A 72089-nucleotide genomic window follows, 5' to 3' on the forward strand; every position below is an offset into this window, starting at 1 on the left:
AGACAATACAAGGCTTTTCATGGCTAATCAATTTGCGATCCCGGGTGGATGTAATCTACACGATTTTCTCTGATTGTTTTCAAATTTCCAGCAACATAACCCAACGCCTACTCTATGTACTGTTAGCATCGATTTCGTACGAACACAACTCATGCATACATGCCGGGAAGCGCGCGACGCCCATTGGACCACTTTATTGATCCAAGCGATAAGAAGGAATTGAGCATTATTTGGCAAGCATGATACGTCATGGTCATGACCGTTGTTGATTATTAATCAATGAGGAGCTATGCTCCAAATATGAACATACTTGTGTCAAGCGATAAGTAACATTCCCACTCTCGTTAGTGTTGGCGGACACACCTCTACCTGCACAACGCTGGAATGAACACCGTGCCCCTTTCCATCCAGACCAAAGGGTTACTGTAAGCTTCGTATGACAACATAGAGCGGAAGTCGTTGGACAGCAGTAATCATAAAATGAATAAGTCTGTTGTAAAAGGTTCTCTCACTCGCATTTTGATGTTGGGCACGTTTATGTAGTGCTCCGAGATCCGCCTGGTTTGAAACACATCGAAATTGGTAGTGACCCTAGCTGACTAATAGGAATAATAGCATTGAAGGATGAGAAAGTGGCGAGCTGAACTATCGAAGTACAGCAAGGGAATAGAGTAATTCAGAACGGAAGATTTTTATATCTGATTTGTCCCAAGTGGATTCATTCTATTTACACGTTATACAAGGAGCTGTGAAAGTGTGCGAAGAGATTGCCTTGATATATTTTCAGTGCTCATTTAGGATAGATACACTTTGCTGTGATGGTTTTCCGAATCGAGATTGGCCATTTAATCCCCTGAATTAACTAATGTAATTAGTGCACCGAATGTCACATGGAGAGCTTACTTTAACAGGCTCATGTGAAATCTGTACAGTCGGTTGGCATCCACTACGGATAGTACAAGCGGTTTGGGATGAAGCTGGATGTACTACGGTCTGTGAATCTAATGAAAATCAGATGCTATATGGCCGGTCTGTCGGTGGACTTACTTATCTAGCCTAGGTCCGACGCCATTACAGAAAGTACCACATTAAAATGTGATGCTGGTGTCAGACGGCAGTTCCCTTACGGAGATGGAGGCCTCGTGCAGTGCCATAAAACCAAAAGCCTCCCAAGACAGACCACTTTGGTCGTAATAGGGAACCAGCCAGCACAGAAATGGACCACTTTCAGTGTTAGAAGCTTCAGCAAACTTATCCCAAGCGACCCATCGGTGACTTTCCACTGTAACTGCATGAGGGTGTCGGTGGCCCGCAAGTCCGACCTTGCTTAAGCATTCAGATACGCGCACAAGGTGATACACTGGTCGTTAATCGATAAATGGGGTAGTTTTTTCATTTGTCTACAACAAATGTCAACGTCTCGACCTAATGCACGCTTTTGTTTCTACGATGGAAACCCTGGTGATGGTTAATACTAGGTGTATTGAAAAAAACGAAGATGTGAGGGAACATGCCGAGATAGGTTTTCATGTGATTTTAGGAATAATCAGGGAAGCCTAATTAAAACTTTCTTGCTTATTAGTGAGCTTTATCATCTTGTTTGTTTTCCAAGGTCAAACCAACCTCTATGTTATAATTGAATAGTGATCGAAGCCAGGGTAGTAGCTCTCTGACAAAAAATGTTCTCTGTGTTCACAAAATTAGGAATTTCTACCATACAGTTCATTCATTCCCTGATTTGAGTTGTGCTCATCCTAATCTATGCTTATTCCAAAACACATATTGGGAATTACTTGGTCAGGTTTGGTTCCATTGTACTCTAAAAGAGCTGAGGTCAGCTTAGTTATGTTCAGTGGTTAGTTAACCCTGTATTTAAGTGGAGGGTAATAGCGAGGGGATAGACCTGAAATCTCTTCTGATATGTATCGGAATCGGGTACGATCAGCGGCTATACACGACCTAAGAACGAGCGCACGAACCTCCAGCTATGACGTGAGCCCAACCACTCCTAGCACAGAGAGAGAAGACCAGACCTTCAGAAGAGGGCTTTTACTGCCTCAACCAAATGCGAATTACGGTGAGAGCAACATCCTATATTTGATTATTTCGAGCGACCTTGGGGAGCGATAAATCAGTTAATACACACAAAGTATAGCTGGCCAATAGAAAAAAAGCGCGGTCTCTTTGGCTTGAGGTGCAGCATGGCGGAAAAGGCGCGAAATTTGAAAATTCAAAACGTTTGAGAAATAAATTGACAGTAACTCAAAAATAAGCCGTTTTGGGGGATACTGACGTCTCCACCAGTGAATTGGAAAGAACTCATCCCAGATGTTCAAACCTGAATTTCTATTAAATAAACAGTTCAACGAATGAACCCGACCACAAACAGTGTACATCCCGATATACCGACACTCGCTAACCTACGCCCTATACCGTCTTCCCACCACTATCCACCCCCCCACCCAGTTCATCGTCCATGGGGTCATCGCACCAAGCGGATCAGTGATTTTTCTACTTGACAGGAATGATCAAATGGTGGTACTTCATACTGGAACTTGAGTGGTTCGACGCACAATCCAGTGAACAGACAAAAAAGATGGACCGGTGGCTAATCTGATGGCACGTGCGCATGACTGTTACTGTTTAACAGATATCGATTGATTTCTTCTTGACGGAAAACTACTCATAGGGTTGATGAAAACTCTTCGGCAGCCAATTACACATCTCGTCCTTCTTTGAACCCATCAGGTAGGTCCGACTCCCAAGCTTCCGCCAACTTTATGTTCTACATGGACGAAAACTGGACCTAACTCACGAAGTACACTTAATTGATATCTGATTTGTTTTTAACGGACGACATGATTGAATCTCAAGCAACTCCCTCCTTTTTGCTATTCTCCAACAGAGTGTTTTGAACAAGTTTATGAGTATTGTTCCGTCAAGAAAATATCTGGCGATATCTCGTAAATCAATCCAGCTGAAACAAGAAGCAACCGTTGTGAAGCACGGTTGTTAGAAAGAGCCAGTGTCTATGCGGACAAGAAACATGGCAATTTCGTTGTATCCGAACCACTCATCTGAACACCCCGTTCTAACTACTCGCAAGTAGACAGATTAATTAAAAAAAATCAGCAAACGGTGGAAAAAGTAAGCCTTCCAAGTCAAATTCACTAATTATTCAACGGTAATCGGTCAATTTATAACTGCTTCCCAAAGGGCAAAGTGACAGAAAGGAGTCCTCGAAGTCTTAAAGGCCTTATGAGGCTGCTCTCCCAACAAAACAAAAAAAACGAAAATGAAATGGTAATGAGTGAAGTATTTGCGTGGAAAATAAATCGTGAATTTTAACATTGCTCTGCTTTATCTCCCTCTCCAGAATCAAAATACCCTCAAACTGTACAAGCACGAGAAAGATCTTATGGGTTTAATGTTAGGAAACAGGAACTGTAAGATTACGGCATTTCGCAGTTTGTTTTATAGCGTGTGCCATGAAATTATCAACACATTTAGTATTTATCAATAGATGGGGCTGGAAACAGATGGTAAAACAACAGAACATCACAGTGTGTTTCGGACGGGAGCGAAGGGCGAGTGTCAAGAAGGTCAGATTCCTGAAGATAGTCCCAGAATTTTCAAAACATACTGAGATTCTCATGACCTATCTAAATCACAGTGGGGAAGTGGTCAATCATCCGCGCAAGCGGTGAGCCAAATCAGAGACGGCTGATGCGTGTTCAGGCACGCCACAGAAGCATGGCTGATGACGATAAGTGTTCACACATTTCATAGAACCATGACTGATAATGAGGAGTGCTCACTTAACGCTGATCAGGCAGCCCGGACCAAGGTTCAAAGTGCACTTTAAATACGGCGAGGTCGCTTGTAACATTTCCACCCGCTATTTTGCGATAAAGCTGTTGCGTCCCTTGTTGGCGAGTCTTTTTCCGGCACTAAGGCACTGGAACGGGGGTAGCCGTTAGATACAACAGCAAGTAAGAGGTTGTAGTCGATCTTTGGTATGTACAAAATTCTGGTTCCCTTCCAATACATCTTCAAAGAAAGCCAACCGATTCATTTGCGAAGGTCCACCTGTTTTGGGAATGAGCGCAATAGTCAACGACTGAATGTTCGAATCTAATATAGCCTACCTGGGAAAGAGCTCCTGAAATGAGAAAGTCAACTAAGCGGTAACGAAATTTCATTGAGATGCTTAAGGTATAGTGTTCAAAGAGTGCGCGTCAGTTCTTGAGACCAAGTTGCGTGTACACACGTAATACACTACTCACAAGGTTGGGCTGTCGAAGGGTTTTCAGTAACCCTATGAGGAGTGAAATGTGTTGCAATATCTGGAATATCGTGCTAACTGAATCACGAGGCGGCACTCAGTTCCGTGACAACATCATAAACGAGGGATTCAGTCGGGTTTCCGGTGAGTTTCCCGTCGTAAACGAATTAGTGTGCAGATGACAGTACCATTGTATGGAATTTGGCGTGCACTTTTGTGGTCAGATCGCTGGACTTATAAACCAACCCTAACAATGAGCTTGATCGCGACGACCTCTTTCTCGGATAGCCATGTACGCCGTCCTACATAGTTTGTTCCAGCAGTTCGGATATTTACCCCATAACGCAAATAGCATCTGTAAAACGGCCACATGCTCGTGCGCACACAGCAGAAGGTGGCCGCTGAAACTAGAGGATGTAAAGGGATTTAGAATTCAGCAGAACAGAAGGGCTTACATCAGCAGAGACAGCTTGCGAAATGTGAAAGGCAGATATAGGAAGAACAGTGGTTGACCGGAAACGCGCGCGTTTATCGGTAACGCAGCAGATCTAATTGGGCGGAAAATTTTCACGGGAAAAAGCTAGGCTGCCAGCAGACTAAGAATCAAATAGAGAGTTAGGGCGGTCATCTGCCTTTGGACTATTGTCGGGGCAGTTTCGATCCCTTTATATATCAAAGAGCTAAAATAATGGAGGAGATAAAGTGGACGAGTGCCTCAATTGATAAGTAAACTCATGACATGGAATGGAAGATGGAAATAAAATTACGAGTAATCGAACATTCTGCGCTCAACGACGAACTATAATGAGTAAACATGAGGAAAACTCGGTGAGCACTTTCGGTCAAAGTTGAACTACTTATAAGTAGTTGCCGACTCGGCGAGGATTCAATACCCAGTGCTGTGGCCAACCACTTTGTGTTCAGCTTGATCCCTTTCAACGTTATCCAAACGATCGGTGTAAACTTATCAACTCATATATACAAGCCAGCTGATTTTAAGACAAATTAAATGTCGATAAAGTCGCCTTGTAGACGGCTCGTTTTTCACTGACCATCACTCAGAATGACATTTCAAGCCGGCGGATCGATTGGTCAAGCTAAGACAAATTAAATGTCGATAAAGTCGCCCTGTAAACGGCTCGTTTTTCACTGACCACCACTCAGAATGACACTTCAAGCCGGTGGATCGATTGGTCAAGTAAAACTCTCCACATTATCCATAGTCATTTTTGGTCGGTTAGGTAGAGATGGCATTATTGGCAGTATAAAATCCGCATGACACAGTTTATGGGTAAGGGGCCAGTTTGGTGTGATTTTAACACCATGTTAAACAGAAACAGCCAAATAATCGAATAATTCGGATAGACACAGGGTCCGCTTTCAGTTTTCTCAATTTATCAGCTGACTCCCACAGAACCATACAAGCCTTTGTGGTGTTCGGGACGCTATGGTTCAACTAAGGACATTCACATTCTATAGACACCATACCCTAAGGATCTAATCAATGAATTTATGACGTATTTTTATTCAGCTATGAATTGTGTGACAAAGATACTTTGGTTCCAGGCGTAGTACCTTCGTACACCTTGGAATGAAAGAATTGAAGCTGGAAAGTCGCGCATTGCATTTGATTCCCTGGCGGTCTGATGAAGTTAGCAGTGACAGCTGCGCAGTGAACGTGACGGCTATGATTCATCAGCATTCCTGGCTTTAGAAATAACGCATCTATTATGCACTGCTGTACTGCTTCTCTTTCGAGCAGGTGAGAATTATGGACATCACCCAGTTTAGGTGCTAAGGCTTCTAAACTCCGTTGTCAGACCGAAGGCTTTCAATCTTTCTGCCACTTAGCAGGCCGTTCTGCGCATAAATATGCAGAAAAACCCACAAAGAAGGGCGTTAGGCGTAACTGCATTGCCAGAAAAAAGTTCTTTGAAGTCGTGGACGGATTGAGAACGGGAAATGTAGACAAACAATGGAAAGAAGAAACGAAACGTCCACCTAATGAGACGTGAAGTTCGTAAATATACCGTTGTTACGTGCCGAAAAACGTCGCTTACCTTGTCTTTTGGGTTCAGTTTTGCCCAAGTAGCATCTCGCGTCTAACAGATCAACAGTGATCATCAACTTACCGGGCAATTGCGTTGGTGCATATTCGCTCAAAATCTAACTACTCTATACATATCAGTAGTAAACTAAATCAGTGGCTTTTCTCATATGATATCGTAGCCTCGGTAGAACGACATACAGGAAAAGGGATGGTCTTCACCAGTAGCCTCTAGTGCTGATCACTGCAGTACGGTACCTGATTTTAGTGCTGGCGGACCCGATATCACACCATCTCATCATAAAAATGGCATCAGATTCCAGACCCGGGGCAGACGGGCGGAAGGCAGTACATGCAACAAAAACAATAGGCTGGGTCCAGTATCTCCATAAATAACAGCACAGAAAGGCATAGGTTCTCTTTGGATAAAGTAAATCTTTGGCTATTAAAAATACACAACAAACAAGAGAATTCTTGAATACATCTTGGTGGATAGGACCAACCGCCGCCTTCCAATAGAACCAGGCTATTCAGTACTACTTGAAAAGAACCAGCGACTCATCGGGAGCGCTCAACAATAACCGACTCTCGGAGTGACTAACTTAAAGACGAAAATTCACCTGATAACCAACCAGTAATTCCACACTGTGAAAGCTAGAAATCAGAACTCACAGGAATAGCTCCCAATCGACAGGAGTCTGAGTGGCTGAGATCAAAGTTTCTGCGAATGAAGACCGCTCAGAACGCAGGTTAGCGGGTCAACAAATAGAACCTTCCACCCAAACAACTAATCGTAACAGAGGGGGAGTCACAGGTGTCGTTATGCTCAAACACACTCAACATACCTCCATTATTGTGGTGCCGCGCACCTCACTGAATATGACCTCTCGGCAGGTGATATGCCATCTGCCAGGAAGCCGCCTAGCTCAGCGAGCAAACATTTTCACTAAAAACTGCTGATGAGCCATGGAGAATGAGAAATGAGAACGTCATCCGTACACCCGCATCTTGCTTCGTTTTCCGCCGCTTGGCAAAGTCGCGATGAGTCCATGTGATGATGAATGCGACCTTGGGAACAAACAGGCACTGTGCTTCAAGTCTGGCTCGGAATGGTGGGTCGACGATTACAAGAAATCGCTTATTTGGTTTGCCGATGCGATACACATTACTTTGCTCTCTATTACCTCCAAGCAGGTATGCCTCAGAACAGGGGTCAGGCACAACCGGTTAAAACTGGTTTTACCTGAAACAAAAACACAGTGACGAAAAATAACATTTTTCGGATCTCCTCGTCAGATCAGTATGTATATACCGGTTAAAGTATGGGTCAATAATGAACTAAGTAGCTAGGGTTGGACACTAGACCACAAAATGCGGAAAAAACTGGCGATTTTTTGTCAGTGAAACGAAAGTCGCATCCAACTGGATGCTAAGAAGTGGCCTATAGGGTTTCTTAGTGACCGGCCCATCGATTTGTGCCACATGATATAAGTGTATTCAGAGCCTGTACAAGTCATTTTTGACGCCATAGTGCCGGATTTCGTAATCTTATTGCAACTGCTTCGGCTGGAGTCTAGCGACGCCGCTGGTCCGATACTGGTGTAACAGTGATACTACTGATGTGGCATGCGAGCAGTATGTCTTCTCGTGAATCCGCTTTGCGTCCCTTGAAAACTGGTATCTGTTACGGGATCTGTAGAGTCGCTTTGTAGCATTTGCTTGCATTTGAGTAAGAGTCAATGAATATCTAGGAAAGCTCAGGAAGACGCGTTCAAGGAGAAGATGGATATTGAGATTTGTAAACAAGATGCGTATGCGAGTTTTGCTCCCCTGTCCAATAGTCTGTAACTCCGCAGCGAAGACCTTCTTCCTTTCGCTGGCAGTTCATTAGGTATAAGGTAGACTGGATTGATCTCGTGACCAGTGTCAATCATGTGCGACGCGATCAAGCCTTTGGCTGAGACGTTGCGTCTAGTGATGCTCTGGTAACATGAATGTTAATTTATTCTTTGAACAAGTTGCGGTGTCGTGTGCGCAACAGCAGCAAAGGAAGCAATAGACAACCGTATTTTCGGCGAGGATGGGCATCTCTTCTTTGGTGTTTAGGCTGAGCGAATGGTTGGTTGTAGAACAGTGTCACAGAGTTGCAGACGGAAACATGCCCTGAAGGGATTGAAACAAGCTGCGATTGATTTTCTCTTAGCAGATGGTTTTTAGAGAACAGAGTTGCGTAGATCGGCTTGTTTGCAAAGGTCTGTTGAATAGGACTTTCAGACAAACATACATTGGCTATAAATCTGCCTAGAGAGCCGTTAGTTTAGAGCACGTTAGCACTGCGCTTCAATTCAGGGCCCAGTTTATCAACAGAGTAGATTCACCTCGCTCGGTTCGCTAAAATGTAAATTCTGGTTCATTTCTGCCTCCGTGACACCAAGACATGAATGCTTGTGCAGTGTCCCGTACAGCTGGATTTTTTTACAGATAGATCTCTGAAGTAAACGAGAGGATAGTTTGACTAACTTAACATCGCTTTCGGTTTCAACAGTAGACTGAAGGGAGGGGTGCGCTTGATTAAAGCTGTTTGGGAGAGCGTCTACACCGGATGTTTGGCACTGGAAATGCACATTTTGTGTACTTGAAGACACAACCAACTGTTGAGAGTTATCCAGTTTAGAACCCAATCAGACAGGAAGGTTCGACCTTGAAGGTTCGACAGAACATTGGTAAGGGAGAACTGGTTCAAGAGCAAGCTGAACTGCGAGCACCAAATTGGCCGTCTGAGGGATTTTCGAAAGCGATCGTTGGCGCGTTTGAAGCTGGGTGTAATTCAGGTGAACGCAAGGCTTGAAAAGTAGCAGATTTCACATATGTGTAGCATTTGCCGTTCCCTTGGCATGTCAATTGAGGCGAGTCAAACGCTTCCACGTTGGGCTGAGCGTTTACCCTTCATGTCCGACAGAAAAAAAACTGGGACACACAGTATGAGTGGGTGAACTTGGATCCGCACATAACGGTTCTCTAAACAGCCGTCGTATGACCTTAGCAGATAAAGTGCAGCTAAGCAGCACATTGGAAAGATCGATTGGAACACGTCGTTGAACGGAACACGTGATTGAAAATACCTATTTTCTGGCGTGTTCAGATCACAGAACTTCTCCATAGAATCGGATTGTAGGTCCTGGGAACGTGAAATTCAGTTTGATGTATATTCCAACGGTGAACAGCCTATAAGTAGATGAGACTCTTCTGATGGTTGCTGTCAAATCTCGCGCGTTCCCAATGGGTCCATTATTTCGCCTAAAATTCCCACAGTTTCACCCGCTCTTTTCATGTCCTAAAGTAACGGTGGTTGGATGTCAACCTGCAGACACAAACATGTATAAGTATGTAACAAACTCCGGGTAATTTTTGTGTCGATCAGAAAAATGTTGATCGATTGGAGGAAAATAGCTGATCCTTCTAGGAACTCCATCCTAACACCCATCTCAAACGTAGTCCAGAAACCGCAAGACTATGACACATGAAGTAGTCTCATCCACGCTGTTGCAATCTACCAAAAGCGAGCAACGCCACAGAACTACCATTTTAGCAATCATGAATCCATTTTTACTTTCTTCCAGAGAAAAACAGGAGTATCCTGGTGAAAGAGTGCGCAAGGTACCCACTGACCCAATCACGTAGATTACTCAGTTTATAGACACATCTTCGCAGCAGTGCACTGGGGTACATCACAAATTTTCAGATAGGACTACTGAATGCGCACAGTGCAACAAAATGCCCTTCCACTAGGTTTTCTGGACTGCTCATTAAATTAATCAACCAGCGCGTCACAATGGTAGATGGCATGGTTCTTAGAGAAGGGTGATATTTAAGAAAACACAGGACTGGAAAGAATTGAAAAGGCCGAAGCTGCTCACGGGTCATTTAGGAAACAGTGTGTTAGGCACAACAGGTTTTACCGCCCATCTGTCGGTTTGATTCGGGATTTGTCGTGATCAATTCAAACAGTGATTGGACCAATGTCCGAAAGTTGAATCATTGCGAGCATAAAATGAACGTCGCCAATCGTTAGCGAATATACACTCATTTTCAAACTAATTTTTTTTTTTGAGAGACTCACCTGGAACCCAGCTGAACCTCTCGGTTTTGATGTTTTCAGACAACTGAATGTGCTGCACCAGGCCGCCTTATGTTTCCGTCGCTACGATATTCAAGATATCGCGATACATATATACTTTGTAATGCACACTCATAAGGTTGCTGAAAACTCCTCGACAGCCTATGACCGGTTTCGTCCTTCTTGGGGAAGAGTTTTCAGCAATCTTATGCGTAGTGCATTACAAAGTATATATGTGTCACCAATCACCTTTGTTGTATAAAGGTCCGGATAGGATAAAACGCAGATGTTTCAGACAACAAATGAAGCATGATTTTCTGAAATGCGTTGTAGCCTTTGAACAGACTAGCCTCGGTGTAGTCTGCCATGAATTTATCTAGATCGATATCATTTTCAAGTTCTTCATTGCGAAACTGACACTAAACGTCAGTTTTATACCTCATTTGTAACGACGCCCCATCCTTCCCGTGTAAATGCAAGTTAACCGTATTGCAGCACTAAAAAAGCTGGTTTCCTACCTGTAAGGACAGTGGCTGTCTTCAGAAGAGAGAACATGCGAAGAGTTTCGTCTCGTATATTTTACCCTGATTGTGAGAACAACCCCGGGGAAATCGACAACCTGGATCAACTTCCAATCGGAAAACGTTCCAGAAACGTACTCATGCAAGAATGCTGGTTGAACTTTTGTATGCCGGTCGAACCCTTTCTCAAGTAGGTTGAGTTGTGGTAGATTGAAAAATGAGTGGTGATGTAGTAACCAAAGCGGAACTTAGCTAAAGTTGAAAGGCACAGTCAACTAGGTTGTGGAGATCTCCTTAGTTTCTACAGGCGGTTGATCTGATAAATCCTTTCTCAGAAAATTCTGCAAACGACCTCCCTACAGGTATAATCTGAAGGCAATTTTGCCGATAAATACAACAGTTCCTTGCCGAGAAACGCAGTTTCTGATAATGGAGGGTACACATAGATATCTTGAACTGTCTTCAGCCTGTACCCGAAAACACGGGTTTGCCTTTTTCATCACAATAACCTGTCCGCGTGTTGCGACGTAGTCTCAAGCAAGCTAGCATTCAGTGTCCCTGTGTACTGAGACACGGAATCCCCGTTTATAGGCTCGGAACAGCCTAGACTTGTCACACTCAAATATCTTTCTAGCCGCAAAACAAGAGGCTACATACATAAGGATACGAGGTCAAGCCGCCTTTACCAAGGTCACAGTTTCTATCGTGTCGTCCTACTACCAAGATATCCGGAAGGTGAAAAAGCTTCCAAGAAGGACCTTCATGGAGGACATCGATCGGCTAAACTGCCTGTTTCCAGCACGTACCGGGACGCCAGAAGTTTAGAAACCTGCATATCACTTCATTGTTTAAACACACGAGTGAGCATCATGCCCACCAAGAATCTATAGAGTAAACCATGAAAAAAGTCCGTGAACAAAGCCCGTGAAACGAACAATCCTCAACTATGATCTATTGAGCACTGTGCCAGCGAAATTTCAGTTCGTGCATGTTTATAGAACCACACTTCGTCGTAATAACTTTCTTAGTCCTTCTCGTGATTCCACTAAAACCAGTCTATGCTACATACATCAGTCTTTCGGGAGGTGCTTGTAACAAGTGATCATTTCCAGCATCTATGAATCTGTTTAAAAACCCACGAGAGCCATCACTGACGAGTTCGGCTGCCTAACCCACAAAATCTTAAGACTCCTGGAAGATACAAGCAAACGTGTCCGAGGCTGTTTCCTACACTTCTGCTATCACATATCGAGCTTCACTATTCGGCAGCCTTCGAGGGTCGATATGCATGGACTTCTGTCACCCTTATATGATAACCTTACTACTTGTAAGTAGTCTGTACGGACTTGTGGTGAAAGACCGACCATTAATACAACTGGATATAGTAACTAAAAAGAAACTGTTCTGAAAACTTTTTTTCCTAGACTTTACACCGGCGGTCAATATTCCCACAAGTCCAAGGACGACAGTGGGGTCTGAGTTGAGACTTTCAACAGGCTGTCCCTGCAACCTTTTCCTAAATGTAAAACATTTTTTTGATTTGGATCCCACCAGGTGCGCATTTCGATACGATCGACCATCGAATGATTTATAAATAGTCTCTCCCTCAGTAATGGTTGGCCTTAAGCATATCTGAATAGCACTGAATAACTCAGTAAGATTAGCCTTCAGTTTAACAGGGCATGGTCGCACAAGACACGTTTTTCCCAAACTCTCTTATTGGGCGGATGACCACCCCGATTTCATTTCGGTTTGGTAACTAGGCCTTCTGCTCTTCCCCTGGCCTTATCCACAGTCATGTCATATTCAGTTTCATAGGCTTCTGGGAAGCTGATTTCGCTGTCATTGAAAGCCAGATTCAGACTGTCAGTAAGCGATAAAAAAGCCTGGATAAATCAAGTCCCGTACAGAGAGCTCTAACACAACCCGCATGACCCTTCTCATCATTTGTGCTCTGGACTAAACAACTGCTTTGCGGATATCCATTAANTAGCCTTCAGTTTAACAGGGCATGGTCGCACAAGACACGTTTTTCCCAAACTCTCTTATTGGGCGGATGACCACCCCGATTTCATTTCGGTTTGGTAACTAGGCCTTCTGCTCTTCCCCTGGCCTTATCCACAATAATGTCATATTCAGTTTCATAGGCTTCTTGGAAGCTGATTTCGCTGTCATTGAAAGCCAGATTCAGACTGTCAGTAAGCGATAAAAAAGCCTGGATAAATCAAGTCCTGTACAGAGAGCTCTAACACAACCCGCATGACCCTTCTCATCATTTGTGCTCTGGACTAAACAACTGCTTTGCGGATATCCATTAATGAAACGCCGGCGTTTTTTGTAGACGAGAAAGCCCGCTTCCTTGTCCCATGGTTGGCTCGAACTCCTGGTGTTGGCCGCGTGGTGAAGAGTTTCCATATTTTTATGATTATCGGTACTTTCAAAATAGGAGCAACGCAAATTCAAAAAGTGGCCAGCGAGAACGGATAAACACATTCCGTTCACCTGTCTTCGTTGATCTGGCCAAATACCCGTCATGATTTTTGTAGAACGAGCTTTCCGATAGCAACAGATCGGTGAAATAATTTCCCGCGAAGTCAACTACATCGTGGTTTCTCTACAAACTCCCTAATAACTGATCCACTTACAGACAATAAGCTTCATGGAACGATCGATCCCGCCAGCGGCTGCCGTAGAGGGCTTCTACAGTAAAAGTCACGCGACGAATCAACGTTGATCTTAAAGCGACCAATGACGATCTAAATGAGCAGATGCATGCGCAAAGTCGGAGGATAGTTAACCAACTTGGTCAATGATGGTGGATCGCCAAAAAATGACACGATACAGATCGGGAAATAGCAGCCAAAGAGGTGGCACTCGTCAAAAAGAACCCATGCATATTGTCAAGCCCAGCTGGGAAGCAGAACTTGGAACATCTGGCCCCATCTTGCTCACTTGATGGACACCGGTCACTAGAGTGACACAAAATCGGTAATATGCCCGGTTTCACAATACAAGTCAAAAGAGTGGAGACAACGCCGTTTAGCCACCGAAAAGGACATAGTCACACGCTCGCTCGGTACTCAAGAGAATCATGTACGGGTCCCGGTCTGACTCAATGGACGGAAATTTAGGGCAAACGTGACTCGAATATGCTAACACCTTTATAAAATGAATAGTAACCCTGTCAAGAACATGGCTTTTTCTCTCAAACTTATTGACCACCTCATACACATACCCGATTGTCCAAGAGAATTTTACAAGTGCGCATGCTTCAAATGACTAATTGTCACCTAATTCTGTGTTCCGACACTATTTCGTAAGGTTTTCTGGCCTCAATCCGTCCAGTCTTATCGTTTAATACTAAGGTAAGTCGTGTCCAGAAGAACTTGTTGGTGTTCGGCGGTCACACAGAATCAGTTCTGGCAACATCACTGGTTTTTGCTACACAAACATCCGGTAAATCTTCCAAATAGACCTTCCGACGTTTCCCCTTGTCCGATAGAGGAAGAAATTAGCTCTGAAATGAACCACTGTTTGGTTCTAAGCCCTGGGATTATATCTCGACCGAGGCGCAAAGGAACGACCACTTGCTAGAAAGTTACTCTCTAGAAAAGGATATATCCTCCTTGAGAGTACTGCGTGTATAACACGATGCAGAGGAATGCGACCAACAAACATATATTGGAAATAAACAGACGTGCACGGTGATAGAAAACAATTCGTTCTGAACACGGCGTAGCATCAAATGATGACAGCACATTCGTCCGGGAAACACAGTTGAAATCGACTTGAGTCATTCCTAATATAAGTAAACAGTAGCGCGAACCGTGCTGCCGGATTTAGGGTTCGCCAGACATCCCTTCGACAGATCACACACACTTTTGTATATAGAACCAGTTACCTTCACTCTTGGTATAGTGCAGCCCCTTCCGAAGGCAGTGCACCCTCACACACACTTTTGTATATAGAACCAGTTGCCTTCACTCTTGGTACAGTGCAGCCCCTTCAGAAGAAAGGCAGTGCACCTTCCATTAGGACTGGGCCAGACGAAACACCCAACGACACATCGCACACTGAGGGATCAGTCTTTCGGTGGGTACCGTTGGTAATACCTTCAACCCACCGCTACGCACCACTACGTTCCCTAACAACACACTGATGATGTCACCTCGATTGGTGGTGAAACGTTTGCAATTAAATCGCCCAACTCAGCGAATAAGCCAACGACCATCTACGCTACCGACATTTTCCTCTGTGCCCTCCGTCTACCAGTTCTCTGTAGGTGGTCGTGCAAGGCAATAGTGGGCTTTGAATTATCAACAGGCCGTCCTCGACTATCTCCGTGATGTAGGCGAACTTGGACGGCCTTCTTGAGGTGTTGTATCCTTGCTATTCTGCAGTCTCGTGAAATTAAATATGTTCTATATATTCTAAGCCAACTGACTCAAACGGAATGACTGCAAATGGCCAAGTTTGAGGAGCCTTTATAGAGTGGAAAGAGGTGAACAGGTAGTCGGTGGTAGTCCTTGTTCAGTTGGAGGACCAGCCAGTCAAGATAGCAGTCAGCGCATTATGGATGTAGGCCGCTGCTTTCACGGAGTGAACTTCACCCAGACTGACCTTACATTGTCATTGACGACCCGGATAATTATCTGTTGGTTTCTTCACTGAGTTCACCATCGAGTGCTTAATGTCCTGGTAGGATTTAACCACTAGGTTGTCAGCAGCACGACTGGCTTGATGATCTGATATGAATGAATCTCAGCGGGAAAAAACCACCGTTACAACCAACGTTTCCCTTATTAGCATGTGGAAAACTGGGGGCGGGATGACAGTGGTTAGAGCACGAATTTACTGACAGGAAGGTCCGTGGTTCGAACCCGACCTCTGTCTCTCTATTTCCCCTATCGAGACTTGGGTAACTAGCAGTATCCACGCTCTCATGCTTCTTTTGGGTGGCATGACGGTTAGGCACCGAAAGGGTGCTTCAGCCGAACCATGTGAAAAAGTATCTAACCCTAGGAAGTCTGAGTGTCTGTCAGCAGGGAGCGATGGTCACACTATACACTATTCCTGGCAAAAAGTGCAAAGAACTTGGTCACAACTAGGCACGTTTATTCACGAAATACACACGTGAACAATCAAAGACGGACAAAAGACGACATTAAACAAAGGCAAAACAAAATTCGTGAACAATCAAAGACGGACAAAAGACGACAGTAAACAAAGGCAAACAAAGATAAGCGAAAATAAAAACCACTGAGGTTGTCGGACAAGCGGAATGGAAGGAAAGGGCCAACTCGAGAGATCTAGGTGAATATGGTAACAACAACACGGCGAAAGGAATGAAAGCCGGACTGGAAGAACTAGGCAATCTCAAGATTTGGTTTTCCAGCCCTAACTGACGCACAGAACATGGAGACCACGCGAAGCGGCTGGCGAATCGAGGCAATCCAAGAAATTTGTCGAAGTCGTGACAAATAGTTAACCAGCGCAGGATACTCAGCAGATTGATCTGGTTTGTATTCAGTCACAGACTCAGGAGGTTGACCATTCAGTTGACACAAAATCACTTCTAATCGATCAATCATAGGGAAGAGAACCAAGTCAGCAAGACTGAGTTGGTCACCTGTTAGGTAAGATGAAATAATAAGTTTATTAGACAACGCAGTGGGAAACAATAGTTGGTAGCAATGTTCACTTGTTATGCCCCAACTTACAAACCCTACCCCAATTCAAACATGACACTTGGGGAAGTAGGTTGTAGTGTGGTCTGGTAAACAGATTGTGAAATTTCCAAGCTCTCTACCTATTTGGTGCGGTCCAAACATAATAGTCGTGCACCAGTCACAACTTGTGTGCTATGCGTGGAAAATGCGCTGTGAGTGGTTTGTAGATGTTCATTCATAACTATCAGGAAGGTCAGATTGCTGAAAGTAACCAAAGAATGTCCGGGATCTACTGAGACTCTCAACTCCACTAGACGCCGACCAGACAGCCCTGAATCGAAGCCAGAAAGCACGAGACCGCATTGGATCAAGATTAGATAACGCCCCCTCAATATGAAACGCCAGACAACCTTGTATCAAAGCCAGACAGCGTGAAACAGCGTTGGACCAAGGTCAGACAGTGCTCCTCAATAAGAATAGCTTGAGGTCGTTGTACCTTCGCACTCGCTCGCTTGTTCGCAACAAAGCTGTAGTGTTTCTTGCCGGCGAGTCTTTACGTCACTAGGCACTGGAGCGGAGACAGCAGATATCACCACAGCACACCATCATCACAAACGACAGCAATATACTACTAATAAACAGTGGTCCACCAGGACCTATGCAGCTGCCCAGATATACGAACTTATTTACCCCATCGACCTGTTCATCTGCAAACATGCCTTTTTTGATTTGATCCTATCGAGTCTTGCGTTAGCCCTTTACACTTTACAGATGTGAAGCGTATGCCGAACTATGCAGCAGATGCCTACGCAATGGAGACGGTAGATGATACAATTGATGGATCAATAAAGAGTTCAGTGGATTTTCATTGAACAGATCAGGAGGTGAAGCTATGTACTGAGGTCAAAAGCGCGCCATTGAGCGCGCGACTAGGCCACATCTGGCAATGTCTCTAACGTTTATATGTCCCTTCTCAGGGACCCCATCAACGCAGCTGAGTTTGCTGATAATGGCTTTCATACTTTGCTCGCATGTCATTCATTGACCTTCCCATGCTAGTTTCCGAAATTCGCGTGGTTGCGTGAAAAGAACCCTTAGAGGAAATAGGTGAACTTGCATACGGAGCACGTGACCAAGCCAGAGCAACCTATGGAGTTCATCTATAGTGGGTGAGTTATTTCTTTCGAAGATCATTCGACGTACTTCGGCATTAATGGTCCGGTGTTTCCATCAGACTTGGGAAATCCTTCGGACACATCGAAAGCCGATCACTGAAAGTTTTGGGATGCCCTCGGCGCGTCCAGGCGAGGTTTCTGGCTCATATAACAATATGAAGCGCAACGCAGGATTGAAAACTCGACCCTTGACGCATAAGCTGATGTTGCGCCTACACCAAAGGTTAGGCAGGTTCACAAAAGATACTCTGGACTTCCCGACCAATACCTCACGAGTTAACTCAGAAAAAAAGTTGCAAACCGAAGCATCCTCGCCTTGCTTCAAAACATGTAGCGAAAGTGACCTTGTAACAAACTACTAATCCCTAATCCGACAGATAGATTTACGAGGCGTCATCACCATCGAGAACATGACGTCAATGTTCAACACTGATGCTTCACTGATGTACGAGGCAAGGCGTCACATATACCCCAATAATATTAGCGCTCCGTTCTGTCCCTCTGTTACGATCATACGTGGCTTCAAGTTGGAAAAGTACGAAGAAAGCTGTTGTGGACGTTGACCAAGAAACAATTGCAGAGCGCTATGGAACAACATACCAGCGAAGTAGTCCTTCTTCAACACGGTACACAAGGCCTCACACGCTTCGCGAAAGGCAGCCGCAGTTTGTTCATCAAACGACGGTTTGAACAGGATGGTGTGCGCTGGTTTGAAGAACTAGAAAGGAACGAAAGAAATGGAGAGAATTCGGATGCGAAGCTCACGCATTTCGTGTCAGTTCGCTTGTCGTATCAAAAAGTACACTACTACTGGTTGTGGTTTCTGGATTTCAGTGTTAAAAACACACCTGCCTTAATGATCATGTGATTGATGGTGACGGATGGTGATAGGTGAGCTTTTGACGAAACGGATCGGAAAATAATCGGTACTCGCATCCAAGGGAGTACACCTTTTGATGAAAAGAATCACAATGTGATCTGCAGCTTGCGGAACTGCGAGTAACTGTTTAAGGAGACGTGTTTCGAGGAGTGCGATAGTTACAGACTTGTGAACAAACAAAAGCGAGTCATCGTTGTGGCCAAAGTAGGTGCAATCTTACAGATTGAGTCATATTCGTGACCGAAAGTCGTAAACCCAGGGCGCCATGGATTAGCCGCTCTCCAACGGATGACAAAAAACTGAAGGCCCATGCGTAAACAAAAGGGAACATTCAAAATGCAGCAAGAAAGAGGTGAGTTACAAACCTACGAGAAATGGCTCCCATTCTACACGAACGTCTACCCTCGAAGGATAGGTGTGATTCGTGACTGAAGTTGGAAGCGCTGTCATATAGAATGATGCTCACTGGCCAGAATGCACGTTAGTTTGAAGTTGTACTTCCTAAAATAGACTGAGGGTGACAAAGGAGTCACAGTTAGCTAGTAGTCGCTCAGTTGCACAGTTTTCGAGCGATAATAATATAATGGAAGCTAGAAACTAGCCGGTTGGGGAACTGGTGAGCGGTAGGCCCATTAGCAACTATCTTCTCACGGCGCGGTTACACTGAAGCGAAACCCTCCAGTTACTTAGGCAGTCAAGCGAGCGGTTAGTGCAGATAGTCGAGTGATCTCTTGTAGAAAGTTGGGAATATATGCAGTCGTACGTTTCTCACTACAGGAAACGATTAGAGCAAAAACAGCAACCAGAAAACTTTTCAGAATGGAAAAGCGAAAGGTGCATCGGATGCAATACGAACCACATCCTAAGTAATACCTAAGGTAACCGTAATTTAACAGGTTACCACAGGATATCGACTGTCGAACATCAGCAAGGGAAAGAATAAAAGTGCTCCTGGTGAAATGGCCCGTGTATGGCTCCGGAGAAAAGAAACGAACGTAACAAGAAAACAGTGACTCTCGATAACACAGTACCATGGACACCAATCTGCTTCGTTTAGCGCGTGTAAAAGTCACAAGGGTCCGTAGAGTTCTCAATAAGCGTTCAGCTGTATCACCCTTTTAGTGCCTAACTGCCATAACACCCGAAGGAGGTACGACGGCTGGTATACTGCCAAGCTGCCCAAGCCTAGACAAGTCGAGTCGAGAGACGGAGGTCGGGTTCGAACCACGGACCTTCCGGTCAAGGGACGTTGGTTGTAACTGAGCCATCTTCCCCCCCCCCCACCTTGATTCGAAAGCTCCCACCTACTTTCCACACTTCATGCCTCCAACTTTTCGGAATGTGCTTTTTTGTGTACGTATCCTACGGAACAGAGATCGCCATGCGTTAGAATATTTTTCAGCCACGGACCAGTTTTTCCCGTCGCTTCATGAACATAGCTTCACGCTTCGGCGCACCCGTTGGCCGAGTGCTGCCACGCGAACTTTTTTGCAGTTGAAATGTACACCCAATGTCCAACTTACACAACGCGCTTCTAGATTACTGATTAATGGACACTGTTCACATGAAACAGTCAACACTGCTTCAATCGTCTGAAAAGAATTTGTCTGGGAATCAAATCAAAACGCTCCGCTCTTTGAGGCTAATTGATACTGGGGTGGATATGTAGTGAAAGGAAGATGGCGTTCTCTGCGGAGTTATTTATTAGAAAATGCCAATTGAACAGTTACAGACAATTGGACCGGGAAGTAAAACTCTCGTATGCATCTTGTTTACAAAAACTGAATATCCATCTTCTCTTTGGACACGTCTTCCTGAACTTTTCTGGATATTCATAAGCTGTTGCTCAAATCCAAGCAAACGCTACACAGCGACTCCACAAATTCCGCAATAGATCTCACTTTTCAAGAGACGCAAAGTAGATTTACAAGAAAACATACTACTTGCATGCCTCCCCCATCAGTAGTATCACCGTTACAGTGGTATACGACGTCCACAGATAAACTGGTTAGAAAGCTGTGCGATGAAAGCCTATGTTTAGCCGCTTTGCGCCTCTAAAACCAAGATGTGATCGACTATTCACCATCATCAACAGCACAACATCAGTGTGTAGAGTTCTCAATAAGCGTTCAGCTGTATCACCCTTTTAGTGCCTAACTGCCATAACACCCGAAGGAGGTACGACGGCTGGTATACTGCCAAGCTGCCCAAGCCTAGACAGAGGAAGTCGAGAGACGGAGGTCGGGTTCGAACCACGGACCTTCCGGTCAAGGGACGTTGGTTGTAACTGAGCCATCTTCCCCCCCCCCACCTTGATTCGAAAGCTCCCACCTACTTTCCACACTTCATGCCTCCAACTTTTCGGAATGTGCTTTTTTGTGTACGTATCCTACGGAACAGAGATCGCCATGCGTTAGAATATTTTTCAGCCACGGACCAGTTTTTCCCGTCGCTTCATGAACATAGCTTCACGCTTCGGCGCACCCGTTGGCCGAGTGCTGCCACGCGAACTTTTTTGCAGTTGAAATGTACACCCAATGTCCAACTTACACAACGCGCTTCTAGATTACTGATTAATGGACACTGTTCACATGAAACAGTCAACACTGCTTCAATCGTCTGAAAAGAATTTGTCTGGGAATCAAATCAAAACGCTCCGCTCTTTGAGGCTAATTGATACTGGGGTGGATATGTAGTGAAAGGAAGATGGCGTTCTCTGCGGAGTTATTTATTAGAAAATGCCAATTGAACAGTTACAGACAATTGGACCGGGAAGTAAAACTCTCGTATGCATCTTGTTTACAAAAACTGAATATCCATCTTCTCTTTGGACACGTCTTCCTGAACTTTTCTGGATATTCATAAGCTGTTGCTCAAATCCAAGCAAACGCTACACAGCGACTCCACAAATTCCGCAATAGATCTCACTTTTCAAGAGACGCAAAGTAGATTTACAAGAAAACATACTACTTGCATGCCTCCCCCATCAGTAGTATCACCGTTACAGTGGTATACGACGTCCACAGATAAACTGGTTAGAAAGCTGTGCGATGAAAGCCTATGTTTAGCCGCTTTGCGCCTCTAAAACCAAGATGTGATCGACTATTCACCATCATCAACAGCACAACATCAGTGTTCAATACATGCCTCGCTACCGTACAACCATAATTTATTTGAAAGCTCGATTCTGAAGAAAATAATTGAACTGGATGGCAAAGGAACTGAAAATGTACCGGAATGTTAGTGATTGGAGGGTGTGCCCATTGGTGGTTGGTCAGGTGGCTGTTGATCCGTTCGCCGAACTTGGCAATTAGCTTGCAAAAGTTTCATCACCAACTGAGGTGCGAGCAGTGATGATGCATTGCGAGCGATGTGACCTAGAAACGTGCATGTCTCAACATAACGTCGACGCCAGGGGCTGATCTATCTTAGTCGATGTTACTGGATGGAACACCATCTCTAAATGAGTTTCACGGTATAAGTTGGCTATTTTCGCCCGGGATGCGAACCCCTATCGGAACTAAAGACCGGTCTGCAACTGAAAGAGATTTGGAGATGCTTGGATTAAAGAAACCGTAATTGTCCACATGTTGCGCCATGGGCGTCTATTGGTTGCGAGCGCGTACAACGGGCTTAGCTCTAAAACTGCACGGCTAAACCTCAGTCGTCTGGCCGAGGAGTGTGATTGGGGGTGATAAGGCTCAGCGGTTAGAGCGCGGAATTTACTGACCGGAAGGTCCATGGTTCGAACCTGACCTCTGCCTCTCGACTTCCCTTGTCCAGGCTTGGGCAACCTGGCAGTATCCCAGCCCTCGTGCTTCGTTTGGGTGGCTAAGCAACGAAGTGTTACGGCTGAATGATATCAGGCAGAGTGGCAATTTTGAGGAAACTATTTATTTTGATCAGTTGGAAAGTTACGGTTTCATAACGGCTTGGAAAACAACCAACCAAGCAATGAAGACGAACATGTTTGGGGACCAGAGCGGCAACACTTACTTTACTTGATAGCTCCGCCGCTTCGTTGAATTTCTCTAATCCACAAACTTTCAACAACGATGCATCCGGTCCTCGGAGTTCATCCACAAACCGCATTATCAAGTCCGATTCGGTCAAACGATCACCTCTGTTCAACAACAGCGGTACTTTGCCCGACGGCGATAAATTGGTGAACCACTCTGGCTTATCATACAACGAGACCAGGATTTGTTCGTACCTAAAGGTTAGGAAATGTATAACGACGGCGATAACGCAGAGTTACATGGGAGAAAAATAAAGTTCTTTCCGATTCAGCGACCATCTGAATGGATTGCCTACCACGTGGAAGGTGAGCTAGTCTTCTGGTCGGCTTCTCAGGTGTTGAAAACTGAAGTGACTGGGATATTCGTACCGTAACTATGATACTTCCGTTCAGTTGTCATCTAGGTCGCTGAGCCTATAAGCATCCGCCGTACAGCACAGCAAACAAATGATTTGTTAGTGACCTCATCCTGGGAACCATTGACTGTTTCGAATTTCCCCGGTAACCTACCCCACCCCCCTGTAAATCTATTCAAACATCCTTCGATTCACATGTTGTTTCCGTTAGTGTTTGTCCTCCTGCTTTGTACGTATTTTGACATTACCGGTTAGTATTCCCTCAGGCACAGTCAGGTCATAGTTATTCTCGAGATCTAATAGGAATTTATATAAAAAAAACACAACTGAATTTATTCTGTGGTCCGCGAGATCCAACAGATGTTGAACGCCAACAGGCTGTCGTCTGGAGCTCTCAAACGGTACACAAAAGCGTGAATGGGTGCCCGACTCCCGGGAATCTGAGTTTCAAACCCAAAGAATGTCCTCTGTGGGATGACAATCGCCACGGGAGTGATCACTTCTGCAGAACAGAAGAAGATTGGATTAACCCATTCGTTGCCTGTTCCCCTCGAGAGTGTACACCTGCGACAGGAGCACGATACTGTTGCCCAGAAGCACGAGACTCGCGCATCAAATTTCCTAAAATAACCACGTCGCGCCACACCGTAGGCCAGCACCGCACCAAAAATCCTGGCATATCCTCGATTAATTTACGGCTAAATCCAGAATTGCACAAACGGAACACCTATAAGGAACTTAAAATTACCCGGCTATTCAAAACCGATATTCTGCTTGCCAATGGAAGTAGCTTTACCTCTCCAAACTTGGGAGCGAGATAGCCCAAGTGGTTAGAACGTGAATTTACTGATTGGAAGGTCCGTGGTTCGAACCCGATCTCTGCCTCTCGACTTCCCCTGTCTAGGCTTGGACAACCTGACAGTATCCCAGCTTTCATGCTTCCTTCGGGTAGTAAGGCAGCTGGGCACCGAAAGGGCGCTACAGCTGAAGGATTTATTTATATTTCTGATATCAAACCAGTTGGAATGAACAGCCCGGTGTCATCTGTTTGCCCAGTGGCACAGCACACCCCGCCTAACACTGTTAAAGCCTGTCTGATTCCAATGGAAAGCAAGTTGTACCATCCACGCAAAAACGCGGCACGAGCGTCCAGTTTATTTTCCAAGGGACATAGTGGTGCGAAAGGACACACCCATTTTCGGGGGGAAATTCAGTTCCCTTTCAGATGTTATTGGTTCCATAGGGGCGACCGAACCATCGGCCCATCGCAAAGTCGGTGTAGGAGTTAATACCGGAACATTTGCTAATCTGAATGCCGTCGTTGCGCAAGTTCTATACGGCATCCTGGCATGTTATTCGGCTCACTGTGACATCTACGGACATAATCCTTGCTGTGACATATGCAGACTGCTACAGCTGTATTCATAGAGTGTCCACAAGGTCAAACTAGAATCTCCGTGATGTGACGAGGAGCATCAAGCTAGTCGGTTCGATTTTGATTGGCCAATAGTCTAACAAACAAGGGCGTGCCTTCCTCTGGACTGTGGCAAGTCCCTTATATATCGGATGAATTGAGGTGATCTCCGGCTATTCCGAGTGATCCAACTCCGGACACTGGTATGACTAACAGCAGTCAAGCCTTGCCGCAGCAAATTTCAGCAAAAAGCCTATATAACCTGCGAAGCTCTTCCACACAATGTCAACGGAACTCTTTATCTACAAGACTATTTCAGCAGTCCGGATTGGAGACAGTCCATGTCTGATATTTTGTGCCAAAATTTTCAAGGTTTTTGATTTTTTCACATAACTACTGCAAAAACACTGAGTCAAAAGTACTCAACAGAGAAATGCAGTGTTCACGCACCCAGCTAGTGACTAGATTTTTTGCAGTACCATCAGGCTCCGTAAATGAGCGCACGATGCATAACATAGATAGTAGTTACGTAACAGTTTATCGCAGCCCTCATAGATTGCATGTACTTTTCAGTACTAAAGAATTTCCTATGGAAACACTAAGAGTGGAGTCACCGTAGCTCTAAAAGCGGTTACGTACGCAGCAACAACGCACCATCTGTGTTGAAAATCACTATGCATGTGACCAAGATACCAGAAACAAGGAAGAGACAGAATACCAAAGATCAACTCTGCTCACTTATGCACAACATGCCATCTGCCCAGATATAGTTACTCTACAGAACCGTGAGTCGTACTTTTAAAGTAAATTAGCTGCACAGGGTCATTAGTAGCTACAGTAAAATTTGTTGAATCACACATGGCAGCATATGAATTGGGAGAGAATAAAAGTCACATGACCCAGCACCACAGATTCCGCACAGCTAGAGATGTTTCAGTCAGTCAGAAGGCGATGATCACAAACAACAGAAACCGTTTGTGGCTGGGATGAGAATAGAACAAGGCCACTAAGGTCTGTTTCAACCCACAGATAAACGACCGAGTGCACTGGTGCCTTAAAAGTGCAAGTTATCGACGGTGATTTCGGAACGGTTGCCTCCATCTATTTGATGGGGGCATAAAAATCCGGCCACCACCTGGTTGGAAACACACGAGATGGCTCAGTGGTTAGAGCACGAATTTGCTGACCGAAATGTCCGTGGTTCGAATCCAACTTCTGCCTCTCGACTTCCTCCGCCCAGGCTTGGGTAACATGGCAGTATCCCAGCCCTCTTGCTTATGGTTGCTAGGTTCCGGAAGGTTTCTACAGCTGAACGATTGTTTTTTATGGAAATACATCTGGTCAAAATTATGGCATCCTTGGTTCCGCCTCATTTCCAACTACTCGATATGTGTGATTACAAAATCATTCTTATGTCTAGGAAAGTTCGGTTTCTGCCTGGTCTCAAAATTGCCTGTTAATCTACAAAGTTGGGGACATGACAATTCGAAAAGTTCTTTGTCCAACAATGCATAAATTTGACACTTTCTAAGTGGTGCTTGTGGGCTAGGTATTGAAGTGTCTGAAACCAGAACAGACCGCAGTCCATCACATTAGTTCTAGCTTTTCAGTGTGCTCGTACGCCTGAAGACCGCAAACAATAAGGGTGGGATACCTTAAAAGAGTTTTCATCAATTCCGAATGGAAAGTCAAACAGCCTTTCCTGTTTTCGGCTCTAGGGTTTCGAAGATATCAATGTGGAAACAGTCCGTAGCAAGAAACGACTACAATGTCGTTATCGTGTTAAGTTGTGGTGACAAGAGATGATTCGTCAAACATAACATACCGGTTGGACCAACAAACTGAGATAAATACATCGAATCAGACTCATGAAAAACTCACTCAATCTTGTGATAGTTCAAAGTCAACCGGACACGGTCACAAAAAGGACAAAATAGGAAACCCAAAAGAGTGAATTTGTTTTCGTCAACGCTTGGTTCCGGGTCACCTGCATAGGGAGAAGTGAGTCGGGAAATTTCAGAGATAGCAACATTAAAAACCCACATGAAGTGGTTGCGGGCAAAAATACCGTTTGTTTTGGATCCCAAGGGTAAAGACAACTCCTGAAAACAGGCGAGAAGGGGATCATAGTGTTACAATCATCAAAATGTGTTGCATACTTCTGGGACAAAAAGTTGGTGACAATTTTTCTCAGTAGAGGACATTAGAACGGCAGCGGTGCAAACTTTCATCAAGCTGAATCGATCTCTTCAGTGAATCAGACTAGAAACTGGCCACCTGTGGGCATCGACTGAGAAACGACTGGCCAGAAGGTCAGTGGTTGAAACCTTACCCCGGTTGTTCCGTAGCTCGGATCTATGCTTTGGCAACCCGGCAGCTGGGTACCGAAGGGAGGAAAGATAATTTATTCCTTGCGCTTTTAAAATTCACCTAAACCAAAACGCCAACATGTGGCACACCTTCGGTGCATAACTAGTCAACAACCCAAAAGATGGTACCTAAATGACAGGATTGTCTATTACCCTCAGTGAACATCACATTCCTAGTTTGTATATCCACCGATTTCACACCACATATCTTCGCTTTGTAGAAGGGGCAAACCAGCCACCAGTATCACTCTCCTCGCCTAGCTTGATTCTGTGAGCCTCGTCCAATAGGAAAAAAACATTAGATTTCTGAAGTATGACTCCCTCGCTCACCACTATTGGACTGGGATACATTCGAACACCAAGTGATCGAAGAGGCTGCCTCCACCCATCACCTCGAACCAGCAGGACGTGACTCATTTACACGAGCCTTTCATTCCTTCAGACCCTGAACACAATAGAGCTGACACGATATCTGACCTATCTCACTCCTATCTCCAGAGTCACCGGGTCCCTTAGCTACTATATGGAACCTACTTCGAGACGCTAACAGAAGAATGGCGAATTCCTCTGACATAACATAGAAGAAGTACTTTTATTGGCGTATTCCTGGGGCCACGAGCCTATGGCCACCTAATATAACTACATATATCGTCCGTTCCGAAGGAATTTAACTGTTTCAGCACATTCATGTTTATTGGTGAAGAGAACAATATGAAAATTAACTTTTCTTTGGAGAAAACTACTCATACGGTTGGCGAAAATCCTTCGAAAACCTACGGACGGTTTCGCCCTTTGTGGGGCTCTTGAGGTAAGCGCAGTCGCCGAGTTTTTCTCAACCCTATATTCTAATTGAACCCAAACTGCACGACATACACTCATTTACGCATCAGTTTGGTTTTAAAGGGAGATTCAACTGAATTCCGACCGTCTGCTGACTGGAAGGCATCGACTAATGGTGTGAAGCATAGCGTCACATTTCCCATGCAACGGTACTTTCTGCGTTCATTTATGTTGCCCTTGCACACACACACAGCTAATTTTGCGGCCATAAACCTCAAAGTTTCATTCTGCCAATCCTCGTACGCTGACGAGAAAATCTTTTCACGAGTAGTTCTGTGTATGATCCTGAGCCTCTATTAGTATTCTGTAACGGACATACGAGGTCACACCATATTGATTTGTTATTGTAGGGTAGGCGCCAGTTACATCGATATTCACTGTAACGGCGCCCTCATCTGACCACACCTCCGGGCTCTTGAAAAAATCATTTCCAATGCGACCCCATTTTCCCCCATGCTATACAGTATCCATTTTTAGGATCAACATATCACATGCATTGGTGTATTTTCGACCAGGAAGGCGGGTCGCATCACGCTCCGCCATCGTGTAGCATTCGTGTATTGACCCAAAATCTGTTGAACCGACAGAAACGTTGGGTGCATAGATGGTCCAAAAGCAGATTTGCATGACTATCGCGAACAATCGTCGTTGAGCATGACACAAAGAACACACACTCTCCACACAGTCATCACCATCATCAACAACAGCGTGACACCAGTGTTCAACACCGAAGCTTCACTGCCGCACACTCCACACGGTATCACACTGCCTACCTAACGTCTTGAATGAATACATTTAACCGAATACCACTGCCTTAATTCAACCACTTGAAAGTGGTATAAGCAAACACATCAGGCACTGATCTCCCACAAGTCACATAAGTAGACTTATTCCCATGCACTTCCGGAACTACACCTTTGAGATTCCTTTGAGATCCTTTGGGATTCCGTTCTGCAAAATTCTAAGGGGTCATGTTACCTGAGAATCAGCGTTGCTGTAATGCAGCGAAAGGTGCTAAGGTATGTGAGAAAGGCGATCCAAATGGGTCGCGCCACCATTCAAAAAGAATGCAGCTCCTATATAATGACGGTACAGTAGCGTCATCGTATAATCTGAGACAGGACGACATGCTATTCGAAGAGCATGATCAGATAAGGCCAACGAGACCCAACTCGGTAATACCAGCTGGAAGAGGCTAAAGCCATCGTATGCATCCCTAGGCCTATCAAACGGCTTACGACGTTTTTCAGACAAACATTTTTTATCGATTACGGCAGTGAAGCATCGGTGTTGAACACTGATGTCATGCTGTCGACGGTGATGATGATCGATTACGAAAAAATATGTATTTAGTGAGTTGAGTGCCATCACGCCCAAAGACACAGCAACTCATGTTGGGTGTTTGCTGTTCAGTAACAGGTCTGCGAGATGCCATTGCGTCGAATTCGGTCACTTGTACGTTTTGCTTAAAACTGATGCTGTGGTTACAACGTGAATGAACTGTAACCCGAAGATTTCTCATGGAATGCGTGTCCAAACCGCAGGTTGGTCAGTGCGAAACAATAGTGTTTTGAAACAGAGGTCGCTATGAAAAGCACATACCTAGGTGCAACTTAACTGAACGACATCTACTAGCGCTCGCCGTTAACGAAAGCTTACGCTGTACCCATGCTGCAATCAGAATTGCGTGCTGTTTTTCTTTAAAATGCATGCAACCAACAGCTCTACCCTAGCTCCACTGCAATTAAGCATCTTTTTCAGTAAAAAACAAACACCAAAGTCACCCAAAACAGGCATCTTATCTAAGGCTTAACTGTTTAACTTCGGGGCGCAGATCTGTCCACAAATTGTGTGCTTACGCTACACGCAAAGAACGGAGAAGGCGGCCGAATCATGACACAGAGGACTCCGTGAGAATCAGTAAGAGTCCTGAGATCAACTTATTCTCTTCTGTTTATAAAGCTTTATTTATTCACACATTTTCGCTTTTCATACTACATCTCCTAGCTACCTAAAAAAGCCCACCGTAGAGTTGTACGGGGTTCTGAGTAGCTTCTGCAGCCTAAGGAATTCGCTTCGAATTCACCTGACCCACGCACATTGATTATATGTGGTATACACACTGAACAACTACGCTCAACGATTGCTCGAGACTGCTCACACTGAGCCCCAGAATGGATGGGTTCGAGGCAAGTGAAGTTGAAAAGTTTTGCTGGACGGGGTGAACAACAATCCGCCAAGAGGCCACTTCACAACAGGGGCCTCTTCCTAGAGAATCCATGACAGCATTTACCATCAATCAGTAACTATGCCGAATGCTCCGAGGGTAAACCACCTCCAGATCGATCACATCAAGGTTCTGTTTCGTTTCATACAAATCCCATCCCCGCTAAAAACAGGTTCAACTACCAATAAACTTTAATCCACTGAACAAAGTAATCAACAAGCAATATTGCGGGGTCACGCAGGCCTATTTTTGTGAAATCGTCAGAGGCTACTCCGTCAACAAAAATATCGATGGCGAAAGACGATAACTTGAACACATCATGAGCTCACCTGCTTTAAGATGACGTGACACTGTCCCTGCATCTCCCAGATAGCACATTTCCACGGTAAACGAAGTTGGCTAATGTCAAAGCTAAAACATACAAATTCGACTATTGTTATCAAACGAAGGCAATGAGGGAAATTGCATGTTAGTATAAAATAGAATGCTAAAAAACCCGGTACTAATCTCCTCCTTCCGTCTGCAAACAAATTCCGGTTACATATAAGGGTGTTGAGAGAACTTACATTCTGAAGTGAGGTACCAGACAGCATTTAGTATAAACTTCCAATGTTTCTGTGACCAAGATTTGGGTCTTCGGATCTTTATTACTACCATCACCCTGACCAACTGAAACAGCCATGATCAGCTACAATGCTTTAGTACAATATTGAAGCTTTGGTTTAACAGTTAAGCCGTTTCCAAAGCGATGTGCTAAATTCAAGTCCGGTGAGTAAATGACTTTACGATAACTTCGGTCCCCATCTATTCGTCTGAATGAAGTGACCAGTATGCTCACTGGTTGTGGTGACCATCCCGGTTCGGCCATTTGTGACTATTGGTATTCCTGCCATCATTAACGTTGGTCATGCTACATGGCATACGACGGTGGATCAGTCCCTCGTCGTGCAAAATCTGAGATTTCCTGAGCGAACTGAACGTACATGTTGAACTACACAAGTCGTCCCCACTTTAATCGTCCACTGAATGTGACGCAATCAGGGTCCCCTAGACCACGAGTCAGCTCCAGAAACCACGTATGAGGAAGCTGGAGTCCGAGTCAAGGACCACGAGTCAGCTCCAGAAACCACGTATTAGAGGAAGCTGGAGTCCGAGTCAAGTGTCTCCACAGACGACAAAAATTTAACCAATTTAAAAGCGAAAACAGAGCCAGCCCGCTACTCTGGGGTCATAGCTCGGGCCATCCATAACGAAAAGTTACCACATATGCAAGGCAACAGGGAGTGACGGAAGATCAACGCGACGATGACGTGCTGCAAGCTCGTGACTTTTCGCTGACGAGTTGACTGATAACGGCAGCCACCCGAAGGCATGACCGAAGATTTTAACGGCGGGATTGTCTAGAATCGCTTGGTTCCAAATAGCAAAACGCTAAAATCCCATGAAGATGGGTCCAGCGAAACTACCTCAGGGCTGGTGTACCTATCTACATAGACAGCCAGTGGAAGCTAACTGAGGAGCAGACCTGCGAGAGAAAGACTGAGTTTCGATTGCAAGCCAGGCGAGCACGTGAGAACCAACTGTCTCGGAGTTCGGTGGGATTCCACACCGATACTGCCCTACGGCTCGCCGTTGGGCGGTGCTACGGCCAAAATACCTATCCCGCAGAAGACTGGCTGGTCCACCAAGCCACCAAAGGCCACAAGTGGACATGGATAGAATGCCAACGCACCTTTGACCCTATCAAATCCATGCTGAGTTCCGATTTTCTGCCCATCCACTGCAATCCATCGCTGTAAATTGTTGTGGCGTCGGATGCTTCGAACTGAGGAACTGGCGCAGTTATTTCGCATCTATTTCTCGACGGCAGCCAGAAAACCACTGCACATGCAGTCAGAGCCCTGACATCAGCTCAGCGCAACTACAGTCATATAGAAAATGAATCTTTGGCGATCGTGTTTGCCGTCAAAAAGCTTTAAGGCCGTTAGTTAACCTAACAAACCGACCACAAACCACTCCTTGCTGTGTTTGGCTCGAAGAAGGGAATCCCGGTGCATATCGCTGACCACCTCCAGCGATGGACCACTCCGCCTCTGGGATACGACTTCAAGGTCAACTACCAGTCCACCACGAGTCTCGGACAAGCCGACGCACTGTCGCGACTCCTTGATTCAAGCAAGCCAAAACCAGAGGATACTAGTCGCAACAATTGCCTTGGAAGCGGAAGTTAACCGCGTAGTATCTGAAGCGGTTCGCCAGGCTACCGACCAAGACCCTGTGCTGCGGCAGGTCATCGAAAACCGCCGCAACCAATGGCCGCGCACCTGCCCAAGAGACTAATTGGCACCTTACTTAAACCGGCGTAAGGCATAATCACTGGCCAACGGATGCCTTCTATTTTCAGTACGCGTTGTCATCCCAAAGGGGAGAGATGGTCCAAGTGATTAGAGCGTGAATTCACTGACCGGAAAGTCCGTGGTTCGAATCTGACCTATGCCTCTCAACTTCCCCTATCTGGGCTTAGGTAACCTGGCAGTATCCCAGCCCTCATGCAACCTTCGGGTGGCATGGCAATTAGGACCGAAAGGGTGCTACAGCTAAACGATTTTTTTCATACCAAAGTAGTTACAACCCGCCAACCGGGTCACATTCATAAAGGGCATCCGTAAAAAACACGATAAATACCTCTGCTCGGAGTTACGTCTACTGGTCTTTGGTGGACTCCCAGATTGAGCAAATTTCCAAATCTTGCCTGCGGTGTGATGAACCATCTAGGTCACCCGCGAAAACCTACCGTCCAAAATGCGTCCAAAACCGGCCGAACCCTGGTCACGTCTTCACATCGACTATGTAGGTCCAGTTGCCGGCCAACACCTTTCAATGGTGGTCGGTGCCGGAAATTTTTCCAGTGAATAGCCCCACAACTGCCACTACAGTCATGTAACTCCGACGATTGTTCAGTCATCATCATCACTATCATTATCATTATCATCATCGTAAGCTGTAAGAATCACGTACTTGTCGTAGTGGTTGTAGCTGCCACAGTTTCCTTCACCGATGATTTGGGGAGGTGAGGTAGATAGCTGCGCACTGGAGGCGGGAGCTTCGTGCGTCAATACAGCACTGTCAGTGGACTGTTAAGTGGGAAGGGAGCTATGCATCGAAGGCAATAGCTCGGATGCACGAGCGTCATTGAGGGCGCGACTGAGCCATGTCTGACAATGTCTCCAACCATTGATGTGGCCCGTCTCGGGGTCCACATCCAGGAAGATGTCCATGACCAGCGTAGGTTTTATACTTCGCTGTCAAGTCATTGTTCGACCGCTTCTGGCCCGTTTCCACCTCTCACGTCATTGTGAGAAAAGAACCCTGGGAGGACGTCGGTCGACTGGCATACGCAGCACGTGACCAAGCCACATCAACAGGTGCAGCTTGATCAGTTCAGTTATCGAGAGTGAGCTATTTCTTCCGAACACCATTCGACGTACTTCAGCACTGCTGGCCCGGCGTTCCCACCAGACTCGGGAAATGCTTCGAAGACATCGATGATCAAACACTGGAAGTATTTTAAAATTCTCAGTGCACAACAGGCAGATTTCTGATCCGTATAGTAGTATGGAGCGCATCGCAGCATTGTAAACGCGACCCTTGGCGGATGAGCTGATGTCACGCCTACACCACAGGTGACGCAAGTTCACAAAAGCTGCTTTGGCCATCCCAATCCGGATGGGAATATCATTCTTCGCGAGACTACCGGGACTTATATAAAAAATCGTTCAGCTGTAGCGCCTTTTCGGTGCCTAGCTGCCATGCCACCCGAAGGAAGCACGAGGGCTAGGATATTACCAGGTTGCCCAAGCCTAGACAGGGGAGGTCGAGAGGCAGATGTCGGGTTCGAACCACGGACTTTTCAGTCACTAAATCCGCGCCCTAACCACTTGGTCCATCTCGCCCAGGTAAACAAACCCAAATCGGTTCATCCGCAAGCAAGAGGCTAGGGTTTGAGCCCACCCAGTCTTACACTAGCACTTCATGCTTTGCAGTTGTGAAGCCGCCGAACCGCGGGGCGGAAATATTTAGACCATTTAATATTGTTTGCATCACCACGGGGTTATGTCCAAGAATAGCCATTTCGCCCGCGTACTCGATATCTGTGAGCGGACCTCACAACCATTAGAGGCTGAAAGTGATTTTTCCTTGGTTGTACCAATGACGGGTGGAGGAGGTGAGCGGACCTCACAACCATTAGAGGCTGAAAGTGAGTCTTCCATGGTTGTACCAATGACGAGGTGGAGGAGGACAGCCGTCTGAAACCACTTGATGTGGTGATCTCAGAAGAAAGCTCCCCATAGACCTTCACGCGGCCGCGGGAGTTGGCGTAACGCCTTACGGAGTGTCAATAAGTTATGGGGGACACCTTTGCTACACGGACACTGCCATAGTGCCTGACGGTCCAGAGAACCAAAGGCAGCTTTCAGACCAAGAAACACAACCATTGTTGCTTGCTGGAAGCAGTGTCGCTGTCCCAGAATTTGCCGGAAAGTGAAGATATGATCTATGCAACCTATTGCAGGACGGCACCCAGCTTGTTTATCATATATCTGTCCTTCCCTGTGTTCAGTCAAACTTCGAAGGATGAGAACAGGGAGCATCTTCGATGCAATAGTTAATAGGCTGATGCCACAGCGGTTTTTACACAGCGTTCGCGCATACTTTTTGAAGATAGGCAGGCACCTCTTCTACATTCTATATAGCACCAATAGCTTTGTCAGATGGATAGTAAGGGATATTCCGCCTTCTTTGAAGAGGTCTGGATACAGACCGTCCGGCCCGGGTGCCTTCTCATGTTTTAGTACGGATATTTCGTACTTTGCTTCTTCTTCCGAAGGGCGATCAATGTTTACATTCCATTCGCCCGTATGCATTATCTTCACAGGCTGCGCAGAACTAGGCCAGCTAATCTGCTCTTCGAAGTGTTCGGTCCATCTTTTAAGTCGACAATTTAGCGAGCGAATTAATGAGCCATTTTTCACCTATCGTTTTACTGACCGTTGATTTCCTAGGGTCAGTCGATCGTATCAGTTGATATAGGGCACGGCTGTTTCCCGTAGAAAAGGCCTTCACCATCTCTCGAGCTTTCAATGTCTACCAGAGCTCTCGGTCTTTTCTCAGACTCTTCGCTACTCGGTGTTCAAGGGATTTGTGCGCTCCGTCGTACTCGTTGTCTGTTGGTATTGATTTACTGGCACCGATTATGGGTAGCGATCTCGTCAACATCCAATGGTCTTGTGGTCGAGTCGGAGATGTCGGAAAGAAAGTACTGAACGCCATCGAAGCTCCTTTCACATTTGCCACGCTTCATTTACATGCTCAACGCCATCACAATATTGGTTTACTGTGGAGGGTTGTGGGACTAGCCCAGATCGATACAGTTGAGCTATCGTCGTTCTTCGAGGAATGTGGCAATTGCCAAGCTTGTTGCGAATTTACGATGGCATGAAGGGGGCGAACTATCACTGGGGCGCACATCATGGCGTGATCGGAATCAAGTGGTATGCCCAACTAAATTAAATTGCATCTTAGATTAAATTAAATTGCACCTCTCCAACGACGTAGCCTGGAAAATGTGACACCTGATGCGCAATTGATAACCGGCATTCGGCCAGTATTGGATCGTGATTGGCTGTTGGGTCCAGGCTTTCGACCAATAAGGACTCAGCTAATGCCTTACAGGCAAGCGGCCTGAACTTTTGGTAAATTTGCGGGATAGGCATCTCGGAGATAGCGGCGCCTAACTGCGAACGGTAAATCGGTATTGTTGGGAATTTCGCCTGACACCTCCCCCTTGAAGTTTGTTGACGTAGCTTCGGCCCCGGGGCTTCACTTGCAGTGACTTCATAGTCTTGGGGATCCTGTTTGTCCAGCGTCGCGGTTGTGGTGAGTGATAATTCTAGGCCTCCAACGGAACAGCTGTTTGATTTTCTAAGATGATGCTGGAATCAAGTGTCCATAATAATCACTAGACTCAACTCACTGGGTCCCGTGGGCAGGATCTGCGCACCTCTTAGTCAGATTTGGTTTGTATGCTGGCACGGCCAAATTGAATCTCGTACTTTGCCTTGCCGCGCCGGCGAAGGATGAGTCCTGAAATCCATGTAGTGTGTCTGCCGCTGTAGTCGTGAACCAACACTGTCTGTTTTTCGCTGAAGAAGAGTGCGCGTTATCCATGAATCCGATCGAAATGTTGCGACGACTAAACTGCCTTTTGTGTGGCCAGATAGCGTCATGCCGTGTTCGAAGCATTCGCCTGAGTGGTGTCTCTGCTGGTGACACTCCATCAGGCGAGTTGGGGTTCGGTGTCTCTTACTATGCGAAAAGGAACCTTTACAAAATGTCCTCCGCTCGCCCTTCCCCTTTGGATTTCTGAAGTGCACAATTCAGCTTGTTAACGAAACGTTCCGCCTGGCCATTTGACTAAGGATGGAACGACAGCAAGCGGACATGAATTATGCCGTACTCCTGACAAACCCCTGTGAATGCCGATAATGTGAACTGACTGCCGTTGCCGGAGACGATAATCTCTTGGTGCTCCAAATCAAGTGAAAAATCGTCCAGACCTATGGCTGCCAATTCGACGCGGTGGTGGGGCTTGTGTGCTGCAATGATCCCGCGGGCTACACTGACTGAAATATCGTTCCACAAGGTGCGACCATGCCAGGAAGGCCAAGGGGCAGCAGTCAGACTGCAGGCAAATTATCCAATGCAGTCGAAGTACTTTTAAAACGAGAGTCCCGTCCTGTCCAGAAGGTATCTGCTGTGCGCAGCCGCATCGGTAATGAGACAGGGATGCCTTATTCCCTGCGCCCTCGGTTAGACCAACCCCCTACAGCCGAGCAGGTCAGAATGTTGAGTCATCGGCCCCGGGCAGCCTCCGCTGCCTCGTGGGTAAAACTTTTGAGTCAAGGCTCAAGATGTGGTACCTTGACCACACCCCCGTGCTCGGCCTGGGCAACCGAGAAGTATCATTCCCCTTGCAGCTCTTCGCTTTCTGGCCTTCTCCGTCACCCCCCAACCCGTCATACAGTGCAGTGCAATCTGTTATTCCCCTAGACGCTGTTCCATCCATCGCGCAGAAAAATAAATCAAAATAATCACCCACTAACCTCAAAAGATCTGATCCACGTTGAAGCCTTCAATGTCTGTACTATAGGTCAGATTAGGAAAAAGGCATAATAATGTTTATTTCGCAACTTGTGGGTGGCATACCTTCGGGCATGATCATGCGTTTACAGTCAGAATGGGGCATGTGACTGGGGGATTTGCGGCTAGTGGGGATTCCGCGAAATGGGGACAACGTTATGAACAGTGAGGAGTATTCGATGAAATAATGATAACAGGTTTCTTTTGCAACTTGTAGGGAACAATGGGCATGAGGTCCGACTAATTCAAAGACTCAGTCGGTTGACATGAACTAAAACTGGAAAACCACTGCTGGCCACGAGGGACCCTGGGTGGTTAGGTAAATGGCCGGAGTCACAACGAGATAAGGTGGAGGTGGAGATGCGATAATTCAAATTGGGAGAACATGGTAAGTTTAGTCTCAAAAATATGATGCAATCTGAGAACAAGCAGACTAACTGGTTGCACTGTTGTGGGAAAGTTAAGTGCTGGGGTTGGGCTGGGTGAGGACACAAAGGTGGTTGGATTCGAATGAGAAGTCCATCAGGTTGGAATGAATGTCGTGGTGGTGGTTGGGATCAATGAATCGCATAGGCAAGTGGGCTCGTTTGGGAGGAGGAATGGAACACTTGCGGGTGTGCTATCAAACTGAGTATTGCTAGCACCTTACACTCCCTCTCTATCGATGTATATTTTGTCTCCGGAACACGCATACAACGCTCCACCTCGGTCGCGCTCCTCAAGCCGCTTAGGAGGACCCGATATCCGGTGATTCTGACGCGATTACAATTGGTATCTGCGGTATGGAAATTGCACTCAGCCTCAGGGCTGAGAGCGCCTTGCTGGACCGGATCTCAGCAAACAGTCGCCTTTGCGCTGTGCGGTTGCATGGCTTAATTAAGATTAACACATGTTGGCGCGGCAAACGGTGTTTGTTTGCCGTGTCAGCATATACCCCAGTAGATAGCAATTCTGAGACTGAGAGGGGCGAGCTTTATCAAGATCCGTCACGACTGCTTCGGTCGACAAGGAGGACAGATATGGTAATCCTGGCCGGTGATGTGAATGACCAAGTCGGAGGACTAAGTCCGGAAGAAGCACAGTCAGGTGGTCGATTTGGAGTCTATGCTGAGGGTCATTTTTTGCTGCTAATTCCGGTTCGTCGGATTCAGTAGGAATGCAGTTGGTTTACGTTTACCAGACTATGCTCCCGGCAATCCATGGTATGTTATCACTGGATCAAAACTGTTTTCATTACCTGCTCTTCTTATTTCGTCAACCATCTTCCGATTGATGAAGCAACAGAAGGAGATCTGTTAGAGGATGTTCTCAGGAAAAACCCCTATGGCGCTTTTCCAGCGGCTGTCATCAGTAGGACAGGAAAGTTTTAAAACAAGGTGGTACGGAATTTATCCACCACGGCCAAACTAGGTGACAGGTTGCCGTCACAGTTGCTTCGCCATATGTACAGTTTCCTCTGCGGCCGTCAGTTGGTTGTTGAAACCATGGCGCGACTATGGTTTGATAAAATTCCACCCTCCATGTTCCGCGTTTTCAGTGCTTTTGTTGCTGACCATAGCCTGGAGCTAGCTCAAATGGTGGATAAAATCCATGAGGCCTACCCCAGTCACCCTTTTAGTTCCGTCTCCTGCCCTACACCCAGGACATCCATAGCTTCTGATCCAATACCTTCTGCCATTTCACAACGGCAAACTAGATTTGATACCTTGAGAGATCGCCTAAAACGGTTGGAGATCAACAGGCATCGACCACGCTCACGATATCGATCGTTGTCTCGTTCCCGTCCCTCTTGGTGCTGGTATCACCAATCTTTCGTTCCTCAAGCATGCAAATGCCACCCGCCTTCTCCCTTCAAACCGCGCTCCAACACCCCTTTAAACACTCCGGCCGGTCAGTAACGGCGACGACTCTCTGTGGCCCTCCTCGCACCAGTCGCCTATTCCACATCACCGATCGTTCAAGTGGTCTACGTTTCCTCGTAGATACGGGAGCTGAAGTTAGTGTGCTACCATATAAGAATCCACTTCCCGATTCTGCTTCCTACTCGTTACAGGCCTCCAACGGAACCCGCATCGATACATACGGCGAACGTTCCCTCGCCCTTGACCTCGGGTTGCGACGTGCGTTCAAGTGGATCTTCGTTTTGGCCGACGTCCAAACACCCATCATCGGTGCAGATTTCCTGACCCATTACAATCTATCTGTCGACATGCGACACAAAGGCTTCTCAGTCAACGGAATTAGTGCCCCAACTTCAACCACAGGTATCCGAGTAATCTTACGGGATTCACATTTTGCTGACATACCTAGGGATTTTTCAACCCTTACTCATCCATGTCAGTACACCCAACCGGTTACTCATTCCGTCATTCACCACTTCCAGACAAGAGATTCATCTGTCCAGACTAACCTCCGTTGACTTAATCCAGATAAGTTCCATATCGCGAAACACGAGTTCGAACACATGCTCAAACTTGGTATCATCCGCACTTCATCGAATCACTGGTTGTTACACATACATCTGGTACCAAAAATATCCAAAAGCGATTGTAAACCTTGTGGAGGTTACCGTTCTCTCAACAACATCACTATCCCAGGCAGGTAATCCATCACACATATCCGCGATTTTGCAAGTACCTCATTGAACGCACGACCACGTACGTGCATACTACCACTTGCCTGTAGCCTCGGATGACATCCCCAAAATAGCTGTCACAACACCGTTTGGCCTTTTCAAATTAATTCGTATGCATTTTGATGTTCGAAATGCAGCTCAAACGTTTCAACTTTTCACTGACAAATTTTTACTTGGGATGCCATTTGTGTATGCTTATCTAGACTAGGTTTTAACCGCTGGCACCTCCCCGGCTGGGTATGCAGATAATCACAGAGCAGTATTTCAACACATTTCCACCTACAACACGTTTGAACATTGGCAAATGATTGCATGGTGTTATTAGCTTAGATTTTCTTGGCCACCACGCTGACTCGACCGGTGTTTCATCATTGTCTGATCGCATTTTGGTCTNACCCCAGATGTTTCACATTTCACTCTTCCGATATCCGGTGATTCTGACGCGATTACAATTGGTACCTGCGGTATGGAAATTGCACTCAGCCTCAGGGCTGAGAGCGCCTTGCTGGACCGGATCTCAGCAAACAGTCGCCTTTGCGCTGTGCGGTTGCATGGCTTAATTAAGATTAACACATGTTGGCGCGGCAAACGGTGTTTGTTTGCCGTGTCAGCATATACCCCAGTAGATAGCAATTCTGAGACTGAGAGGGGCGAGCTTTATCAAGATCCGTCACGACTGCTTCGGTCGACAAGGAGGACAGATATGGTAATCCTGGCCGGTGATGTGAATGACCAAGTCGGAGGACTAAGTCCGGAAGAAGCACAGTCAGGTGGTCGATTTGGAGTCTATGCTGAGGGTCATTTTTTGCTGCTAATTCCGGTTCGTCGGATTCAGTAGGAATGCAGTTGGTTTACGTTTACCAGACTATGCTCCCGGCAATCCATGGTATGTTATCACTGGATCAAAACTGTTTTCATTACCTGCTCTTCTTATTTCGTCAACCATCTTCCGATTGATGAAGCAACAGAAGGAGATCTGTTAGAGGATGTTCTCAGGAAAAACCCCTATGGCGCTTTTCCAGCGGCTGTCATCAGTAGGACAGGAAAGTTTCAAAACAAGGTGGTATGGAATTTATCCACCACGGCCAAACTAGGTGACAGGTTGCCGTCACAGTTGCTTCGCCATATGTACAGTTTCCTCTGCGGCCGTCAGTTGGTTGTTGAAACCATGGCGCGACTATGGTTTGATAAAATTCCACCCTCCATGTTCCGCGTTTTCAGTGCTTTTGTTGCTGACCATAGCCTGGAGCTAGCTCAAATGGTGGATAAAATCCATGAGGCCTACCCCAGTCACCCTTTTAGTTCCGTCTCCTGCCCTACACCCAGGACATCCATAGCTTCTGATCCAATACCTTCTGCCATTTCACAACGGCAAACTAGATTTGATACCTTGAGAGATCGCCTAAAACGGTTGGAGATCAACAGGCATCGACCACGCTCACGATATCGATCGTTGTCTCGTTCCCGTCCCTCTTGGTGCTGGTATCACCAATCTTTCGTTCCTCAAGCATGCAAATGCCACCCGCCTTCTCCCTTCAAACCGCGCTCCAACACCCCTTTAAACACTCCGGCCGGTCAGTAACGGCGACGACTCTCTGTGGCCCTCCTCGCACCAGTCGCCTATTCCACATCACCGATCGTTCAAGTGGTCTACGTTTCCTCGTAGATACGGGAGCTGAAGTTAGTGTGCTACCATATAAGAATCCACTTCCCGATTCTGCTTCCTACTCGTTACAGGCCTCCAACGGAACCCGCATCGATACATACGGCGAACGTTCCCTCGCCCTTGACCTCGGGTTGCGACGTGCGTTCAAGTGGATCTTCGTTTTGGCCGACGTCCAAACACCCATCATCGGTGCAGATTTCCTGACCCATTACAATCTATCTGTCGACATGCGACACAAAGGCTTCTCAGTCAACGGAATTAGTGCCCCAACTTCAACCACAGGTATCCGAGTAATCTTACGGGATTCACATTTTGCTGACATACCTAGGGATTTTTCAACCCTTACTCATCCATGTCAGTACACCCAACCGGTTACTCATTCCGTCATTCACCACTTCCAGACAAGAGATTCATCTGTCCAGACTAACCTCCGTTGACTTAATCCAGATAAGTTCCATATCGCGAAACACGAGTTCGAACACATGCTCAAACTTGGTATCATCCGCACTTCATCGAATCACTGGTTGTTACACATACATCTGGTACCAAAAATATCCAAAAGCGATTGTAAACCTTGTGAAGGTTACCGTTCTCTCAACAACATCACTATCCCAGGCAGGTAATCCATCACACATATCCGCGATTTTGCAAGTACCTCATTGAACGCACGACCACGTACGTGCATACTACCACTTGCCTGTAGCTCCGGATGACATCCCCAAAATAGCTGTCACAACACCGTTTGGCCTTTTCAAATTAATTCGTATGCATTTTGATGTTCGAAATCAGCTCAAACTGTCACAACACCGTTTGGCCTTTTCAAATTAATTCGTATGCATTTTGATGTTCGAAATGCAGCTCAAACGTTTCAACTTTTCACTGACAAATTTTTACTTGGGATGCCATTTGTGTATGCTTATCTAGACTAGGTTTTAACCGCTGGCACCTCCACGGCTGGGCATGGAGATCATCACAGAGCAGTGTTTCAACACATTTCCACCTACAACACGCTTGAACATTGGCAAATGCTTGCATGGTGTTATTAGCTTAGATTTTCTTGGCCACCACGCTGACTCGACCGGTGTTTCATCATTGTCTGATCGCATTTTGGTCTAAGAATCCCTTTTTATACCTACAACTATCATCTATCTTCGTTGTTCCATTGGTATCAGCTGCTATTATCAGCGGTTCATTCCTCATTGTGCAGATATTTAAAATCCACCGACCAATTTGTTTGGTTTCAAAGAAACCTTAACCGTCGCCGCCAAAACTGCTTTTGAAGGAGCCTAGCAAGCCATCGCTCACGCCACAAAATGATCTTTCCTCGATACTCACGAAAACACGCAGCTTATTTTGACAACTGATGTTTAAAACGCTGCCTTCGTCGCCGTGCTCCATCAAGTCGTTCACAACGTATTTCAACCATTAGCGTTTTTTCGCACATGCAGGCTGTACAACCGCGTTACACTACTTTGGGTCGTGAATTACTCGCCATTTACCTTGCTATTCGCCATTTCCGACACTTATATAAGGTAGATCATTCACCGTTCAAACAGAACCTACAATCTTTTGCACCATTTGTATTAGACCGACATGATGCAACAAACAAACCTCTGTGGAGATTTCGTTTCGTAAGTGAAGCCAATCTATGCTGAAAAGCCGAGAAACACTGTGCAGCTGTTTCATCCTTATTGGGAGTCATCAGCAGTGCGCGTCTCACAAAACTCCGAAGAGTCTCGAACCCGCGACCTCCCGGCTAGTTGTTGGATCACTTAACCGTTTGTCCACGAGTGGCTGATCAGCAGTGTGATCAACTCGCACTTGGATAAGATATAGCGCCTCTCATCCTTCAGTCACGGGATCCACATCACGCGGTCACACGTATTGACTGAATCCTCGAGCAACGACTTCTCAGATAGAAGTTTCACTCATCGGCTGAAGTTTATTCTTTTACTGGGCTACTTACTGCACTACTCTACTCTACTACTCTACCCTACTACTCCACTTACTTGATCTTTAACCCCGTTAGATGGCACCTTCAGGGACATCAAACCTCATTCAAATTTTCCGTTTCAGAGAGAAGCTGAATGCATGATACGGTCTTCAATAATCGTCTTAAGGCTGTCTTCTTTGAAGCTCCCACGACGACATCCAACAATTTTAGCTATCATGCAACTACCCACACCTACATGTAAACCCCCTACTGTCAATATATCTCCTTCCACTAGTTGTTTTGGACGACGCGTCCGTTTTCCTCAGCACTTAGCTGATTACCAAATATGAAGCGAGCAACGTTTCGATCCACTGTTTTCATCATGTTGGCGTTTTCTCCCTTCATGGTTAACGATCTAGTGGGATATTCTGTATTTTTCTTTCGCCTCCATTATAACATTACGTATTATGTAAGTAGCATCACCGATTTTTGTTTTTTTGAATGGGAAAAATTACAAAAAACGGGCACTTACATAACGTTACGCAATACAAAAGTAGTTACGTGCTTCCACTCTCTCGCCTGATTTCGCTCGCGCCCACAACGATCATTCGCGAATCACACGTGCTAACTCTGGTATCCACAAATCGCAGAATCAGAACCTAAAACTTAGAATGTTTCAGAAGAAAACCCTGATTGGATTACCGTTTATTCACTGACCTGGGCCAACGACGAACTATTCTGAAGAGAAATACTTGGCGAGTCTGTTTCACCTGATTTGTTATTTCGGTGTAGTCGAGTACCGAATCCACGCACTCGTGAGTCCTTATCGGTTGCTTATCCTTTTCTTATTGTTATTTTGTTACCATTCTCGTTTATGTGATCCAATACGCTAATAAGATCCTAAGTCCGCTACAACTTTCCGTGCTTCTGTGGTGTTTTGTATCTTTATTTTGCTTCCATTATAACACTAAGTATTTTGTTATTTGCATAATTTTTTGTTTGAATACGAAGGACTACAAAAACGGCCAAATATACAATTTCACGCAAAATAAACGTGGTCATGGGCTTCCACTCTCTCCTCTGATATCGCTCGCGCTCACAGCGGTCATTCGCGAGTCTCATGTACTAACTCTGTTATCGAAACATTTCAGACTATCTTTGGAATCTGCTGTGTGGGAACTGTTCAGAAGCAGACCCACGGACAACCCTAATTGGACTCTTGTTTATTCACTGACCTGGGCCAACGACGAACTATTCTGAAGAGAAATACTTGGCGAGTCTGTTTCACCTGACTGATTTGTTATTGCATACTCAAACTAGCGTTATTATTTTCATTTCTCTGCCATGCACTCCTGGTAAAGTAGATTTTGGGTGACCAGATCACTGCGGAACCAATCTGAGGAAAATATCACTATTAAACCCGGAATTAGCGGAAAGTCACTTGTCTATTTTTATCTCAACAGACGTTTGCTTTAAGGAAAACAATAGAATCCGTCGCCGATATATCACAGGTACTTAAGAAGAAAACAGAGCCAGTAAAAATCGTGCAGGAACACCGAGAGTCCATGATTGAAATCACTCTCATTGACAGCAATACTAAAGGAGAACATTGGTACTTAATTACCGCACAACCACATCAACCTATATGAATGGTCTTATATCTGAGAGAAGGGGGCCGCTGGAAGGTACTTAGAGACGGCCTACCACAAACATCATAGATGTCTGCACCTTAAACCCTCACTCATGCTCTGGACAGAAAATGAAAGCAATAACTTCCAATAACAATGGCTAGGTGTCGTACATTTTAGCGTTTCCAGATACGCACAGGAAAAGGCACGCTGGTTTCATCTCGGAAGGCGAACAGGCGCAGCTTCGTTCCTCATACAACATTTCGGTGCTAGCCATTCGAACGACAGTTTAGATGCGGTCGTCTTGCAAAAGAAAAGATAGATTATTACAAAAGCATCTGAAATGAAACCAACGGAAATAACACATGCAGGAAATGAGTATTTCGAACGGGGTCGAGATATTCAGTAGCCTGTAAACACGTCACCGGTGACGACCAGGTGTTGGGGTACAGTAATGGGCGAATAGGCAGAACACAATATTCCAGTGGGAAGATAAAGGGCTTAGTAACACTGAGGTCCAAATACAATCCGGGTTAAAGAATATCGGATTGCTCGGGAGAAAGCCGTTCAAAATTAACGAACACATTTTTGCCGGCCGTCGCAAACTGGCTACTGACCAAAGAAAGGCCTCTTTATTGGCCAGAATATAGGCCCATCAGAATAAAATATTCTACACTGCTGGTATTATCGTCGCATCATGAAGGTCTTTGCTATGACTTATGGATAACTGTAGGGAAATTTTCTGGCCTCCCTTATGGCCTTCCAGCACACTTTCAGAGAAAAGAAAACCAAGGACAAACACAAGAGTTTCAAGTCACTAAACGAATGCGCACGTAACCAAACTGAAAGCAGATTGTCAGATATGGGCAAGGGTTCGCGGATAATAAAACTAGGTGCAGGTCCAAGGAAACCAAAAATACCTCCACCGTTCTGACATATGGTGGGGACGCTGTGGACCGTGATTTAACTCTACCCGTACATTCGAAATTCTTTCGCATCGCAACTTCACCACCACCTATAAACCCTTTGACCATCCTGTGGCACTTCGGTGGGTGCTTCATACCCCAATGTAGCTTAACCCTCTTGTTGAGTTTCTTTTGGTCATTTTCACAAGACACCCAACTAAGGAGTAGAATTGAGTACAAGCTTAGTTGCTCTTGTTTTGTTCAACGTCGTTTTCCAGTGTAAACATTTTGTTCTCTGTCAAAAAACGAAGCTCAGGGACACCCTATTTTCCTATCCGTTACACTTGTCCTTCTTGAAGCACGTTTCAGTTGCACATATCCTTGGATCACTTCTTCATTTTAATGCTAACCCCCATATTTTGACAACTGCGTATCGTTTCACCCGTTAGCCGGTAGCCATTTCCTCGACCTCGGCAAGGATGATTGCAGGTCTCTTGTTGACACGCTGGTTCAGGAATGTTGGTTCCAAAACGCGCTGCTCACTAAGCTATTCAGTTCCAAGATTCACTCTTATTAACTTACTAAATCTTCAGGTTATAAATATGCCTTTATTACTTTGTTCAATCCTTGTTCCAAAGTGCTTCGATCATCACCGCTTGGATTGGGGAGCTGTCTTTGAAGCGCCGGCTGATCCTGACTCATTGGCCGTGCCCCCTATACCAAAGAACGCGACACCACTCCGTATGTCTCGGAAGCACGTACTCTTTTGTGAGCATCTGTTGGGTTAACCTCCACAAGGCACCCAGGTATTCAGCAAACCTCCGACTGATTCCCAAACTTGGAAGAACCGCCCAGGTTAACACTCCAGGATGAATGGTACCAGCGACCACCAAACCTACGCAGTCCTTTAGAGATGCCGCCCGATACCAGGAAGACCGCGGTGTGTCTAAAACCCCGAGGGAATTCATCCAAAAGCTGAAGAGGATTTCATTATCATCCTTCTCTTTGTAAAATCCTGCCACAGGACTATGGGCTCTTCCTAACTAGCCAGCAACCATGTTCACACAATGCTTCCTGCCCGTGTTGACCAGGTGAACTGGTGACAGACAGTTCAACGCCACCCTGTCAGTCCAGTATATCTCCTAAGCTCGAAGGTGTACGGAAACTTCTGCCCCTTTGCGGCCATAGAGGCTCATCACGTCCTGAAGATTTCATTTAGTACTTAGGGAACGCGCCGACTCCAATGTTCAGATTTTATTCGTTCTATCCCGTCGGATAGTACCCCATACACTTGGGAAAAGGCTGCAATTCCTCCGTTTTAAAGAATGACCCCAGTCCAGAACAATCGTTTTAATAGTCGCAGGGCACAATGCTTCCTGCCCGTGTTGACCAGGTGAACTGGTGACAGACAGTTCAACGCCACCCTGTCAGTCCAGTATATCTCCTAAGCTCGAAGGTGTACGGAAACTTCTGCCCCTTTGCGGCCATAGAGGCTCATCACGTCCTGAAGATTTCATTTAGTACTTAGGGAACGCGCCGACTCCAATGTTCAGATTTTATTCGTTCTATCCCGTCGGATAGTACCCCATACACTTGGGAAAAGGCTGCAATTCCTCCGTTTTAAAGAACGACCACAGTCCAAAACAATCGTTTTAATAGTCGCAGGAGCATCGAGATGTTGGTTGGTCAATCAACTGTCCCCCTTCCCGCCTCCAACAGTTTTACACATCGCCCTCAGCACTGATTCCTCTCACCGCAGCTCTGCCTCGCAAGCCTCTCTATATTTCTCTTTGCCGTAGCTGAGTCATCTGACAAAAGCAGACTGTCCATTGCACGTTGTAGTTTCTAGAATACACCTCGTAAAATTCCCCTTAATTTCACTGATCGGGTGAGAATTTGCAGGTCAGTTAGACCCCTACAGAAGTGATCCTCTGACATCCTTAAAATGTACCTAAAAAGTCTTCACCCTCTAACATAAGCAGTGGGACCTTCGCCTTGCTCTAGAAAACACACTACCTGATGTGGGAAAATGACAGTAAAACTGGTCAAAATTCTTTCGTAACATTCAGGTGGTGCTTGCTTGTTGTTAATTTCGGCCCGCTTTCAATGTGTCCACGCTAAACCCCTAAAAGTCTGTTCGCGTACTTTTCAGTTGCCTGATATTTTTGCCCAACCCACCCCAACCCAAGACCGCTTGACAATACTGCACACGAAATCTTCAGTTGCGGACAGTCATGGACTCTAGCGTGTCACAGGTTATTTGAAAAGTCCCGAAGATCACCTTCATCAACCATTCATCTATGTCGATCAAACCAAGCTTTTGGCTCACACTGGCCTCTATGTAGTATAGTATTTAGCGTGGGTTTTCCAAATGCATCCACCTCCAAAGGAACATCATTCGTTCCTTGCGTACTCCTGAGTCTCAGTCCACTTTGACGTCACTAGATATGCCCTAGATTTTCATGGCCTACGTAATTGTTGCCCAGGACCAACAAAACAGCTTATTTCGTGCACTATGCTTAATACCGACAAAAACGGCAATTCACACAAACCATCCAACCAGAAGTTCAACCGCCGGTCTTCATGAAAATTTTTACTTCTGTTTTTGTGGTCTACGTGGACCGCTCAACTAATCGCACGAATAACAGTCGTGTGCTACGCACAAGCAGGCGAACGACCTCAGATTAGCCAGCTGACTTGCTACCAGACATCTAGCGTTCTCCGTCTAACGCATGCGCAAATTCTATAGCATTGACAATCTTGCCCGTCAATATCAAGTGACGGTGTTTATCCCTTTGTTATTTGGAGTAAATAATCACTAGCCGGGTCACTCTCAATTGAAAGTAAGGTATAGCTTTGCTTCATCAAATCCTCTACATCAGAAAGCCCACGAGACTGGATTTGAGATCGAAAACCCAACTAAATTCCGGTTTCTATGTCTTGCACCGTCCCCACCACAAGCTGGCCTGAATACATATGCATATATGACGGACGTTACCGTTGGCTCCCCTCTACGTTCCCATCAAGTAGCCTGAAACGTTCCGGTAACGTAACCCCCATAATTGTGTAAGGATTCGACATATCTACCGGCATTTAACAAACAAAGATAGCTCATGGAAACTGGATCAATTCTAAACCCACATGCAAAATCTCTCTCTCAAAAGCTGGTCAACTGGAACAGTTCTTTGGAAGCAGCTTCACATAAGAAGCTATCCAAAATTTAAAATAGATTCTTTGAAGGTGGCGCTGCCAATCCGCAGAAGTATCTCGCTGATGAAGCTTCGATTTTAGTATAATAATGGTTTGGTCAAAGGAATTGTCAGGGGGTTCCAAGACCGACTGAAAAGTGCCCGGTTAATTTCCCGCCTAAGCCAAAGACTCAACCTCTACAAAATAACGATACGAGAGAAGAGCTGCACAAACTGAGAGTGCAATCGTCCTAATCATATCTGATAGAGAGAACCAACGGTCCGACCACAATAACACCCAGGATCTAACTCTCCAATGGACAATTAGCCCAACTTTGAAGTTTCTGGTCGAGATCCTGACTGCTGGTTGGTCCAGTACCAAGCCACTCTAGAGTGGCCAGATAAAAGTGTAGGATACATTTAACTCGCGATTCTTTCAGGACTAGCATTTCAGCTGGCAGCTATTGGCTTTGCCACCGTTGAAAACCTGTCGCCTGAAGCTGGGAAGGGCGGCTCCGTGACAGGTGACCTATACTTTCACCTGCAATTCCCATCACAACTCCTGGTATTGTGCAATTAAAACAGCAAATCATAATGCAACGAGTCTTTGTTTATCATCTCGGAATACGTTTCCATCAACTTTTATACTGCTGCTTTATCTTGTCACACCAACCATCTTCTACAACGGATTTCCTTTAGTGAAACCCTAGCGGAGCTAGAGGGTACCACCGCTTCTGTATAGTAATACTAGGTTTATTTCCCAAATTGAAGAGAACATACCGATTGGGGCGTGATTTGATCATTACAACATTCCTTTAGTGAAACCCTAGCGGAGCTAGAAGGTACCACCGCTTCCGTATAGTAATACTAGGTTTAATTCCCAAAGTGAAGAGAACATACCGATTGGGGCGTGAGTTGATCATTACAACCAGTACACGAGTCATTGCCGTCAGCTCCAAACAACGAATGAAGCAGCCAACGGAATCTAGTGGTGACTGCTGGTATTCAGGGAATAATAAGGTATTTTCATTTCAGATGCATATGATCACTCTGTGGAACTAACGGGACAAAGTTAAGTCATGTCTGGCTAAGTCTGGTTAAGTTAACCTGATGTGGTCCACACCAAACCAAGGCAACGATAGAAGACGCTTTGTGCGTCGATGTTTGCCGTGAGTCCCGTGATATTTTCAGAATACCCCATACATTTTTGTGAGTTAGACAAAAGGACAGTTGCCTTTCGGTCGTCTTTTGTGGTTTTACCAGATAAATTGCAACTGGGACTGTTCCAAACCAACCACAGACAAGTGATAACGGTGCTGTTTTATGGATTTTCTGAATTAAAAGCCGGGCTTAGAATCAACGGCGATGGGTGAAGCACCCGTGCTACTGAGGGGGTAAGGAATACACGAGCGCACCCTGTTGCGGCCTAACAGGACGACCCTCCGTGCAAAGCGTAATTGCTCACCACACGAGATTTTTGTCCATCATGCATGCTGCCAGCTTTGCAGTTTTAAACCACCAAAAACAACAATAACTGCGACTTGTGCAATAATAAAATCCCCAGTTACCAGGCGTTTTATTCCGTCGGAGGGAAGTCCATGCCTGTAAAACAGCTCAATCACTTGGAACAATGTGACTAAGAGATAAACCAACGACTAGCTTCTTCGCTTGTTTTCACATGGTCCAACTCTCCAAATTGTCAAAACTGATGGAACCACTCTTTCATCCTGGCCTCACGTCTGCTGCAAGACTGACGCTTGGACAAAATGGAAAATATCACACCCATTGCCAGCGCTGGCTTCTTGGATCGCTATCCAAATTCCGCACTCATCTAGCAGAAGCACACTTGTATTGGCCTGTTCCGCGCCTCTTGTACCGTATTGGCATTGCATTGTCAAGCTTAACCAGCCCTTGGTTGTTGTGTTACTCAACGCAAATCTTCCTCAGGCTCATTTACTGCCTTCGCACCATCTCCTTCTCCGTTAATGAATATGACACTGTGCTACACTCGTCAGGCACTACTGGCGTTGGTGCTCTCCCTGCCTACTACGAGGCTTTGATCTTCGGCGGTAGCTCATTCAAACTTTTCGTTTAACCATCAGCCAATCCGATTGGTCTCCGGTTAATATCCACATGGGCTTCTAACTGAACCATATTTTTCGCGATTCCGCATCCGCTTGATTCTACCTGTGCCACACTCCTTGGCTAACCCGAATATTGCTGCCTGCATAAATGCACAGAAACGGCTTTTTCATCTTGGGCATAAAGCTCTTAACAAGGCTGTTTAGAAACCGATGTATTTTGGTTCAACCGTAGTGCGAAACCGCTATACCAAGTGTGGTGTCACATCTGCAACTACGCATTTTACCCGGTCCGCCGCCTTGCCGTGTCGAACAAGACGTTTACCTGGTTCCAAAGTGTCTCTGAGACAAACTCGCTCTAACCCGCCAAACCTCACCCTCGGACTTAACAATTTTAATGTCTTATTGCGGCTTCAGTAACCCCTTTCCCAAATTCGATGGTCTACTATACAGTTTTCCACTTGCCCTTGTGTGTTCACACTACCTGAAACTTCCATCGAAATTTCACTCCGACTCTTTTCAACTATGAAATCAGCGCGTCTACTCAGTATCTATGAGTACTTTTCTTCTAAAATGCAGGTAACTGTTTATCTTCACCATAGAATTCTCCCCGCATTACTCCAAAACCGCTTTTCGCGACCCTAAACAACGTTTCAACTGTTCACGGCCACCTAGTCCCGGGTAAGCAATAGCGTTTAGGTGAAAAAGGGCCAGCTTAATCACCGGGCTACCTATCCGACACCATTGTTCTAGTTCTCCTCTCTGTAACCTACAATTTCTCATCACGTGACAGACAGGACCCCTTGGTTTCGCCGTCCCTCTGCTGTATTGCTTCAGCCATACACAACCTGTAGCGGTCTGATCTTAACCCACCCAAATAATTTTCACCAAAACTTTAAGCTTTTGGGGTTGTGACTTTTGCGAATGAGTTAGTCTGACCTGTTTTCACCTTTTAGTGATGTGCTGCTCATTGCATTTTGTTTAAGAGAGCAAAATTTCAAGGTCACGGACCACTACCAATTCGTATTTTGTTACCGGATTACCAGAGTTAAATCACACAGTTAGGTATTCTTCAGTTCTCTTTAAGAATGGGATAACAACCACAAAATAATAATTATTATTCGATGCAGATTTTAACCAGAAAAATCGGCCAGTGGTTTTTCTTTGCCCTATGCTCCTAAGATTTGACACATGAGATGGGGTTTTGGTCAGCGAAACCCTGCACAACACATTTTCCTATGGAACTTCCCATCCATTAGGCATAATAGTGTGAGATAGTTGCATGAATTGTGTAGTGGTGGATTGGGGGCGATCTCTGTGGAAAATCTTTCCCAGACACGCATAGCTAAATTGCGGATAACAGAGCCACGGGATAACCATAGGTACACCGCCAACAGACTGATACCAGCCCTATCGGAAATATGACACTACAAATGTAGATACATCACACAGTGCAAAATAATGATGGCAAAACGGGGCATTCATTGCCGGTCACAACGATAACGGTAGCCGTCAACACTCATCTCGTTTGTTGATTGTAACTGTTAGGCCTATGCCTATATGCGACGCTTAATATGAGGATTCACCTACGCATGGTAACCTTATTCAGTGGCCAAAGAGTGTCTTTCACGTTCATTGTGTGTTGTTGGTTTTTGCTGCAAACACCAGACCATTATCCATTAGGGCTGATGAACACAAGGCCTATGTGATATCCAAGTCCAGCATTCAACGACGTTTCTTATGACCCATAACTAGGTGATATCACGCTACTTGGATATTTATAGGAACTTCCGTTTCCGTTCCTGTGACCGTAGTGATATAAGGCCCCATCCAATGAGGAAGCTGTGTGTACATCAGTGGTTTGATAGCGGCATCCGGAAAGCGTTTTCAAACATTCGCCCATGCATGCTGCCGTAGCAAAAATCTAGTGGGTGTGCGGGCACTTCCTGTCAAATGTGCTCAATTAGAGCAATTTATCCCGACTACACTGCACGTGTGTCCTCATCCTGATAACAAGTAGCTTAATAGAATCGAAAGCCCTGTAGTCGTCATCATAACTCCTAGCCAGCCCATACTCAACCGCCATAGCAGTCTCAACAACTATAGGCTGCTTTGTGTGAAACCGATCAGCTGACGTGCTCTCACTTGTGATTTTCAGCACCCGGTTTTGTATGCCAAAGCTTTCTGACACTAAACACACACTAATGAAAGCCGCTTAATATTACCAGGTCCAGTTGGGCCACTTTTCATCTTTCTGATATACGTCAAGGCCTCGTTTATCTAATTGCCTATGCCAATGTATTGTAACCCATCCTCACTTTCGCAATCATATTTGCCATATCCCAATAGATGAGACAAAAAGGCAGCCACATCTGATGCGATCCAACTGTCTCAGGTAGCGACGACGATCCAGTTGAGGATTACAAGTTTTATTATATCTCAATGCCCAGAAACAAATATCCTTCAACCCACATCCAACCCACGTCCATGCCACTACTCCCGCTTTCAGCTTCCAAGTGGTCAATTGAACCTGACACTCCATAATCAATTCTCTATGTTCCTTGTATGCCCATCTACATATATTCTACCTGATTTACCTTTCTGGCATAAAAAATTCACTTGTGGTGCTGGACACATTCTTCAGTTGAAGTTATCGTTGCAAAAACTGTCGAAGACCTGAAAACGTCTTAGTCAGACTGAACGAACAGACCAAGTCTCACAGGCGGACAACAATTAAGCAGTGTCTCGATGACTGGCAACCCTTACTCTTACATTCCTGTAGATTTCAGTTACACTGCGGTTTGTTCCATTATCTTGGAAGTCGTTGACCGAACGCTTATTACTTGTCTAATGTCCGCGTTTACAATACCCCCCCCCATTTGCACAATGGATACGTTATGTTCGGTAGATTTTGGTAATCCAAAAAATATTGCCCTGCATTCGCCAGTTCTAACTAGTCCATTTTTGTGAAGCGTCTTATGTGAATTCGAAGTTGTATTAGTTCTAATTGTATTGTGACACTTGAGGTCAATGCACGAATGCACAAGGCTGGGGTCACGTTTGCTAGTTTGAAACAGTTATTGCGTCCAAGAGTCATGAAGCCGAACATCAAGGGAAGTGTGTATCAAGCTATGGTAATAAAACTAAAACTAATAGGTTTATTTCCAAAATTGTAGGGAACATGCTGACCAAGGCATGATCGGGTCGTTACTAACAGAACGCGACAGGCAACGACAAAAGGGGGAGGAAGGTACAAACGACGAGGCATGATTGTTACATGAAAAGACATCGCAAATGTGAGAACCAAAAAACACGGACAGTGAGCGTGTGGTCCGACAAGTTCAAGGATGAAGCCGGCTGCCATGAAGTAAAAGTGAAAAGCATTGCTGACCGTGAGTGCCCTTGAACGGTTGGGTAAATGGACAGTCACAAAAGGCACAAATGTGAATGGAGGTGGAATAATTAAAAGTAGCCGCAAACGGCAGGATTTGTCTGGAAGAAATATGGTTTAACCTGAAACTATGTCGACTCATTCGTACCACCATCGTAGAGAAGGCATGTGTGAAGGATGGATTCGATGGAGAGATGGTGCCAATGCATAGGGCCATACGCACGTGGAGTTCGTATGCGGAGCATTGTATGTGAACTCAGACTTGGGGAAGAGGCAAACCAAAATTGCAGCAAAATCCAGGTTCGTTAAATTCGGACGAAAAATTTTACCTGGTTAGAATGAACTCGTAGCTAGACAGATGGGAAATTTGCTCGAAGTTGCAGCTAGAGGCTCAATTAAGCTGTCGAGATTTTGAAGAAAACAGTTGCGGGAGTGCCGTTGCCCTGGGTATGGCAGCGCCAGGCCATTGCTGCATCAAAATACTTCCGTTTATGGCAGCCTCGTAACGGTCGTCAAGGATGTCTCATTCGGAGAGGGGATACGCATTTCCGTAGCAGCTGGATAAGGGTTAGGCGAGGAGACTGACACAGATGGAGTCGGGCCGATGCAGGGCTACGGATAATTTCTTTTCATTTGAAAACCATGCCAGTGTAGGCCATGTTATATCCAGATTCGATGAATAATATTTCTGCGAGGCGTTTGAGCAACTATAGCTGAAGTTTGAAGCTTTGGAGGATGGGGAATGAGAAAGGAACAGGATGACAGCCGTATCGACTGGCGAGTGCCAGGAGGCATCAGATAAGATGTCAACAGAAAATCCAGTAATGGATGACAGGAAGCTAACTGAACGCAGGAAAGGATGGATGTGTTTGCTGACCCGGAAACCAAGTACTAGCTGGGCTAGGGAATGGATATAATAGGTATAGGTTTCCCTGGTAGGTGGTAATTAGATAATCATTAACGGTGAATGGAGTAGCAAAACGAGAAAACATACATGAATGAAGTTTCCCACTGATTTCAAAGAACCTGCCCATAAATACCGAGAACAAATGGGCGCAGAGGCCGTATTTCCTGATTTAGAGAGAACTTGCACTTAACAACGGAGGTGTCACTCTTCAGCGAGCACTCGGGTGTTGGCACCAGGAAATGTGTTAACCACCACGGATTCGCCTCATTCTGTCGGTTCCAAAACCGTGGTAACGCGGCCTATAGTGTTGCGGTTCCAAATACTCCAAAACGAAGAAAGACGTGTAACTAGTTTATTGGCGGGCTACGTTAAGAACGTACCCGATGCCCTCCAGGTCTTCCTATCGGTCGCGGAGATACGACGCACGCATCTAATATTCCCGCATGTGGTACCCAACATATGGGTACACCTATATGTCATCTTGGAGAGTTTGAGAAATGTACCCGCTTATTCAGGCCGTCCCTGGCGACCTGCAGACAGTTGTTAGCTTTGGCAACGTGGGTTATCCCGGACAATACGTGCGGACAATTGTGCATGATACACAGTCAGTGAGCTGAGGTGCGAGACGAATTTAGGGTCCCTGCGGCGCAACACCAGCAGGTTTTCTTGGAATCTGTTGCAGTATTGTGATAAACGGAAAACCTGCCGTATAGTGTCGCCTAGGAGAGCCAAACGGTAAAATGTGTCGGGTGTTCGCAGTGTGTGCATATGACCATGATACGTACGTGTTTCTAGTGAATGTAGAAATAGCGCTACATTACAAATCAACCACTTCCCGCCCTCGTCGTCAGCATTTGTTCCAGTAATTTGTTCATAACGAGCGACTCCACTTGGTGCATCCCTGAATGAGCCAAACAGAATACTTATACGAGCGAAGTGTTTGCTTTACACAGAGTCATAATTAACGGACGCCCGGTGCCCATGAAATACACTATCAGGAGCTTGTATAGCTTGTATCTACGGGTGACACATAGGTCGCTTTATAAATACTCGCAAAAGTAGCTTGTCCTGAATGTCCCATGGATATTTATAATATCTGTGAAGTGTCATAACGGCGGTATCTACTACCATTTGACGAAGCCTATGTGGTTCCGGTGATCTTCCCCCTACTGCAGCGCGAGGAACCGTCCGGTATAGCAAAGCTAAGCATGGACGGAAGGCATATCATTCACCGCAATAAAGCCCGACTATCCGTGACCCAATCACCATATGCGGTTCGCAATTCCGTCGGTAACTATGCATGTCATGTGTGGTTATGACATTGACAAATATGTCAACTACAAACTACCGCAAGTCACATGACAGCGCTCCATACTTTAGTGAGGCCCTGCGGGTGCCCAACCTCTCTCCCACAAGCCGTCGAGTTTCGCTAGGTTTAGGAATTCCGGGCTTTGGGTCACAGGCAAAGCAGAGGTGGTCAAGCGAGAGGCTTCTTGGCCGTTGTGTCAACCGCGGATAATTAAAAAATGGTGACAATAACGGAGATAATGTTTGTAATGTGTCGGACTATCTGGGACAATGCCAACAGTCTCGTGGTGACCGATTTCGAGGTCATAACTGGAAGTTGCATCCTTTATACAGAATATGGCTCAAAAAATGGTTTCAAAGTTTCTGAAACAGCAGCATATGCTAGGCCTCTGCACGCAAATGCCGGATTCATTATTAATTTTCAAAGACAAGTCAACGCTTGCAAACGTAAGTCAATGTACCACTGAGCGTGCAACAAGAGTTTGGAATGGCATGTGTGAAATTTTGCACGATTGGAGAATAAACCACTTCCAACGCGAGAACATTTGATTGCTGCAACGTCCGCTTCCAGCTTTTGATTCCGTCCTTGAACATGCACCGCCAAAAATGGCTTTACACTACACTTTCGAATTTCGAATCGCGCGCCCGAAATCAAGCGGGATGACCAGTAGTCAAGCAGGGCCCGATGCACTTAAGCTCTGCTCAACCTGTTTGTCACAACAGTGATGATCTCCTCTGCATCACCTTTGACAGCCTATCTGATCTTTATGGTTTTTGTGAACGCGCGCGCGGGGAAGTCAGATTGTTAATGATGTCAACTCTGAAGTTGGATATTCCAACTTTTCAGCTCCGTTGCGACCGGTTGTATAAGGATTGGAAGGTTGGTTGTCATCTAACCGAAGGATATTTGTAGAGTAACCCTTCAAGCCAGTTGTATGAGGTTGATGCATTGGTTATACCCGCAGGAAAATTTGATAGCGTCTACGGGAAAACACTTTCCCTTCACGTGAGTTTCTCCTCTTGCGAAATACTGATGTGAATAGACTTGGCTATTTGGATATGAGCTACAGGATACCGTGATCGTGTTTTGCGAGAAATCCGTTTTGATACTCTGCGGGAAGAAGAAACTCGACTTCTTACAACCATTGCAGAAAAGAAATGACGAAAATCGTGAAGTGATTCTCATTCCCCGGAATCAAGTAATCGTATACACGTTCCTGTTTATGTTCTGTAAGGCAGACAACGACAAGGCTGGAATAGAAAAACTTATCGGTGCGATATCCACCAGCCGCAAGGTAACACCGATTGTCTGTTATGTTTCATGCTTGGTAGGGCCGAGTGATCGGACATCTCTCGAAGGACAAGTTTTCTTCGGAACTCACGAAAGCTTTTCAGTCGGCTTTGAGTTCCGGCAGTTTCGAGCTGCGAGACGTATCTGGTTCGCTTAGTGATCTCTTTGCTGTGAAGGATGAAAACGAGTTGAACATTCTGAAGAAGGCTAGTGCTGTCACTTGCAATATTTTCAGCAAACACCTAAAGGAAGAGATAATGGAAATAATTGATTATGACAAGGTACGTTTAGACGTACGGCAGTCCCAGTTTTATCCGATGCCACGTGTTTGGTTAGCTTATCAACGGAGCCACCCCTATGGGTTAATTTCTATGGTGAACCGAAGAACCTGGAGCGTATTGAACACGGTCGGTTGAGTGGAAAATACGCACCCCGGATTATAGAATAAATCTGATCGTATCATCATCACTAACAGCGGTCCATCAGCAATGACATACTGGCGCTTAAATACCATACAACTATAGTTTTATGGTAAGGTTGCTCTCTTTATATATAAAGCAACCTCTGGTAATGAGTGGAGAGAAAAGGGGAGGAAAGAAGCTAAGTTTAGTGGAGCTCTCTGCTCTTACAGAAAACGATGAAGAAAAAGTTCCTTACACATTTGGACACCACCAAAATAAACACATCTGTGCATTGCGTCGAATATATGGTGTCATCGACGGGATTGACCCGTCCTCGTTTGCCCGACATAAGTCTGGGCTAAAAATAGGGGTTATAAGCTAGAACGTAACAGTATACGCGTCACATGAATCGGAGCCGTATTTTGTATGGTTCCCACTCACCTGCAGCAGGACCTCCAGGCCCCATCCAAGAAATCGCGAGGATCCCACAGCATTCGGTTAGACTGTAGCCGCTTTCATGGCCTGTCATGGCCTGTCCGCCCGCAAACCTTCACCAACTTTTTGGAACAAAAACACTTGGATTCACGTAATACATTTCCTAACCACCTCAAACAGTTTAATCTGCTGCTCGAACGAATCGGATTCGTTACCGAGTGTACCACCATCTCGTTGCGTACTTTCTGAAGCCAGTTGACTATTGTTGGCCGGTTAGCGGCGAGATAGCTCAGTGTTTACTGACCGGAAGGTCCTTGGTCCGTACCCGACCACTATCTAGACTGTTCCTGTCTTGACTTCGGCTACCTGGCAGTATCTTAGCCCTCATGGTTCCCTCCGGTGGCATGTTAGCTACACACCGAAAGAGTTTCAGCTGAGCGGCTGTTTCATTATTTTTTATGCCGCAAATACACCGGTGATAAGGAGCTTGTGGAATCTTAGAGTGCTTCATCACGAAGAGAACGAACCTCACCTTGGTGTGATGGCTTGTATGCATCTGTGACTCACTGACCTATAATGGAGAGTTTCACATCCACAAAGCTTACCATACCACGCTGGTCAGTTGCTGGATGTCTGACGAACGCAGTCCACTTGTTGGTTGGAACATGTTCGGCGACTTGTTCTATTAAAATGGCAATGTACTTCCATTTTCCGCCAAACACCGCGATTGAGCCAAAAGCTTTGGTCAAGTGCCCTAATCATCCTCTTATCTAGGTCTGGGCACCCTGACAGTCTTCGAGCTCAATCACGACTATGCTACATACAACCAACAGTACTATCTAACCACATCGGCCGTCGTTTGATGTCACCGGTCGGCCGCCTTGCTTGCTGCGTACAGCAGGGCGAGTTAGCGGAGAAATGTCGCTGCTAACGCCTTTCTTGCACTACGCGTATTCGCTCTTCTACCATACCCGAATCCGAGTGCTCTCTCCACATAACCGAGTACTAGGACTGTCCGCTTTGTTCGTCACCTATCACTCCTGCTGCAACTTTTGTGTATTCGACTCCACAAACAAACATCCACACTTCGAAATCTGTTTTCAAACTCCGAAAGCCGGTTTACTTGGCTTCCATAGTGTCCGCACACTGAATCAAGCAGGGAAATAAGTGGCTCTTGCTCCTACTTGGGATTCCCACAGCACTGAACTGTGCTGCCTTCCGGAAACAAGGATACAGGACGCAAGTGCTGTAATTAAACTGACTACTTGCTCTCTTCCAGATACCGACTGCTCACCTCTGGTGATGTAGGAGCCACTGATGCTGGAAATATAGGGTAGATATTGTATTAAGCGATGGAGTGGAAGCGTCTCTCCTTGACCAGGTACCCGCTGATAGTCGCCCGTTTGCGGTTCGTTTGGCATCTATGAAAGAATCCCGAGAAAGTGAGGCCCATTGCCCCTTTAGGATATTTTCTACGTCCCGACGGACTTTGACTCTGAATGTGTTAGGGATGCATTCTATGACGCTGTAGATGGTCTTTCACAGCGGACTAAAAGCTCAAAGCGCTACTCGGCCCCAAGTGATTGATTGTTTTGTGTTGGACACGAGAGATACGGGCAATGAGCACCTGCTTCAGATGTATGCTGAGAATAGGCTTCCGGAACAGCGGAAATCAGTTTACCATTTGGTGCCCACCTAAGAACCAATCTCGAATCCAAATAGACCACATTACCATCAGTTGCCGGTGGTGATGGTCGACCACTGGCTGACGCTGCCTCTGGAATACGAGCGTGGACTACGACCATGCAGTTGTCTGTTATTACTTTTCGCTGCGCTTTTCATGTCCACGCAGAAACGCACACACCTTGCGTATTCACTAAAAGGCTAATAGACCCGGTGATTAAACTGAGCTAACAAAACCTGCTTCTCGCATGCCTGCTGGATGGTCCGATGATGGATAGGAACAGTAGTTGGAAACGGATATCCCAAGTGCTACTCAAAGCCGGGACTTCTGTTCGCGGTACAACGTGGCCAACCTCATCCACACATGGGATCTCTGATGGACTGTGGCTCTGCTTGAGGATTCCCTTTGATGGTCACCACAGCTCAACCCGACGCATCATCCGACCCCAAGTGAAACTGTTTTTGCAGACCAAAAAGCTTGGCGAACCCGAGTGACTGAAGAAACGGACGGTGTAAAATATGTTGGAAATGTTCGCAGACTGGTCCTCGGAAGCCTCTTGTCTGCCAAACTATGGCAGACCAAATGGCTGTGTGATATCATACAACTTGGAACGTTTGGACCGTTGGGCACAGTATTTGAAGAGTTCATTTGGCCATCTGCCAACACTTACCGGGGCCTTCGACAACTTGGAACGTTTGGACCGTTGGGCACAGTATTTGAAGAGTTCATTTGGCCATCTGCCAACACTTACCCGGGGCCTTCGGTCTTCAACAGAAAGATGGACTGTGAATATGAACCCCTTCAACCACAGAAGTCTCCCAGTGTACATCTCCACTAGAGTGTCATTGTGTTCCTGTTCCTGACAATCTTCTTTCGGTGTTCCAGGATGACGAAATCCGCAACCAGTGCCTGTCTAGCATCTGTGGGTCTATCTGGGAGAAAGACGGTCCCAGATAGCTAGGATGAGTCCATAGTAGTGCGCATCTTCAAAAAGAGTAGTAACGACAGAGGTGTCAGCTTGTCTCCCATTATAGCAAGGCTTCTGGCGTCGCTGATTCTTCATCGTCTTACGCGAATCCTTGAACCGTGAACATCAAGCGGGATTTCTGCCGGATGGGGACTGTGTGTACCACATTTTCACAATTCGTCAGATGTTAGAGCAGCACTATATGTAGAGACGACCTACAAACTTGGTATTCCTCTACTTCAAGAGTGCGTTCTTTTCTGTCGACCGGTCATTTCCATTAACCACGATTGCTCAACAAGAATGCTCCGCCAGTATGCGAACATAATCCGGTCCCTATATTCACATACTTTGTGCGTGTAATGAGCTCCATAGAAGCTTCCCTAAAACAAGTGGTGTCCGGCAAGTTTCTACACTCTCCGTTCATGTTCAAGTTCATCCTTGACGGGATGATGAGGCGAACGGTGAGGTCTTTAAACCCTCGGTGTTCAAATCGTTGCTGGTGAAAACTTTGTCTTTCTGAAATACACAGGCGATATCGTGCTTATCTTTGGAGATGAAGGCGAAGCACAAGCCCTGTTGAATTAACGAACTGCTTCACACCATCTTCCGAATTGTGCCCTGCAAAGGTGTGCTTCAGAGCGTGCAGTCTGAACATTCAACTTACAATCCAAAGAGAAGCACTAGAGGTTTTGGGGGATTTCACCTCAGCGGCTGTATCAGCTTCGACGAGCTCACTGGTTAAAGCGCGACCGGAAGGTCCGTGGTTCGAACTGGACCACTGCATCTCGACTGTTCCCGTGAAAGGCTTGGGCAATATGGGAGTATCTCAGCCTTCATGCTTCCTTCAGGTGGCATGCAACCCAGGCACCGGAAAGGTGTTACAGCTAAACGATTGTTGTTATTATTGTTATTGTTATTATTACTGTTATTATTGTAAGGTCTGGCAGCTATGTGTCTGACGATGCTAGTGCGCAACTTTCAAAGGCACAAATTACGTAGGATTTGAGTCACTTGTGGCGTCAAAACGGCATATTACCAGGCCTCGAGTGGCGGGTATATCAAGCTTCAGTGAAGGCGGTATTATTATATGATTATGCGGACTTATGAGATGTTTTCAGGATTTTGACCGCCGATATCTCAGAGTTTTTTGGTGTCAAATGGCGTCAACGAATTTGTAACGAGGTAATTAGAAGACGGGTAATTACTTGTGCATCAGATACTTCAGTCGCGGAAAACGTTCAGCGGTGGTGGCTCGGTCATATGCTATGGATGCCGAAGCATTGTCTACCGAGACGAGTGTTGTTCTGCGTGCACAAACCGCTTGGTGGACAACCTATGGCCTGCCAAAGGTGTGTGAAAGAGATTACAAAGAGTTTCTGTTGTCTCCGCGACCCCTACACCTGAGTGTGCGCCTGGCTGAAGGCATTGGAAATATCAGCTGGTCGATGCCAGCAGCTCTCGTGCTGTCATGTTCCAGATTGATTGAGTCCTGGAGATCTAGGCACCTCAATGCGTGCGATGGGCACCAGATCCCTTCCCTCACCCACTCCTTTCTCTTCTTTTCACTTTAAGGCTCTAAATATAGTTAAGTATACTTTTCGGCAAGATGGACCAAGTGGCTAGGGCGCGAATTGATCGGAAGGTCCGTGGTTCGAACCCGACCTGTGCCTCTCGACTTCCCCTAGGCTTGGGTGGTCTGGCAGTATCCCAGCCCTCGTGCTTCCTTCGTGTGGCATGGCAGCTAGGCACCGAAAAGGTGCTACAACTGAACTATTATTATTGTTATTATTATTATTGTTATTAGACCTTTCGGCTGTTCAGCCGTGGAGCACCAGCGTCCACACTGATGTTGTTGTCTCCGATTTTGACCGATGATTCTCAGGTCGAAGGCGTCAAGTCTCACTAACAGAATTAGACTGTATGTTTGTTAACCTTGTATATACGGCACTACAGCTTCAGTGAATTTTGGTTCTGACGCCATAAGTGACGCAAGTTTTTCGAACGCTACTTGCCCCCTTGCTCTTCCATGCATTGACTTCATCCGTTACAGTACGATGGCGGCTTATGTAGCTGCCGAGCTACGCGGGCCGTTCAGTAAACCCAAGTTCATCCTTAAACTTCAGAGGAGCATAAGATAATGAGAAAGCTTAGAGAAAAATCTCGCCCTTTGAAGTCGTAGACCACGCCGAAGTATGCTACCTCTTCAGACATTCTGTATGAAGTACTTTGCGTGGACATTTGCTCGTCAAGCAACAAAACGAAGTCCTCCACATAATCCAGTTCCATTACTCTGCCTCCAGACGTGATTTTGATGCATTTATTCGTGGTCACCTGAAATCTGCACTAGATGATAACGTCGGTGACAAAATTGAAAGGTATTGGACAGGCAGTGTGTCTCGATCCTGTTGTCGTGTATTGCCAGTTGACTTGAAGCTGTTTTGCTATGAAAGTTATGATTGGTTGGTAGATATCGATGACTGAAGCCATCGCGATTCTTGATGAATCTGTACAGTGTTGTGTCGTAAAAGGTGAGAACAGTAGTTTCTCCCATGTATTGTAGTGGTTTACACAAGGAACAGATTTATTGTGGACACCTCTCATTACGATCATAAGAAAGGGTTTAGTCAATTCATCGTACTACTTTGAGGCATCGCTGTTTAATTTTGTAACCCCCTGTAGCTTGCAATTTTAAACCAGACTTCTTAGGTCGGATGGTGTTTTTTCGACAACAACTTTAGCTATCAATTACTATCCAAGACTGGGCCAACTGACACTTAAGCTTGAACGACTCACAACAAGCGAGGCGTGTCTATAACTTTCTCTTCCAAACTTGTGTGCGTTTTCACCACACAAGAAAAGTTTTTTGTTTCCAGTTTTTTGATGACTTCCAGCAGTAACTTGATTACCTTGCACCGAAAGCAGATCTCAAGGTTTTCGTTTAGCATATATTAACTCATTGCCAGAGGTTCATTTGACATAACACACTACTCACAAGGTTTCTTAAAGCTCTTCCACAGCTCACTACCAGTTTTGCTTCCTCTGACGCTAGTCAGGTAGGCGTAGTCCACGGAGTTTCCATCAACCTTATACCTGAACACTACACTATACGTATTTGACAACACTCACTTGTATATTACAATGGTGTTAGTGATGGACTCGGCTGAATCTCTCGTTGAGGATATCCTACAACTGAATGTGCTTCACGCAGGTCAACTTGTATCTCAGTTGGCATGACATTCAGGGTATCACAATACGTTTTCTGGAGGGAACGAGCAGGTTCGTAGGTTTTTGGATAACTAATTTAGGTCTCACTCACTGGGAAACTTATCCTACACTGACATCTCACTCACTTTGTTTTGTACCCTTTATACCAAATATAGAAAGTAAAGCACGATAAACTTTCCAGCGGCTGTCATTCAGCCTTGAAGAAGACAAATCTGCTCAACGGACTCGATCCGGACAGCTTGGAAATGTGCTATGACCCCATAATACAGAGCGGTGGCAACTTCAATTTGAAATTCAGCATAGAAAGGTAAGCTGTGGTGTGTTGATTGCTGTCGTTGACAGTATTTTCTCACTTCACTTCGGTCCTCGCTTGCTGGTAAATCAGCTGACTTCTTGGGTGTCTTTGCAGCTGTATACACCCAGTAATCAAGGATGAACCAGTTCGAAGTTGTTTGTAGATTGTGGATAGCCTCTCATCACCACTAACAGCAATCTCAGCGATGAAACACCAGCGCCCCACTTAATACATTCGTTTTTTTAAGAAAGCCTCGATGTATAGATACGATAAAAATTAGGATGGAAGCAGCGTTGTGCTAGATATACAAGGAGCAATGAGGAGAATACTGGTAGCTCAGGATTTGCTGATGGCCATAGAGGTTTCTAAATCAGCGCAATTCTATGCATCGGCTATAAACCATGTACCAGGGATACATTGGTTCCAGCTGCTGCAGTTTCGAACACCCGAATATGGGATATCACGGGACATGCAGCGAAGCACTGGAGACAGTGACGCGTTTAGTTAGCTTGGGAACTGAGTAGCTACCCAATGAAAGCGATAGCTTTAATGCATGAGCGCCACTGACTGCCAGTGTCATTCACTTTTAGTTGAGTCCCCGGGGTCCTCATCTAAGGAGGTTTGACTCAGTTTAGTGATTAGTGTTTTCATACTTTGTTGCAAGGTCATAAACTGTCTGCTTCTGTCTGTTTTCACTCAGCCCGATAATCCACTGGAGACAGTGACGCGTTTAGTTAGCTTGGGAACTGAGTAGCTACCCAATGAAAGCGATAGCTTTAATGCATGAGCGCCACTGACTGCCAGTGTCATTCACTTTTAGTTGAGTCCCCGGGGTCCTCATCTAAGGAGGTTTGACTCAGTTTAGTGATTAGTGTTTTCATACTTTGTTGCAAGGTCATAAACTGTCTGCTTCTGTCTGTTTTCACTCAGCCCGATAATCTTTAATTAAGGCTTTCCATCGGTAACTGATGGCCACATGGTCGAATCGAGCCTATGACTAGTTTGCGGTTGGTAGCCTCCAAGTCACTCGATGTGAGCGTTCCTGCTGGAAGTTCGTAATGCCAAGGAAAAGAAAATGTTCAGCACACAACCGAGGCAGTTGCTGAGCGTCAACCCCAAATCTGCCATCTAATTGTGCTTCTTCCGAGCGTAGCCCTTCATGTCACCCACCAGGGCCACTACATTCGTCCTTCTTGCTGACCGAAGCAGTCGTGAGAGATCTCGATAAAAGCCCGCTGTCATTCTCAGAACTACGGTCTGTCGGGGAGTATGCTGATACGACAAATAAACATTGCTTACCGCATTGACTTGCATTGATCTCAAGTGAGCCAGACAACTGCACAGCGCAAAGACGATTGTTTACTGGGATCTAGTCCAGTAAAGAGCTTTCAGCCTTGGGGCTGAGTACAACTCCGCACTGTAGATCCCACGAGCCATTGCGTCGGGATCACTAGATATCCAAAGGGCGAAATATGTAACATTTGAGCTCGTCCTAAGCGGCTTGAGGTGGGGCTTTGTATGCGTGTTTCACGGACATAAATACATCGGCAGAGAGGGGAAGCATGACTTCAGCAAGAAAAGTATGTTGTCCAATTTGACATAGAGTATGGGCTTTGAAGGCTGCAACGTGAATCAGACTGTTTGGTGTTAGTAAGTAATTATTTTGGTCTGTTTTTCATCGCAATAGATCACACATGGAACAATGACTAGAAGACTGGCAGATGAGTTGATCGCGCTGCATCATTCGACGAGTTGGGCGGGGGTATGGGGAGGGCCGCTAAGCGAATAGCTGCAGGGGCGAATGATACTTCTCGGTTGCTCAAGCCGAAAGATAGGGTTTTGTTCAGGTACCCCACCTTTAGCCTTTGACTCAAAAGTCTGACCCGCAAGGCAGTGGTTGTTAGGATTTTCTTGGAAAACCCTTGCCGTAGCCACCTGGCTGCAGAGGGGGCACGGCGTAAGCCAATACTGTCTGGCTTCTAATACGACCGCGTATAGCAAGCGATTTTTTTTAGCAGCATCAGATCCTTGAGTTTTAAAAGTATTTTCAGTAATCCACGGACGGTCACGATCAGCGGTTGGGCGATCGGAGCGTGCGTTTTTTAGGGTCGACCTTTGCTAACCCGTCCTTCATCGGAGGAAGGCAGCATCGCTGCTTACATAAATACGGGGGAAACGCACACCGCTTCGTAATACTGTTACTCGCAGTACGGGGACTCGCTCTTCTTCGTCCGACTGCTCCCTATTGGCCTTCATGGCATGGTTTACCATTTATGAACTGAGGTCCAGTTTGTATAACCCACAGGACCATTGCAACGCAGAAGCCAGATCACCGTGACAACCTGATCACTCTAGGCCTTTTAGTGCCTACACATCCAACACAGGAAATCTGGATAGCCACTGAATAGGCTAATGCTCCTGCTGCCATCTTTTATGGCCTCGAGCTGGGTGCAAGGAGATTCACGTGAGCCTCGTATCGGAATGTGGTTTGTTCCCATTACTCCTCAACCATTGTCCCTTGTCGCTACAGGTCACTTCTGCTTCACCATAGATAATGGAGTTTATTCTGATTAATCGGGCGGAAGACGTGATCTAGCCACTGCATTTTGTTGCACTTGATACAGTCTTGAAGTGGAGTACTTGCCATATCACCACACATCCGTTTGGTAATCACACCACAAATTCATTGGCTCCTCTCTCCACTGTTCATTGTTCTGAGACTTTGGTTGTCAAATGCCCAAAGCTCCCACTGACCCACCGATCGTAGAGACTGTGTCTCACAGCTATACGACGACATAGCCCGCGCTGTAGTCAATGTACATGATTCACCACTTGGAAGTGATCACTTCCGATTGATCCACTAAAGATTACTCTGTTCCTCTTCTAGGAAAACATTTCAAGGAACATACCGAAAGTGGTCTCTTCCGAAAGGAAGTTTGAAGGGCCAACCTCTCTATTGGTTGCTCTCTTTGATCATGTTTTTCTGGTGACATCTTTTCCAGTTTAAACCACCTTAGGGAGGATAATTTTTTGGTCCGAATGGACCATGTTCCAGTTGGAACGATATTCATGACATCGAGGTATTTTCCGTAAGATGACATACCGAAAGTTGTTGGAAATCCTTGAAAAGTGCTCTACCAGTTTCGTCATTTTCAAATGAGTGTACAATACCACACCCGTCCAGTTTGATGTTCAAGTATGGAGTAAGCCTGGAAAAGTTTTGAAATCGAAGTCCTTCTGGAATTTTCATCAACCTTGTAAGCTATGTCATTCAAGAAAAACATCTCGTTATCTGGAATGTCGCTCCAAGCGAAACATGAGGTGACCGTTATGCAGAACATTCAGCTAAGTCCCCTGTTAGTATCTTAATTTGCAAATGAGTGTTTCAACCCCCAAGCCTCTATGCGTTGGTAAGCCAAGCCGCGACATCTCGCTCATAGAAGCCTGTTCCTCATAAGTTTACCGCGACTCAAATAGGATGGAAACGAATGCTTAGGTTTTCCGGTTGATTAGCTCTCCAACTTCAGTTGAAGATCATCATTAACAGGTCAGGCACCTGTTATTCATGATCGTATCCAACAATTAAGTACCTACCGATTCAAACCTGGTCAACCCATCTGTTCGGCTTCGTTGAGAACAGGTAGCAGTCTCTGTCGACTGTGAGCCGGTGTTAAGGTAGATGCATTAGTGCAGAGGACTAAAAAATTTCTTACACAGGAAATGAGGGTTTAATTAGCTTAATTATTGCTTCTGTGGTCATGGGACAGCGCAACTTTTCAGCAGAAAAACATTCTAAGGACTTTCAAAGTTCCATTTAGACATAACCTTCGATTAAATTTTTCAAAGTTTTAGTTTGATGCACTGCACAATACACACACCCTTGATCAATAAGAATAGCTTCATAACTTCAGGGAGTTGAAAAGATTTTTCAGTGATGGGGAAAGGATGTACTTGGTAACAATATTAGTGGCTGATTGTGAGAAGCGACAAAATCAGAACGCGGCCTGCATTCATGTCACACACAGTATGACTGAGGTCACCTCGCGAACTAGGCGTTTTCGGGTATGGATGAATTGACGTATCTTGACCACTGTTTTTCCAGCGTGCTTATTTATGAAGATATTGTTGATTGTACGATTATATTCAACAGTACCGTCAAACGTTTCAACTACTGAGAGCAGTCCTCACAAAAAAAACAAATCAAATATCATTTCGTTCATTATTTAATGAGAATAAATCACGGGCTCTATGAAGGATTGCTGTCCATGGGTGGATCTTATTCTCTTTGAAATATCAGTAGAATAAACAAGCTTCAAGTTTCTCTGATGATGAGCAACTTTCTGTCGTCCCATTCCTCGCTATTTTCATTTTCTATTTGTGTGTTAAACAGTACTGAATGGAATATCCGTAATTTTTGGACCGCCGATAAGGGATTAAAAGGCGATTAGCGAATCTCCCCACCCTTAGAAATTTTATTCAATGTCGTAGTGTCCGGCTAGCTACATCTACTCTTTGTTTGAAACAACTCATCTAGTCTCCTCTTCACCATCTAGCGACATTCAAAACTTACATTTTGGGACGATTATCTGCGCCCTCGGAGTTCGCTACCAATCCTACTGTTCTAACGTGATTCGCTCTTTGATGGTCAACCCAACTGAAGACCAAGCATCGGTTTACGCTTATCTGCACGATCTGTTCGACTGGGCAATTGCAGCCATCAAACCAGGTGGGTTGTTCTGTCGGGCACTTGCCGGACTCAATTTTGTGTTTGTATAACCCCTCGACCGTTGTTTACTTGCTCAACACACGCCGGCTAGATGGAAACCAAACTAGAGTGACTGGGTGCACTGAATCACATAGCTTTCTGTATGACCGTACCAGAGCTATCATTCTCAATCACAGGGCGTTGGGAATGAATGCCCGATTTCGTTGGCACGAAACGTTATTAGAAACGTCTTATTTTTCCTAGATTTTTCAGAAACTCCAATAGTTAAGACAGTGAAATTTGATGTTCTGACGTGGACCACATGCTGGAGTTTGACGTTGGCTCGGACGGATGAATTTCTCATTCATATGGTCGAAAGGTGCAGCAAGTTGTGGCATTATCCATGCCCGTGATTCATCAGATCTCGTATGATTGCGCTGATTCCCGTAGGGTAGTAGATCTCAATTCACCCAGCCAATGAACGATCTGATCATCACCGTTCCCGCTATCTTAGGCGGAATTCCTCACGGGTCCCGCCTTACCGCTCGCACTTAGGTGCTGCTACGGCCGAGAAGTCCATCCCACGCAAGATTAGCCAAGAATTCGGGATGCTTGCCGGTCCGGCATCAAGCCGAGATCTGATTGGTCGAAAGGCTGGACCCAACAGCTAATCATGACCCAGTATTGGTCAAATGCCGGTTGCCAATGGCGCAGCCAGAACGCGTCAGAATTTCCGGAAAGTTGTATCCGCCTACGCTATATATATGAAGCGCTGTACAAGTGTTTCGACTTCGTTTTGGGCGTTTATATACCTTGTGCACCCTTGGTGGTTGTTTTGAAGTGAACGCTAGCTTGGGAGGCTCAGACCGAGAATTAAGCTGAGAAAAATACCGTTACTACACGCTATTAGAAACTAGACGTCTTCGATTGGATCTGAGAGCTAATAACCAACTACATTTTTCTGCGCACCACTGTAAGGTCATGGATCCAGACCGGTTTCTCTTAATTAGAGGAAGTAGGAAGTCATTTGGTGTCCTGACGCATGAATGGGGTCCCTTTCCTATCCAGTCAGTCAGCTGCATTTTGCCGTATGAAGAAACTACGTCCAATTACACCACGAATGCAACAGCTGAAGTCAACGTTTTCCTTACGTCGGTCATATTAACGGTACATTAGCCTCCAAGTTGGGCTTCTTTCGTTACCAAAGATTACAGTGTTCCATTCAAAGTTTTAGATGCGTGATTCAGGACCCTTTTCATTTACTCATTATTTTGTGTATTTTAGACGTGTTGTGTACTGTAGCGAGTAACGTATAGGCAGTACGCTCTCTGTGGCCTTCAGGCTGGCTGATATGGAGTCAAAATGGAGTCAAAAATGCTGCCAAAAATCATTTTTCTACCTCAACGCGTCTTCCTATTGATTCGGTAAAAGGCTCATAGGTGACTTTTGTTGATCAATATGTTCTTCTCAGTTATCTTGAGAATAATCTGTTTCAGATCTTTACGTGTCGGATTTAACCTCGGGCCAACTCAGACTGCATTCATCCGTGTGGCGTGTTTTCGTTCATTCGCTAATCCTGCGTTTGATGTAAGAATCAAGTCACGTTTAGCTTTGAGGCTGATGGATAACGTACACTTAGTAATCCGCGCTCTAACCACTTCGGCCATCTCGCCCCCAGGGCTGATGGATAACGTACATCGCATGGTTTGTGTGCTCAATAGATTGTTCTCCAGTCATCCACAGTAGTGAACGCCATACTTGTTGACCGTGTCATTGTTTCAACTGGGCGAGACGGTGCAGTAGTTAGAACGCGAGTTTACTGCCCGACAGGTCCGTGGTTCGAATCCAACATCTGCTGCTTGACTTCTCTTGTGTAGGCTTGGGCAACCCAGCCATATACCAACCCTCGTGCTTCCTTCGGGTGGCATGGCAGTTGGGCATCAATGGAGTGCTACAGCTGAACGATTTTTTGGTTTTGTCCGTGATGTTTCTAATGACATTTTGCGCTCATTGGACACATCAATCGGAATATGTTCATTTAACTGAACTCAAATGTGAACCCATCGATGATCCGCCGCCAAGAGAAGGCGATTAGTGTCTGTGAACGCGTTCTGAATACACACCTTGCATAACCATTGGATGACGGGAGACTATCCTCTAGTTGTTCAACAATAACCGACCTCGAGGTAAAGATTATGCGCATTATTGAAACTTGTTAGGCTTTGCTGTGGCTAGTCCGTTCAGCGACAGTATTTCCTGTGAAAGGCGAGCAAGCATTGGTAGTTTATGCATTGTATATGCGGTTTTGGTGAACTGTACCTTTCTT

The 72089-nt window shown here is 45.7% G+C and overlaps 3 protein-coding genes across 3 annotated transcripts in view; 2 read left to right on the forward strand and 1 right to left on the reverse strand.

Annotated features, from left to right (window-relative positions):
• Window positions 1–16064: 16064 nt before the first annotated feature.
• T265_01660 (hypothetical protein) lies at window positions 16065–26583 on the reverse strand (the record flags this gene model as incomplete). The annotated part of the gene is made up of 4 exons (XM_009165726.1): window positions 16065–16599; window positions 18415–18532; window positions 22691–22907; window positions 26364–26583. 4 exons carry the CDS (start codon window positions 26525–26527, stop codon window positions 16337–16339), a joined length of 762 nt encoding a protein of 253 aa, XP_009163990.1.
• Window positions 26584–27538: 955 nt separating this feature from the next.
• Window positions 27539–32258, forward strand: T265_01661 (hypothetical protein; the record flags this gene model as incomplete). Its single annotated transcript, XM_009165727.1, has 5 exons — window positions 27539–27645; window positions 27742–27840; window positions 31417–31713; window positions 31789–31875; window positions 31958–32258. 5 exons carry the CDS (start codon window positions 27539–27541, stop codon window positions 32256–32258), a joined length of 891 nt encoding a protein of 296 aa, XP_009163991.1.
• A 25304-nt stretch (window positions 32259–57562) lies between these two features.
• The window catches only part of T265_12826 (hypothetical protein), a gene marked incomplete at both ends in the record, with an annotated part of 36726 nt that continues 22199 nt past the window's right edge, over window positions 57563–72089 (forward strand). The window contains 7 exons of the mRNA XM_009165787.1: window positions 57563–57640; window positions 57674–57766; window positions 57804–57959; window positions 57996–58055; window positions 58093–58332; window positions 64919–65070; window positions 69612–69784. Coding sequence (XP_009164051.1) covers window positions 57569–57640; window positions 57674–57766; window positions 57804–57959; window positions 57996–58055; window positions 58093–58332; window positions 64919–65070; window positions 69612–69784 — 946 coding nt within the window. The remainder of the gene's footprint in view (window positions 57641–57673; window positions 57767–57803; window positions 57960–57995; window positions 58056–58092; window positions 58333–64918; window positions 65071–69611; window positions 69785–72089) is intronic.

Source organism: Opisthorchis viverrini (genome assembly GCF_000715545.1).
Source record: "Opisthorchis viverrini unplaced genomic scaffold opera_v5_18, whole genome shotgun sequence".
Classification (NCBI taxonomy): Eukaryota; Metazoa; Platyhelminthes; class Trematoda; order Opisthorchiida; family Opisthorchiidae; genus Opisthorchis; species Opisthorchis viverrini.